This window comes from Schistocerca gregaria, chromosome 1, assembly GCF_023897955.1.
Source record: "Schistocerca gregaria isolate iqSchGreg1 chromosome 1, iqSchGreg1.2, whole genome shotgun sequence".
In the NCBI taxonomy this organism is placed as follows: Eukaryota; Metazoa; Arthropoda; class Insecta; order Orthoptera; family Acrididae; genus Schistocerca; species Schistocerca gregaria.
The window spans coordinates 36,905,841-36,977,929 of NC_064920.1; the positions used below are offsets into that span (position 1 = coordinate 36,905,841).

General features: G+C 48.7%; 2 non-coding genes across 2 annotated transcripts; both read right to left on the minus strand.

Moving 5' to 3' along the window:
* Positions 1-33,017: 33,017 nt before the first annotated feature.
* Trnak-cuu (transfer RNA lysine (anticodon CUU)) lies at positions 33,018-33,090 on the minus strand. Its single transcript has one exon. It is a non-coding gene; the product is annotated as a tRNA-Lys (tRNA).
* A 2,546-nt stretch (positions 33,091-35,636) lies between these two features.
* Trnat-agu (transfer RNA threonine (anticodon AGU)) lies at positions 35,637-35,709 on the minus strand. Its single transcript has one exon. It is a non-coding gene; the product is annotated as a tRNA-Thr (tRNA).
* Positions 35,710-72,089: the final 36,380 nt, after the last annotated feature.

Genomic DNA, 72,089 nt, shown 5'->3' on the forward strand with positions numbered 1-72,089 from the left:
CCTATATTCACAAACAGTTTTAAAAATATTCCGCCCCGAGAGACAGGTTTGGTGGTCACCTATGATCTTCTCCATTAGAGGTCTCAGTCTTTCCTTCAGTACACGTGCAATTATTTTATAATCCGAGTTCATCAAACATATTGGTCTCAATTGATTGAGATCTTTAACTGTCGCGTTCCTTCCCTTTGGTATTAGCACAGTTACGCTTTCTTTGAACTCGCGTGGAACAGTAACACCTTGCAACACTTCATTTATCACTTCTGTGAATTGATTACCGATGAGAGGCCAAAATTTACAATAAAACTCTACAGGCAAGCCATCAGGCCCTGGGGACTTACGGGTAGGCGAATATTTAAGTATATCAAACACCTCCTCACATGTGATCGCAGTGGTAAGGGACACATTGTCCTCGTCATTGATAACGTTGTCGATACCTGTAGTTCGTAGCAAATCGTTCGCACAGTCTAGATTATACCGGGTATCAGTATATAACGTACGATAAAATCCATAAACTGCATTTAAAATGTCAGAGTGTTCCGTCAGCACCCGGTTATCGCCCACTCTAAGACAAGCAATAAACGCTCGTCTTCTATTTCTTTCATGTTCGAGTAAGTGGTACAGCGCTGCGTTTTCGTCCTCCACCGTTGTCGGGACACGAGATTTAATTTTTAAACCCTCCAGCTGTTGTCGCTTGAGACTTATGAGGTGAGCCTTGATCTTCTTTATTTCAATGAAAACCTCATCAGTCATCTGCTGAGCTGATAGTTCCCTTAAGCATGTATAGTAAAATTCAACGGTATTGCGAGACCACATCGCTCGCTCCCTCCCGTAAGCTATTAGGGATGATCTCAATTTCTTTTTAGCACATGAGGTCCACCACGCAAGGCGAGAGCTGTATTTATGGCGCATACGTAGAGCAGCCTGCCATACCTCCGCTACTGTTCTTGATAGGGCACCCTCGAACAACATATGGGTATTCAGCTTCCATAAGGGGCGACCCCAATACGTTCCTTGCTTCTGAAACCGAATGCTGCATTTCACTGCGAGATGGTCCGAAAAGGTAGTGGGAATTACTTCGATACTACTGATTTTATTTTCCAGGTTTGCTGTGACGTATATTCTGTCTATTCTGCTTTGCGAGCGACTACTGATGTACGTAAATTTGACTAACGTGGGGTATTTGCTTTCCCACACGTCTGTCCACTTCATGTTTGTCACCAAAGCCGCCAGTTCCCTGGAGAAGTTAAAATTTGGTCGCTGATCCTTTTTGTGAAGTACACAATTAAAGTCACCACCGATTAAAGCTTCCGCCGGATTCCCCTTAAGTAAATAGACCATATCGTTCTTAAAAAAATTAGCCCTATCATCTCTAGCGTTGTTACCAGAGGGGACATATACATTTAAAACAGTAGTAGTAAAAATTTTACAACTGATGCCCCTCCCATTTTCTAACAGACAGATATCCTTCACATCAATACCATCTTTGACAAGGATCGCAGTCCCACATGTGGCTTCCGGTGCAATATTTAAAATCTCTTGAAAACCTGGGACATAAAAGTTGTGGACATTAAATTCCTGTAGGAGGGCTATATCAGTATCCGACTGGTAAAGGAAATCTTTTAAAGAAGCGACTTTCGTTTCACTGCGAATCCGGTTTATATTGATCGTGGTCATATTATATGTCAGTTCCGTTGGCATAGGTGCAGGTAAAAGAAATTGGCTAATGAAGTATACCCCATGCAGAGTCACGTCTGTACCATTCCATTCTGTCTGTCAGAAAGAAAAATAGACATTAAAAAAAAATTAAATGCCACTAGCATGTGTCAGGTCCATCTCCATTCCGTGGTCGGTGCGATCTTCTTGGGCATCGGCCCAATCAAGTCCTTTTCCTGAGACAGTTCGGTCTAAATCCATAGTAGTGCCGGTCTGCAAACCTGCGACGCCAAGCGGTGCGCGAGGTTGTTGTTGATCATCTGCATCGGCACGACTCATCTCCGCTTCAGTACACTCGTTAACTCGTGCTACTGGGCATTGTTCTCGTAGTCGTTCATTATCCCTTAAATGTTTTAACTTTTCCCGCAATGCAGGAGCTAAACTCTCTGCTGCTTTGTGTGCCAATCTCCTCTTCTTGCCTTTCTTCGAAGATCTCTTCGGCGATCTAGCAGGAGATGAAGTTTGCGACCTGTCAGGAGAAGTACCGGATGATACGTCTGACGTCGCCTGTTCCTTTTTTCGGACAAAAGTCTGCGTATCGCATTCCACAACGGCAGAAGGAGGCGCATCTTTTTCCATGGCTCCCACTGGTAGCAACCCAGTCTCCAATTCTACACTATCGCTCGTTGTGGTTTCCTTGACGCAAGTGTCTTCTGTGGGCGCCAACTTGAAACCAATGTCCAGATTGCTATCTTCGTTCATAGTTCCCGCAGAGTGGATGCCTGGAGCGTCCACTCCTCGGAAGCTAGTGGCAATATCCTCACGTTGGTGGGAATCCTGACGACGCAAGGAAACCTCCGATGCGGGTATTTGGGGATCTTCGGCCGAGTCCGCGGAAGAACGAGCAACCACAGTGGGAGAGTTGGAAAAAGTTGGCGTCGGCATAGATTCGAGGGGCGCGGAGCTGATCGGCAGACCATCCGCAAATCTAGAGCTTGAAGCCGGAGTATCATCGACAACCGCCCGCGAGGCAGCAGGCTCCCCGCGTACAGGCGGCACCGACTCGCCTCGGCTGCGGAAGTCAGCAGCGGCAGCGTATGACAACTTCATACCAACAACAGGGCCGGAACTCGGCATCTCGTCACGCGGTAACTGCGGGACACGCCTCCGTGAACATTCTGCACGAATGTGTTCCGTGGAATTGCATAAAGCGCAAGTCCGCGGTTGCCCATCATAGATAATCAAAGCACGATACCCACAAATATTAAGATAAGAGGGGACATGCTTCTGTAATTCAATCTTAATTTGCCTTACGCCGTTCAAGACAGGAAACATATGAGCTTCAGACCACCTTTCTGCCACATTGGAAATAATTCTGCCATAAGGCCGAAGGGCAACATTAAGTTCTTCGGGCGGAATTTCAAAAGGGAGCTCAAACACTCTGATCGTACGAATCCCGTACCCAGCATGACTAACAGCAACGTCACTCACATTCCCATCAGAATGATTAAACTTCACGCTACCTCCGCAACGATCCACAATGGAACTACATAATTCTGGACTTTTCATCTTCAGATACACAGCATTTGTCACAAACGAGAGATAAACTCCGACAACATCATCACCGTTAATCAATACTTTTTCGATAAACCATGCTTTAATTTCAAATGCTTTAGGTCGAACGAAATTTCGATCGAAAGTAAACTTGATTGTGTCCTTCCTCAAATAGTTCGACCTATTCATTCTAGAACTTCATGAATACAAGTGCAACACGAATAGCGGCTTAGCAGCACCACTAACCTCAAACGCAGCGACTCAGCCTGTGTTTACTACAGCCAGACGTCCAGCTCCGCCACACGTCCGTCCCGCTCGGCGGCTGACTCGCAACTGCGACTGAGCTAAAGAGGCGCGGCCTAGTGGTACTCTTGCGTACTTCGTCCTTACGGTCGTCTGGGTCATCAGACTTGAGCTGACAACACTTCATATTACCGACTACTATTTGCAGCTATGGCGATCCATTACTGCTTGGCTACACATCTGACACGTAACCGATGTGCTCTCCAAACAACACTTGCATTTCAGAACATGTCTTTCACACATGTCTACAAAATCACCTTTACCTTCAAATACAGTTTTCTTGCGACTGACAGAACGTAGGCAAAGTTAAAAGTTGCTATTTCCATTACCTCACGTTAATCAGAAAAACGGTAATTTACATCTGCAGCGGAACAAATTTCAGTTCCACCCAGCGTGGGGCTCGAACCCTCGACCCTGGGATTAAGAATATCATGCTCTACCGACTGAGCTAGCCGGCCGCCTCGGTGAAAAGCTGCGGGTTAGCACGTCACACAGTACTCGTTTGGGTTGGGTGGTCCCATACAGAATCTCTCCATGCTGCCTAATGTTTTCCTAACGTCACACACATTACGTACTTCACTTTTATTTAATAATCATTTCTGAGAGGTAAAGGAATTGCATGACAACCTGCAGAGCTAGTGGCGTCAAAATTAACACACATACTTGATGTGACTCAAAAGCCGAACGAGTTACTTTCCGACGTTGTTTTAGATGTGCAAGTGCCAGTCAAAACTCGCGGTGACGGGACTCTGCCGACCATTTCGCTAGTTAACACCGGTCTTGTTGTGTGTGTTTCAAGCTCAAGAGCATCTCCAAGCAGAAAATGGTCAACAGAAACATTCAGACGGTTTCGTACTGCTCAATTGCTACATTAAAACGGTATGTTTCTTTTTCAGAACTGGAAAAAAACCGAGCGTGACAGCATTCGAACCTGTCATCTTCAGATCCGAAGTCTGACGCCTTATCCATTCGGCCACACGGGCACTAGCGACCAAGTATAACTTGTATACGACTCATCTCGTAACGCTCACACCCCTGAGGAATAGTGTTTTCGTTCCACACAGCCGCTGCCCCTTGCTCTTTCCCACCCAAACGTTACATTCAAACTCTTACGAGACCGACCAAATATAGACTGGGAAACAAGACCACACACTTTGTGCATTCGAAATCGAAGGCAGGGCGTCCCTCGCCGCATTTGCTACCATGGCCATTTGCTACTTCTGCACAAGCGGCGGCGGCGACGACGACGACGACGACGACGACGACGACGACGACGACGACCGCGAGAGGCTCTGAGATATGTGAGAAATTCATCTATAAAATGTAATTCAGACTGCCTCGTCCCACAGATACTGTTTGCTATACGGCCACGACGCGCAACTGATTTCCAAAATTCGTCTTCCTCCTCTGTGGATGGGAACTCACGACCGCTGGTTTACTAGACCAGTGCTCTACCACTGAGCTAAAGAGACGCGGCCTAGTGGTACTCTTGCGTACTTCGTCCTTACGGTCGTCTGGGTCATCAGACTTGAGCTGACAACACTTCATATTACCGACTACTATTTGCAGCTATGGCGATCCATTACTGCTTGGCTACACATTTGACACGTAACCGATGTGCTCTCCAAACAACACTTGCATTTCAGAACATGTCTTTCACACATGTCTACAAAATCACCTTTACCTTCAAATACAGTTTTCTTGCGACTGACAGAACGTAGGCAAAGTTAAAAGTTGCTATTTCCATTACATCACGTTAATCAGAAAAACGGTAATTTACATCTGCAGCGGAACAAAATTCAGTTCCGCCCAGCATGGGGCTCGAACCCTCGACCCTGGGATTAAGAATATCATGCTCTACCGACTGAGCTAGCCGGCTGCTTCAGTGAAAAGCTGCGGGTTAGCACGTCACACAGTACTCGTTTGGGTTGGGTGGTGCCATACAGAATCTCTCCATGCTGCCTAGTGTTTTCCCAACGTCACACACGTCACGTACTTCACTTTTATTTAATAATCATTTCTGAGAGGTAAAGGAATTGCATGACAACCTGCAGAGCTAGTGGCGTCAAACTTAACACACATACTTGATGTGACTCAAAAGCCGAACGAGTTACTTTCCGACGTTGTTTTAGACGTGCAAGTGCCAGTCAAAACTCGCGGTGACGGCACTCTGCCGACCATTTCGCTAGTTAACACCGGTCTTGTTGTGTGTGTTTCAAGCTCAAGAGCATCTCCAAGCAGAAAATGGTCAACAGAAACATTCAGACGGTTTCGTACTGCTCAATTGCTACATTAAAACGGTATGTTTCTTTTTCAGAACTGGAAAAAAACCGAGCGTGACAGCATTCGAACCAGTCATCTTCAGATCCGAAGTCTGACGCCTTATCCATTCGGCCACACGGTCACTAGCGACCAAGTATAACTTGTATACGACTCATCTCGTAACGCTCACACCCCTGAGGAATAGTGTTTTCGTTCCACACAGCCGCTGCCCCTTGCTCTTTCCCACCCAAACGTTACACTCAAACTCTTACGAGACCGACCAAATATAGACTGGGAAACAAGACCACACACTTTGTGCATTCGAAATCGAAGGCAGGGCGTCCCTCGCCACATTTGCTACCTTGGCCATTTGCTACTTCTGCAGAAGCGGCGGCGGCGGCGGCGACGACGACGACGACGACGACGACGACGACGACCGCGAGAGGCTCTGAGATATGTGAGAAATTCATCTATAAAATGTAATTCAGACTGCCTCGTCATACCTTATGCTCTACCGCTTTGGCAAATGCTTTATCTGCGCCATTCGCCTTAATCACATCTGAGCGTAATTCTTAATAAAACGCTTGACGCTAATTGTTCGTAATCACAGATACTGTTTGCTATACGGCCACGACGCGCAACTGATTTCCAAAATTCGTCTTCCTCCTCTGAGGATGGGAACTCACGACCCCTGGTTCACTAGACCAGTGCTCTACCACTGAGCTAAAGAGGCGCGGCCTAGTGGTACTCTTGCGTACTTCGTCCTTACGGTCGTCTGGATCATCAGACTTGAGCTGACAACACTTCATATTACCGACTACTATTTGCAGCTATGGCGATCCATTACTGCTTGGCTACACATCTGACACGTAACCGATGTGCTCACCAAACAACACTTGCATTTCACAACATGTCTTTCACACATGTCTACAAAATCACCTTTACCTTCAAATACAGTTTTCATGCGACTGAGAGAGACGTAGGCAAAGTTAAAATTTGCTATTTCCATTACATCACGTTAATCAGAAAAACGGTAATTTACATCTGCAGCGGAACAAAATTCGGTTCCGCCCAGCGTGGGGCTCGAACCCTCGACCCTGGGATTAAGAATATCATGCTCTACCGACTGAGCTAGCCGGCTGCCTCGATGAAAACCTGCGGGTTAGCACGTCACACAGTACTCGTTTGGGTTGGGTGGTCCCATACAGAATCTCTCTATGCTGCCTAATGTTTTCCCAACGTCACACTCGTCACGTACTTCACTTTTATTTAATAATCATTTCTGAGAGGTAAAGGAATTGCATGACAACCTGCAGAGCTAGTGGCGTCAAAATTAACACACATACTTGATGTGATTCAAAAGCCGAACGAGTTACTTTCCGACGTTGTTTTAGATGTGCAAGTGCCAGTCAAAACTCGCGGTGACGGCACTCTGCCGACCATTTCGCTAGTTAACACCGGTCTTGTTGTGTGTGTTTCAAGCTCAAGAGCATCTCCAAGCAGAAAATGGTCAACAGAAACATTCAGATGGTTTCGTACTGCTCAATTGCTACATTAAAACGGTATGTTTCTTTTTCAGAACTGGAAAAAAACCGAGCTCGACAGCATTCGAACCTGTCATTTTCAGATCCGAAGTCTGACGCCTTATCCATTCGGCCACACGGTCACTAGCGACCAAGTATAACTTGTATACGACTTATCTCGTAACGCTCACACCCCTGAGAAATAGTGTTTTCGTTCCACACAGCCGCTGCCCCTTGCTCCTTCCCACCCAAACGTTACATTCAATCTCTTACGAGACCGACCAAATATAGACTGGGTAACAAAACCACACACTTTGTGCATTCGAAATCGAAGGCAGGGCGTCCCTCGCCGCATTTGCTACCATGGCCATTTGCTACTTCTGCACAAGCGGCGGCGGCGACGACGACGACGACGACGACGACCGCGAGAGGCTCTGAGATATGTGAGAAATTCATCTATAAAACGTAATTCAGACTGCCTCGTCCCACCTTATGCTGTACCGCTTTGGCAAATGCTTTATCTGCGCCATTCGCCTTAATCACATCTGAGCGTAATTCTTAATAAAACGCTTGACGCTAATTGTTCGTCATCACAGATACTGTTTGCTATACGGCCACGACGCGCAACTGATTTCCAAAATTCGTCTTCCTCCTCTGAGGATGGGAACTCACGACCCCTGGTTTACTAGACCAGTGCTCTACCACTGAGCTAAAGAGGCGCGGCCTAGAGGTACTCTTGCGTACTTCGTCCTTACGGTCGTCTGGGTCATCAGACTTGAGCTGACAACACTTCATATTACCGACTACTATTTGCAGCTATGGCGATCCATTACTGCTTGGCTACATATCTGACACGTAACCGATGTGCTCTCCAAACAACACTTGCATTTCAGAACATGTCTTTCACACATGTCTACAAAATCACCTTTACCTTCAAATACAGTTTTCTTGCGACTGACAGAACGTAGGCAAAGTTAAAAGTTGCTATTTCCATTACATCACGTTAATCAGAAAAACGGTAATTTACATCTGCAGCGGAACAAAATTCAGTTCCGCCCAGCGTGGGGCTCGAACCCTCGACCCTGGGATTAAGAATATCATGCTCTACCGACTGAGCTAGCCGGCTGCTTCGGTGAAAACCTGCGGGTTAGCACGTCACACAGTACTCGTTTGGGTTGGGTGGTCCCATACAGAATCTCTACATGCTGCCTAATGTTTTCCCAACGTCACACTCGTCACGTACTTCACTTTTATTTAATAATCATTTCTGAGAGGTAAAGGAATTGCATGACAACCTGCAGAGCTAGTGGCGTCAAAATTAACACACATACTTGATGTGACTCAAAAGCCGAACGAGTTACTTTCCGACGTTGTTTTAGATGTGCAAGTGCCAGTCAAAACTCGCGGTGACGGCACTCTGCCGACCATTTCGCTAGTTAACACCGGTCTTGTTGTGTGTGTATCAAGCTCAAGAGCATCTCCAAGCAGAAAATGGTCAACAGAAACATTCAGACGGTTTCGTACTGCTCAATTGCTACATTAAAAGGGTATGTTTCTTTTTCAGAACTGGAAAAAAACCGAGCTCGACAGCATTCGAACCTGTCACTTTCAGATCCGAAGTCTGACGCCTTATCCATTCGGCCACACGGGCACTAGCGACCAAGTATAACTTGTATACGACTCATCTCGTAACGCTCACACCCCTGAGAAATAGTGTTTTCGTTCCACACAGCCGCTGCCCCTTGGTCGTTCCCACCCAAACGTTAAATTCAACCTCTTACGAGACCGACCAAATATAGACTGGGTAACAAGACGACACACTTTGTGCATTCGAAATCGAAGGCAGGGCGTCCCTCGCCGCATTTGCTACCATGGCCATTTGCTACTTCTGCAGAAGCGGCGGCGGCGACGACGACGACGACGACGACGACGACGACGACGACGACGACCACGACGACGACGACGACGACCGCGAAAGGCTCTGAGATATGTGAGAAATTCATCTATAAAATGTAATTCAGACTGCCTCGTCCCACCTTATGCTGTACCGCTTTGGCAAATGCTTTATCTGCGCCATTCGCCTTAATCACATCTGAGCGTAATTCTTAATAAAACGCTTGACGCTAATTGTTCGTCATCACAGATACTGTTTGCTATACGGCCACGACGCGCAACTGATTTCCAAAATTCGTCTTCCTCCTCTGAGGATGGGAACTCACGACCCCTGGTTTACTAGACCAGTGCTCTACCACTGAGCTAAAGATGCGCGGCCTAGTGGTACTCTTGCGTACTTCGTCCTTACTGTCGTCTGGATCATCAGACTTGAGCTGACAACACTTCATATTACCGACTACTATTTGCAGCTATGGCGATCCATTACTGCTTGGCTACACATCTGACACGTAACCGATGTGCTCTCCAAACAACACTTGCATTTCAGAACATGTCTTTCACACATGTCTACAAAATCACCTTTACCTTCAAATACAGTTTTCTTGCGACTGACAGAACGTAGGCAAAGTTAAAAGTTGCTATTTCCATTACATCACGTTAATTAGAAAAACGGTAATTTACATCTGCAGCGGAACAAAATTCAGTTCCGCCCAGCGTGGGGCTCGAACCCTCGACCCTGGGATTAAGAATATCATGCTCTACCGACTGAGCTAGCCGGCTGCCTCGGTGAAAACCTGCGGGTCAGCACGTCACACAGTACTCGTTTGGGTTGGGTGATCCCATACAGAATCTCTCCATGCTGCCTAATGTTTTCCCAACGTCACACTCGTCACGTACTTCACTTTTATTTAATAATCATTTCTGAGAGGTAAAGGAATTGCATGACAACCTGCAGAGCTAGTGGCGTCAAATTTAACACACATACTTGATGTGACTCAAAAGCCGAACGAGTTACTTTCCGACGTTGTTTTAGATGTGCAAGTGCCAGTCAAAACTCGCGGTGACGGCACTCTGCCGACCATTTCGCTAGTTAACACCGGTCTTGTTGTGTGTGTTTCAAGCTCAAGAGCATCTCCAAGCAGAAAATGGTCAACAGAAACATTCAGACGTTTTCGTACTGCTCAATTCCTACATTAAAACGGTATGTTTCATTTTCAGAACTGGAAAAAAAAAAGATCGTGACAGCATTCGAACCTGTCACTTTCAGATCCGAAGTCTGACTCCTTATCCATTCGGCCACACGGACACTAGCGACCAAGTATAACTTGTATACGACTCATCTCGTAACGCTCACACCCCTGAGGAATAGTGTTTTCGTTCCACACAGCCGCTGCCCCTTGCTCCTCCCCACCCAAACGTTACATTCAACCTCTTACGAGACCGACCAAATATAGACTGGGAAACAAGACCACACACTTTGTGCATTCGAAATCGAAGGCAGGGCGTCCCTCGCCGCATTTGCTACCATGGCCATTTGCTACTTCTGCAGAAGCGGTGGCGGCGGCGACGACGACGACGACGACGACGACGACGACCGCGAGAGGCTCTGAGATATGTGAGAAATTCGTCTATAAAATGTAATTCAGACTGCCTCGTCCCACCTTATGCTCTACCGCTTTGGCAAATGCTTTATCTGCGCCATTCGCCTTAATCACATCTGAGCGTAATTCTTAATAAAACGCTTGACGCTAATTGTTCGTCATCACAGATACTGTTTGCTCTACGGCCACGACGCGTAACTGATTTCCAAAATTCGTCTTCCTCCTCTGAGGATGGGAACTCACGACCCCTGGTTTACTAGACCAGTGCTCTACCACTGAGCTAAAGAGGCGCGGCCTAGTGGTACTCTTGCGTACTTCGTCCTTACGGTCGTCTGGGTCATCAGACTTGAGCTGACAACACTTCATATTACCGACTACTATTTGCAGCTATGGCGATCCATTACTGCTTGGCTACACATCTGACACGTAGCCGATGTGCTCTCCAAACAACACTTGCATTTCAGAACATGTCTTTCACACATGTCTACAAAATCACCTTTACCTTCAAATACAGTTTTCTTGCGACTGACACAGACGTAGGCAAAGTTAAAAGTTGCTATATCCATTACATCACGTTAATCAGAAAAACGGTAATTTACATCTGCAGCGGAACAAAATTCAGTTCCGCCCAGCGTGGGGCTCGAACCCTCGACCCTGCGATTAAAAATATCATGCTCTACCGACTGAGCTAGCCGGCTGCCTCGGTGAAAACCTGCGGGTCAGCACGTCACACAGTACTCGTTTGGGTTGGGTGGTTCCATACAGAATCTCTCCATGCTGCCTAATGTTTTCCCAACGTCACACTCGTCACGTACTTCACTTTTATTTAATAATCATTTCTGAGAGGTAAAGGAATTGCATGACAACCTGCAGAGCTAGTGGCGTCAAAATTAACACACATACTTGATGTGACTCAAAAGCCGAACGAGTTACTTTCCGACGTTGTTTTATATGTGCAAGTGCCAGTCAAAACTCGAAGTGACGGCACTCTACCGACCATTTCGCTAGTTAACACCGGTCTTGTTGTGTGTGTTTCAAGCTCAAGAGCATCTCCAAGCAGAAAATGGTCAACAGAAACATTCAGACGGTTTCGTACTGCTCAATTGCTACATTAAAACGGTATGTTTCTTTTTCAGAACTGGAAAAAAACCGAGCGTGACAGGATTCGAACCTGTCATTTTCAGATCCGAAGTCTGACTCCTTATCCATTTGGCCACACGGTCACTAGCGACCAAGTATAACTTGTATACGACTCATCTCGTAACGCTCACACCCCTGAGGAATAGTGTTTTCGTTCCACACAGCCGCTGCCCCTTGCTCTTCCCCACCCAAACGTTACATTCAACCTCTTACGAGACCGACCAAATATAGACTGGGTAACAGGACCACACACTTTGTGCATTCGAAATCGAAGGCAGGGCGTCCCTCGCCGCATTTGCTACCATGGCCATTTGCTACTTCTGCAGAAGCGGTGGCGGCGGCGACGGCGACGACGACGACGACGACGACGACGACGACGACCGCGAGAGGCTCTGAGATATGTGAGAAATTCATCTATAAAATGTAATTCAGACTGCCTCGTCCCACCTTATGCTGTACCGCTTTGGCAAATGCTTTATCTGTCTGGCGTGGGACCTGTCGTCTCGCGGTGCGTTTTGGCGTTAGCGTTGGCCAGCCCGCGCCAGCGCGCCATAAGGCACAGAGGCGTATCGCTTCCAGTCGGACGTGCCCACAGGGGAAGTGATGCGTCATATATAGCCTCTCCTTCTCAAGTGGCTCTTTCCGCCTTCAAGTGGTGCCAGACGTTAAGCTCGGCATTTCTCGGGCTTGCCCGGGGGTGCCTTGCGACAAAAGGAAGAGCTGCGACCCAACCCGATGCGAAAGCGAAGGGTGCGTGGCACAGGGGGAGCTGTGTCAAGGGACGAACATCTGTCCCTTCCTGTTCGCAGGGCCCAGACCAACAGGAGCTCTGCATGCCGGCGACTACGTTTGTCGGCGTGGGATCGCGGCGCGAGTCGGCAAGGGTGCCTCGCCGCGCCCCTGGGTAACCGGGGCGTGTTCTGCCAAACCCAGGAGGTGGTGACATCGCCTGGGCCAGGTTAACTGGGTCCAGACCGCCGAACGTCTGGGGGACCGGCCCGCCACCTGAGTAGGAGTGGGTCCTTGGCCGTAAGGTGGAAACTCGGGCTAGTAGGCGGCGAAGGGCGAGAGGTGCATCCGCCTCTCCGGAGTGCGGGGTGCAGTTGCCGGGGAGCGTCGCGTGAAATCGCCGATGACGGAGCCAGCGATGGGGACCAGTGCGCTGGCGACGGCGCGCTGAACCCGGCAGCTCGGGAGTGCCCTTGACCTTGGGGCGAGGTCGGTGGGCGAGCTGCAAGAAGTCCCCCCCCCATGCCAGAGGAGCCGGTCCGGGGCAAGAGACGGGCTCCCATCTTTCTTTTATCAATCGTATAATCATGGCGACAACCGATACGAGTGACTCGAGTGCGCCTCAACGGGCTTCTTTTGCGCCGCCTGATCCCTCTCCTCAGGATGAGTCGGGACAGGCCGAAAATGAAACTGTGATGCAGAGACTAGCAAGAATCACGTTGCTCATGGAGCAAAACATTAAAAACGGAAAAATAAGTCAAGCAGGACTTTCAACAATTAAAAATGAATTGGCTGCATGGGCCATTGCCCACGCAAAATTGGAAGGAAGGGTGGAAGAACTGGAAAAAGAGAACAATCGATTGAGGAAACAGCCAATTAAAACCTGGGCTGCCGTGGCAGCGCAAGCTCCCACGAAGCCCAGCACGACCAGAGATACCATAGATAAGGTGACTAAGAGGCCAGATACGGCAGTCTTCTTGAGGACCCTGCCGGGCCAAGACACAAGCGTTAAAAGAATCCAGGAGCTATTCACGACTACTGTGGACCCTGTAAAAGGGAAAATAAAGATCAAAAGAATCAAACCAAGCAAGAATTCAGTAATAGTGGAAGTCGAATCCGAAGAGGATAAAGAAAAAATATTGAACAACCAGAAACTAAATTCAGTAATCAAGTGTGAGCCTCCAAGGAAAAGGAACCCTCTCGTGATTCTGTACGATGTTCCAACAGTAATGACCAATGAAGAGTTATGCGACACAATCAGAAAACAAAACTTTGAGCATCTGAGTGAAGAAGAGTTCAAAGACTGTTTTAAACTCAGATTCAAGACAGGTCCACGGGGTCGAGATGTGGTACATCACGTCGCTGAGGTTACAGCGCGGATGTGGAAAAGCATTACGACAATGGGCAAAATATATGTTGGCTTTCATGCCATCAACACTAGGGACTATGTCGTGGTACCTCGTTGCCACAACTGTGGCGACTTGGACCACATTCTCAGGCTGTGCACCAGGGAGTCGGCCTGCACAAAATGTGGAGAGAACGGTCACAACCGTAAAGACTGCAAGGCAGCGGCAATCTGCATACCATGCAGGAACCGAGGCAAGAAATCATGTGGAGCCACAGGTCGAAACTGCCCAACATACAGGATGCTTGAACAAAGACTGATTTCCAGGATTGATTATGGGTGAGCCCGGCATACTGAACAGGATGCCGAAACATAAGTCCCCGAGCAAAAGGAGGAGGGATGCTATGAGGGCTAACAAGTTTAAGTTGTTCTTAAGGTCGCTTACGAGCACCAAGAAAACTGAAAATAGAGCCACACAGACTGAGATCTATATGATAAATATGGCAATACAGACAGACCCCCCCATAGCTGCAGCTCCCTCCTCCGAAAGCCGGGGAGCAGAGCCGACAGAACACCAGAAACGGCAAGGGCATCCTGTGGCTGTGGCAGTTTCCAGAAAGGAGCAGAAAAAAGTCATTCAACCGATACAGGAAAACTTGATAACCAGTAGCTCTAGTACAAGTTCTCCCACACAGGGTACTCCAGTAGTTAGACTACCACCTGTGGACCCTGTAAGAGTGTACCCCAACTTGGAGTACACCATGCAACTAGCAAGACTTGAGCAGCCGGCTACCCTGACCACTGCCCTGAGACATGTGGTTCGTGTAGGACACGAAGAGGGACGAAAGATAACCTTCTCGGTGATGGAGGCTGTGGACAGAATTCAACTAAAATCAGTGAATCTCCCCACTGACTTTGGAGCCCTGCGAGACTTGTTAAGAAAGGTGTTTGAAAGAAGGGGCGAGAAATTCGACCTAAATGACATCTATGAACAGGCAGTTTTGGCGAACGGACGAATTGCGTTCGACTGGACTAAGACCTGGCCACATGACCGAGTACACACCTACTTTCCATAATGACCAAAATAAACATAGGACAACTAAACACTCATAATAGTCGACTTGTGATGCAGGAACTCCGAAGGGAGGTGGAGGAGAGGAGATTGGATGTGCTCTGTCTGCAGGAGCCGTACTCCCAAGCTGGGAAAGTCGCATTTGCTGCCGCCACATGGCAAGTAATAAGCAGAGGAGAAGACCCAAGGGCGGCAATTATAATTACAAACAAACTCGTGAGAGTAACCACACTCTCTCAGTTTACAACTCCCCATTGCAACGTCGTGGAGCTCCAATCTCCAGCAGGAATCATCACCATCATTAATATGTACTTCCAGTATGGAGATGACATTGAAATACACCTAGACCACCTGATGAGGGTGACCACGGCGTTGCGGGGAAGGAAAATTGTAATAACAGCTGATATTAATGCCAAGTCCCCCCTATGGTTCAGTGGCACAAGAGACGCAAATGGAGAAAAGGTGGAAGAATACATTATGGCGTCGCAACTCGTGGTGGCCAACAGGCCTGGTAATCCTCCTACCTACACGGCAGGAGGAGGGCAGGGTACAAATATTGATGTCACTCTCGCGACACCAAATGTAACAAACATCATTCAAAATTGGAAAGTACTAGGAAACGCCACCACTAGCGACCATAACTTAATAACTTTCATAGTAGGGGAGAGAGAGTGCCGCTGGGCCATGGGGTGGGAAATACAATTTAACTACAGGAAAGCTGACTGGGAACGCCTGGCGAGGGAGTGCGACATTCCTCCATTACCGGAAGATAACATACAACAAGACATAAACGTAGACAACAGAGCAGATGAACTAGTAACTGCAGTAACCAGGGCGGTGAGGGCTGCTGTACCGATCAGGAGGAAGGCCATGGCGGCTTCTCCGTCACCGTGGTCGCCTGAACTGGAAGATCTACGCCAATCTGTCAGGAGGCTAAGGAGGCACTACCAGCGCAGTGTCGTCTGGCAGGAGAGACAAAGGTGGCAATTGCAGTACAGGGAGGCAAAACAGAGGTTCCAGAGTGAACTACGCGAAGTCAGAAGGGGAAGCTGGGAACACTATGTGCTCAGCCAGCTAGCACTGGATCCATGGGGACTCCCCTATAAATTAGTCAGGGAGAAAATCCGCTCTCCTATGGAGCTATCTACAGTCAGGCACGGGGACAGGATGACGGAGTCCTGGCAGGAGACTGCTGGGGTCCTCCTCCGGTCCCTGCTGCCTGATGACAATGCGGATGGGGAGACAGAGGGACAACGGCAATTGCGAGAACAAGACCGTGAAATATATCATAATGACACGGCGGTCTACCCCTTCTCAGAAGAGGAGGTGGCGACCCACATAAAGCAACTTAAAAGAGGCAAAGCACCTGGGCCAGACGGCATTGTGGCGGAGGTGGTGCAATTCCTGACACCCCAGCTGGTTGCCCCGCTTACCCACCTCTATAATGAGTGCCTGAGGCAACAACAGTTCCCAAGAAGGTGGAAAACTGGGAACGTCGTCATCATTAAGAAGGGACCGGACAAGGATCCTGCAGAAGTAAAGTCGTACAGGCCGATCTGCCTGTCAGATTTGTTTGGAAAAATCTTGGAAAAACTGCTGGCTGACAGATTGGCAGCACATAGAGTATTGTGCGGGATGAGCAGCAGGCAATTCGGTTTCAGGCCGAGGCGGTCGGCATCTGATGCAATCGCCCTGGCGGCCGAGGTCTGTGGCTCGACCCCGCACAAATACGTGGTGGGCATCATGGTGGACATCAGTGGCGCCTTCGACAACCTGTGGTGGCCCTCGCTCTTCTCCTGCTTGCGGGAGAAGGAGTGTCCAGGGCCGCTATATGGCTGCCTGAGGAGCTACTGTGAGGATCGGGAGGTCTGGCTATCATCCCCTAGCGAAAGGGTAGGGAAAGCTGTCACGAAAGGATGTCCCCAAGGATCGGTCCTAGGGCCGCTCTTTTGGGACATCCACATGGAGCCATTACTAGACAGCCTGCAACGAAGTCAGGATGTGCTAGAGGTGATAGCCTACGCTGATGACCTCCTCCTGATGGTCGGTGGCCGTAGCCGAGAGGACATAGAACCTAAAATAGAGAGAGCATTAGACAGACTCCTACAGTGGTGCCACACCACGAAAATGACCATATCACCAAGCAAATCGACATACTTACTACTTAAAGGACAACTAATCAGGAACCCTACGGTCAGAATTGACGGCACACCGGTACTGCGAAGACGAGACACACGTTACCTAGGAGTCATCATTGATGAGAAATGGAACTTCGGAAAACATATTGAAACTGTAACCCAAAAAGCTCTGCAAATATTAAACAACCTCATTTCCATAGGACACAAAAGATTTCACTACCTCCATATCTCATTAAACTTTATCAAAATAGTATCCTAACTTCAGTAGTGGGTTACGGCTCCGGGGTCTGGGCGCACAGACTCACGAGGGTTGTGCCCGCCATGGCAGTGAGAAGGGTTCAGAGAAGCATGGTTCTAAGATCTGTGGGCGCTTATAGAACATCTCCAGGAGGGGCCCTATTAGTCATAATGGGGCTCTGCCCACTTGACATCAAGATTAGGGAGCAAGCAGCCTGGTATTGGGCAAAAAAAGGGAACCAGGGGAAAATAGAAGAAATCATGGGTGTGAGGGTAGAGGACAAAAGGGGGATTAGAAGAAGGGGGGAAGAACTTTGGCAGGGGTCCTGGGAGACAGAAGAAACCGGTCGCAGAACCTTTCAGTTCTTGCCGAACGTGAGGGAGCGCTTAGAAATGAAGTATTTTCAGCCAACACGGGGACTGATCCATTTTCTCACTGGTCATGGACCCTACCCGACATACTTATGTCGGTTTGGGAAGAGGGCTACGCCCGCGTGTGACTGTGGCGCGCCGGAAGGCACTCCGGATCATGTGATTTACGAGTGCCCTCTCTTCAATGATGTAGCGACTACACTTCGAGACGGACTACCGAACCATGACACGTATCAACGCCTCAGACGTGAAGACACTTTTCAGATGATTAATACTCTGGCCAACGAGGTATCACGGAAAGTGTTAAATGAATATCTGAGGGAGATTAACTAAGAATGCGAAAATGAACACCGATATTGTCTAGATCCCCTTTCCCATACCGCCAGCGCGCGGACTGGCCGACTTTACATCACAGTTGGGATCCGCCGCGCGCAGGATTAGGGGGAGGAGGGGTTAATCTCACCGACTTAGAGATGCACCGGATTTGACTTAGGATAAGTTAGTTCCGTAGGACTTAGAATAGGATATTATGTTAGGTTATGGAACTGCAGCGAGTTAACATCTTGGCCAGCCCAGTGCCGGGGGCAAGCTCTTTGGGGTTAGCCCGAAGAGCAAGGCTTGCAAAGTAGGTTTATATATTCTACTGGCACATATGTGACGCTGCAGGTGTAGAAATTAGCAATTAGTGACAGTAATAGTTTCTTAAGTAGTAGGGATAGTTAGTATAATGCCCATTGTTGTAGTAACCTGTAGCACATCATATTTTGTAGCATGCTGCATGAAACAATAATAAATGTATTAATATTACGACCCACTAATGCTATTAAGGAAGTGGGTTTATATTGTATAATTATTATTATTAATGATGAATAAAGGTTTTTTTTTTAAAAAAAAAAAAAAAAAAAATGCTTTATCTGCGCCATTCGCCTTAATCACATCTGAGCGTAATTCTTAATAAAACGCTTGACGCTAATTGTTCGTCATCACAGATACTGTTTGCTATACGGCCACGACGCGCAACTGATTTCCAAAATTCGTCTTCCTCCTCTGAGGATGGGAACTCACGACCCCTGGTTTACTAGACCAGTGCTCTACCACTGAGCTAAAGAGGCGCGGCCTAGTGGTACTCTTGCGTACTTCGTCCTTACGGTCGTCTGGGTCATCAGACTTGAGCTGACAACACTTCATATTACCGACTACTATTTGCAGCTATGGTGATCCATTACTGCTTGGCTACACATCTGACACGTAACCGATGTGCTCTCCAAACAACAACACTTGCATTTCAGAACATGTCTTTCACACATGTCTACAAAATCACCTTTACCTTCAAATACAGTTTTCTTGCGACTGACACAGACGTAGGCAAAGTTAAAAGTTGCTATTTCCATTACATCACGTTAATCAGAAAAACGGTAATTTACATCTGCAGCGGAACAAAATTCAGATCCGCCCAGCGTGGAGCTCGAACCCTCGACCCTGAGATTAAGAATATCATGTTCTACCGACTGAGCTAGCAGGCTGCCTCGGTAAATACCTGCGGGTTAGCACGTCACACAGTACTCGTTTGGGTTGGGTGGTCCCATACAGAATCTCTCTATTCTGCCTAATGTTTTCCCAACGTCACACTCGTCACGTACTTCACTTTTATTTAATAATCATTTCTGAGAGGTAAAGGAATTGCATGACAACCTGCAGAGCTAGTGGCGTCAAAATTAACACACATACTTGATGTGACTCAAAAGCCGAACGAGTTACTTTCCGACGTTGTTTTAGATGAGCAAGTGCCAGTCAAAACTCGCGGTGACGGCACTCTGCCGACCATTTCGCTAGTTAACACCGGTCTTGTTGTGTGTGTTTCAGGCTCAAGAGCATCTCCAAGCAGAAAATGGTCAACAGAAACATTCAGACGGTTTCGTACTGCTCAATTGCTACATTAAAACGGTATGTTTCTTTTTCAGAACTGGAAAAAAACCGAGCGTGACAGCACTCGAACCTGTCATTTTCAGATCCGAAGTCTGACGCCTTATCCATTCGGCCACACGGTCACTAGCGACCAAGTGTAACTTGTATACGACTCATCTCGTAACGCTCACACCCCTGAGGAATAGTGTTTTCGTTCCACACAGCCGCTGCCCCTTGCTCTTTCCCACCCAAACGTTACATTCAACCTCTTACGAGACCGACCAAATATAGACTGGGTAACAAGACCACACACTTTGTGCATTCGAAATCGAAGGCAGGGCGTCCCTCGCCGCATTTGCTACCATGGCCATTTGCTACTTCTGCAGAAGCGGCGACGACGACGACGACGACGACGACGACGACGACGACGACGACGACCGCGAGAGGCTCTGAGATATGTGAGAAATTCATCTATAAAATGTAATTCAGACTGCCTCGTCCCACCTTATGCTGTACCGCTTTGGCAAATGCTTTATCTGCGCCATTCGCCTTAATCACATCTGAGCGTAATTCTTAATAAAACGCTTGACGCTAATTGTTCGTCATCACAGATACTGTTTGCTATACGGCCACGACGCGCAACTGATTTCCAAAATTCGTCTTCCTCCTCTGAGGATGGGAACTCACGACCCCTGGTTTACTAGACCAGTGCTCCACCACTGAGCTAAAGAGGCGCGGCCTAGTGGTACTCTTGCGTACTTCGTCCTTACGGTCGTCTGGGTCATCAGACTTGAGCTGACAACACTTCATATTACCGACTACTATTTGCAGGTATGGCGATCCATTACTGCTTGGCTACACATCTGACACGTAACCGATGTGCTCTCCAAACAACAACACTTGCATTTCAGAACATGTCTTTCACACATGTCTACAAAATCACCTTTACCTTCAAATACAGTTTTCTTGCGACTGACACAGACGTAGGCAAAGTTAAAAGTTGCTATTTCCATTACATCACGTTAATCAGAAAAACGGTAATTTACATCTGCAGCGGAACAAAATTCAGTTCCGCCCAGCGTGGAGCTCGAACCCTCGACCCTGAGATTAAGAATATCATGTTCTACCGACTGAGCTAGCAGGCTGCCTCGGTAAATACCTGCGGGTTAGCACGTCACACAGTACTCGTTTGGGTTGGGTGGTCCCATACAGAAACTCTCCATGCTGCCTAATGTTTTCCCAACGTCACACTCGTCACGTACTTCACTTTTATTTAATAATCATTTCTGAGAGGTAAAGGAATTGCATGACAACCTGCAGAGCTAGTGGCGTCAAAATTAACACACATACTTGATGTGATTCAAAAGCCGAACGAGTTACTTTCCGACGTTGTTTTAGATGTGCAAGTGCCAGTCAAAACTCGCGGTAACGGCACTCTGCCGACCATTTCGCTAGTTAACACCGGTCTTGTTGTGTGTGTTTCAAGCTCAAGAGCATCTCCAAGCAGAAAATGGTCAACAGAAACATTCAGACGGCTTCGTACTGCTCAATCGCTACATTAAAAGGGTATGTTTCTTTTTCAGAACTGGAAAAAAACCGAGTGTGACAGCATTCGAACCTGTCATCTTCAGATCCGAAGTGCGACGCTTTATCCATTTGGCCACACGGTCACTAGCGACCAAATATAACTTGTATACGACTCATCTCGTAACGCTCACACCCCTGAGGAATAGTGTTTTCGTTCCACACAGCCGCTGCCCCTTGCTCTTTCCCACCCAAACGTTACATTCAACCTCTTACGAGACCGACCAAATATAGACTGGGTAACAAGACCACACACTTTGTGCATTCGAAATCGAAGGCAGGGCGTCCCTCGCCGCATTTGCTACCATGGCCATTTGCTACTTCTGCAGAAGCGGCGGCGGCGGCGACGACGACGACGACGACGACGACGACGACGACGACGACGACGACCGCGAGAGGCTCTGAGATATGTGAGAAATTCATCTATAAAATGTAATTCAGACTGCCTCGTCCCACCTTATGCTGTACCGCTTTGGCAAATGCTTTATCTTTTCTGTTCGCAGGGCCCAGACCGACCCAACCCGATGCGAAAGCGAAGGGTGCGTGGCACAGGGGGAGCTGTGTTAAGGGACGAACATCTGTCCCTTTCTGTTCGCAGGGCCCAGACCAACAGGAGCTCTGCATGCCGGCGACTTCGTTTGTCTGCGTGGGATCGCGGCGCGAGTCGGCAAGGGTGCCTCGCCGCGCCCCTGGGTAACCGGGGCGTGTTCTGCCAAACCCAGGAGGTGGTGACATCGCCTGGGCCAGGTTAACTGGGTCCAGACCGCCGAACGTCTGGGGGACCGGCCCGCCACCTGAGTAGGAGTGGGTCCTTGGCCGTAAGGTGGAAACTCGGGCTAGTAGGCGGCGAAGGGCGAGAGGTGCATCCGCCTCTCCGGAGTGCGGGGTGCAGTTGCCGGGGAGCGTCGCGTGAAATCGCCGATGACGGAGCCAGCGATGGGGACCAGTGCGCTGGCGACGGCGCGCTGAACCCGGCAGCTCGGGAGTGCCCTTGACCTTGGGGCGAGGTCGGTGGGCGAGCTGCAAGAAGTCCCCCCCCATGCCAGAGGAGCCGGTCCGGGGCAAGAGACGGGCTCCCATCTTTCTTTTATCACTCGTATAATCATGGCGACAACCGATACGAGTGACTCGAGTGCGCCTCAACGGGCTTCTTTTGCGCCGCCTGATCCCTCTCCTCAGGATGAGTCGGGACAGGCCGAAAATGAAACTGTGACGTAGAGATTAGCACGAATCACGTTGCTCATGGAGCAAAACATTAAAAACGGAAAGATAAGTCAAGCAGGACTCTCAACAATTAAAAATGAATTGGCTGCATGGGCCATTGCCCACGCAAAGTTGGAAGGAAGGGTGGAAGAATTAGAAAAAGAAAACAATCGATTGAGGAAACAACCAGTTAAAACCTGGGCTGCCGTGGCAGCGCAAGCTCCCACGAAGCCCAAAACGACCAGAGATACCATAGATAAAGTGACTAAGAGGCCAGATACGGCAGTCTTCTTGAGGACCCTGCCGGGCCAAGACACAAGTGTCAAAAGAATCCAGGAGCTATTCACGACTACTGTGGACCCTGTAAAAGAGAAAATAAAGATCAAAAGAATCAAACCTAGCAAGAATTCAGTAATAGTGGAAGTCGCATCCGAAGAGGATAAAGAAAAAATATTGAACAACCACAAATTAAATTCAGTAATTAAGTGTGAGCCTCCAAGGAAAAGGAACCCTCTCGTGATTCTGTACGACGTTCCAACAGTAATGACCAATGAAGAGTTATGCGACACAATCAGAAAACAAAACTTTGAGCATCTGAGTGAAGAAGAGTTCAAAGACTGTTTTAAACTCAGATTCAAGACAGGTCCACGGGGTCGAGATGTGGTACATCACGTCGCTGAGGTTACAGCGCGAATGTGGAAAAGCATTACGACAATGGGCAAAATATATGTTGGCTTTCATGCCATCAACACTAGGGACTATGTCGTGGTACCTCGTTGCCACAACTGTGGCGACTTGGACCACATTCTCAGGCTGTGCACCAGGGAGTCGGCCTGCACAAAATGTGGAGAGAACGGTCACAACCGTAAAGACTGCAAGGCAGCGGCAATCTGCATACCATGCAGGAACCGAGGCAAGAAATCATGCGGAGCCACAGGTCGAAAGTGCCCAACATACAGGATGCTTGAACAAAGACTGATTTCCAGGATTGATTATGGGTGAGCCCGGCATACTGAACAGGATGCCGAAACATAAGTCCCCGAGCAAAAGGAGGAGGGATGCTATGAGGGCTAACAAGTTTAAGTTGTTCTTAAGGTCGCTTACGAGCACCGAGAAAACTGAAAATAGAGCCACACAGACTGAGATCTATATGATAAATATGGCAATACAGACAGACCCCCCCCATAGCTGCAGCTCCCTCCTCCGAAAGCCGGGGAGCAGAGCCGACAGAACACCAGAAACGGCAAGGGGATCCTGTGGCTGTGGCAGTTTCCAGAAAGGAGCAGAAAAAAGTCATTCAAACGATACAGGAAAACTTGATAACCAGTAGCTCTAGTACAAGTTCTCCCACACAGGGTACTCCAGTAGTTAGACTACCACCTGTGGACCCTGTAAGAGTGTACCCCAACTTGGAGTACACCATGCAACTAGCAAGACTTCTGCAGCCGGCTACCCTGACCACTGCCCTGAGACATGTGGTTCGTGTAGGACACGAAGAGGGACGAAAGATAACCTTCTCGGTGATGGAGGCTGTGGACAGAATTCAACTAAAATCAGTGAATCTCCCCACTGACTTTGGAGCCCTGCGAGACTTGTTAAGAAAGGTGTTTGAAAGAAGGGGCGAGAAATTCGACCTAAACGACATCTATGAACAGGCAGTTTTGGCGAACGGACGAATTGCGTTCGACTGGACTAAGACCTGGCCACATGACCGAGTACACACCTACTATCCATAGTGACCAAAATAAACATAGGACAACTAAACACTCATAATAGTCGACTTGTGATGCAGGAACTCCGAAGGGAGGTGGAGGAGAGGAGATTGGATGTGCTCTGTCTGCAGGAGCCGTACTCCCAAGCTGGGAAAGTCGCATTTGCTGCCGCCACATGGCAAGTAATAAGCAGAGGAGAAGACCCAAGGGCGGCAATTATAATTACAAACAAACTCGTGAGAGTAACCACACTCTCTCAGTTTACAACTCCCCATTGCAACGTCGTGGAGCTTCAATCTCCAGCAGGAATCATCACCATCATTAATATGTACTTCCAGTATGGAGATGACATTGAAATACACCTAGACCACCTGATGAGGGTGACCACGGCGTTGCGGGGAAGGAAAATTGTAATAACAGCTGATATTAATGCCAAGTCCCCCCTATGGTTCAGTGGCACAAGAGACGCAAATGGAGAAAAGGTGGAAGAATACATTGTGGCGTCGCAACTCGTGGTGGCCAACAGGCCTGGTAATCCTCCTACCTACACGGCAGGAGGAGGGCAGGGTACAAATATTGATGTCACTCTCGTGACACCAAATGTAACAAACATCATACAAAATTGGAAAGTACTAGGAAACGCCACCACTAGCGACCATAACTTAATAACTTTCATAGTAGGGGAGAGAGAGTGCCGCTGGGCCATGGGGTGGGAAATACAATTTAACTACAGGAAAGCTGACTGGGAACGCCTGGCGAGGGAGTGCGACATTCCTCCATTACCGGAAGATGACATACAACAAGACATAAACGTAGACAACAGAGCAGGTGAACTAGTAACTGCAGTAACCAGGGCGGTGAGGGCTGCTGTACCGATCAGGAGGAAGGCCATGGCGGCTTCTCCGTCACCGTGGTCGCCTGAACTGGAAGATCTACGCCAATCTGTCAGGAGGCTAAGGAGGCACTACCAGCGCAGTGTCGTCTGGCAGGAGAGACAAAGGTGGCAATTGCAGTACAGGGAGGCAAAACAGAGGTTCCAGAGTGAACTACGCGAAGTCAGAAGGCGAAGCTGGGAACACTATGTGCTCAGCCAGCTAGCACTGGATCCATGGGGACTCCCCTATAAATTAGTCAGGGAGAAAATCCGCTCTCCTATGGAGCTATCTACAGTCAGGCACGGGGACAGGATGACGGAGTCCTGGCAGGAGACTGCTGGGGTCCTCCTCCGGTCCCTGCTGCCTGATGACAATGCGGATGGGGAGACAGAGGGACAACGGCAATTGCGAGAACAAGACCGTGAAATATATAATAATGACACGGCGGTCTACCCCTTCTCAGAAGAGGAGGTGGCGACCCACATAAAGCAACTTAAAAGAGGCAAAGCTCCTGGGCCAGACGGCATTGTGGCGGAGGTGGTGCAATTCCTGGCACCCCAGCTGGTTGCCCCGCTTACCCACCTCTATAATGGGTGCCTGAGGCAACAACAGTTCCCAAGAAGGTGGAAAACTGGGAACGTCGTCATCATTAAGAAGGGACCGGACAAGGATCCTGCAGAAGTAAAGTCGTACAGGCCGATCTGCCTGTTAGATTTGTTTGGAAAAATCTTGGAAAAACTGCTGGCTGACAGATTGGCAGCACATAGAGTATTGTGCGGGATGAGCAGCAGGCAATTCGGTTTCAGGCCGGGGCGGTCGGCATCTGATGCAATCGCCCTGGCGGCCGAGGTCTGTGGCTCGACCCCGCACAAATACGTGGTGGGCATCATGGTGGACATCAGTGGCGCCTTCGACAACCTGTGGTGGCCCTCGCTCTTCTCCTGCTTGCGGGAGAAGGAGTGTCCAGGGCCGCTATATGGCTGCCTGAGGAGCTACTGTGAGGATCGGGAGGTCTGGCTATCATCCCCTAGCGAAAGGGTAGGGAAAGCTGTCACGAAAGGATGTCCCCAAGGATCGGTCCTAGGGCCGCTCTTTTGGGACATCCACATGGAGCCATTACTAGACAGCCTGCAACGAAGTCAGGATGTGCTAGAGGTGATAGCCTACGCTGATGACCTCCTCCTGATGGTCGGTGGCCGTAGCCGAGAGGACATAGAACCTAAAATAGAGAGAGCGTTAGACAGACTCCTACAGTGGTGCCACACCACGAAAATGACCATATCACCAAGCAAATCGACATACTTACTACTTAAAGGACAACTAATCAGGAACCCTACGGTCAGAATTGACGGCACACCGGTACTGCGAAGACGAGACACACGTTACCTAGGAGTCATCATTGATGAGAAATGGAACTTCGGAAAACATATTGAAACTGTAACCCAAAAAGCTCTGCAAATATTAAACAACCTCATTTCCATAGGACACAAAAGATTTCACCTACCTCCACATCTCATTAAACTTTATCAAAATAGTATCCTAACTTCAGTAGTGGGTTACGGCTCCGGGGTCTGGGCGCACAGACTCACGAGGGTTGTGCCCGCCATGGCAGTGAGAAGGGTTCAGAGAAGCATGGTTCTAAGATCTGTGGGCGCTTATAGAACATCTCCAGGAGGGGCCCTATTAGTCATAATGGGGCTCTGCCCACTTGACATCAAGATTAGGGAGCAAGCAGCCTGGTATTGGGCAAAAAAAGGGAACCAGGGGAAAATAGAAGAAATCATGGGTGTGAGGGTAGAGGACAAAAGGGGGATTAGAAGAAGGGGGGAAGAACTTTGGCAGGGGTCCTGGGAGACAGAAGAAACCGGTCGCAGAACCTTTCAGTTCTTGCCGAACGTGAGGGAGCGCTTAGAAATGAAGTATTTTCAGCCAACACGGGGACTGATCCATTTTCTCACTGGTCATGGACCCTACCCGACATACTTATGTCGGTTTGGGAAGAGGGCTACGCCCGCGTGTGACTGTGGCGCGCCGGAAGGCACTCCGGATCATGTGATTTACGAGTGCCCTCTCTTCAATGATGTAGCGACTACACTTCGAGACGGACTACCGAACCATGACACGTATCAACTCCTCAGACGTGAAGACACTTTTCAGATGATTAATACTCTGGCCAACGAGGTATCACGGAAAGTGTTAAATGAATATCTGAGGGAGATAAACTAAGAATGCGAAAATGAACACCGATATTGTCTAGATCCCTTTTCCCATACCGCCAGCGCGCGGACTGGCCGACTTCACATCACAGTTGGGATCCGCCGCGCGCAGGATTAGGGGGAGGAGGGGTTAATCTCACCGACTTAGAGATGCACCGGATTTGACTTAGGATAAGTTAGTTTCGTAGGACTTAGAATAGGATATTATGTTAGGTTATGGAACTGCAGCGAGTTAACATCTTAGCCAGCCCAGTGCCGGGGGCAAGCTCTTTGGGGTTAGCTCGAAGAGCAAGGCTTGCAAAGTAGGTTTATATATTCTACTGGCACATATGTGACGCTGCAGGTGTAGAATTAGCAATTAGTGACAGTAATAGTTTCTTAAGTAGTAGGGATAGTTAGTATAGTGCCCATTGTTGTAGTAACCTGTAGCACATCATATTTTGTAGCATGCTGCATGAAACAATAATAAATGTATTAATATTACGACCCACTAATGCTATTAAGGAAGTGGGTTAATATTGTATAATTATTATTATTGATGATGAATAAAGGTTTAAAAAAAAAAAAAAAAAAATGCTTTATCTGCGCCATTCGCCTTAATCACATCTGAGCGTAATTCTTAATAAAACGCTTGTCGCTAATTGTTCGTCATCACAGATACTGTTTGCTATACGGCCACGACGCGCAACTGATTTCCAAAATTCGCCTTCTTCCTCTGAGGATGGGAACGCACGACCCCTGGTTTACTAGACCAGTGCTCTACCACTGAGCTAAAGAGGCGCGGCCGAGCGGTACTCTTGCGTACTTCGTCCTTCCGGTTGTCTGGATCATCAGACTTGAGCTGACAACACTTCATATTACCGACTACTATTTGCAGCTATGGCGATCCATTACTGCTAGGCTACACATCTGACACGTAACCGATGTGCTCTCCAAACAACAACACTTGCATTTCAGAACATGTCTTCCACACATGTCTACAAAATCACCTTTACCTTCAAATACAGTTTTCTTGCGACTGACAGAGACGTAGGCAAAGTTAAAAGCTGCTATTTCCATTACATCACGTTAATCAGAAAAACGGTAATTTACATCTGCAGCGGAACAAAATTCCGTTCCGCCCAGCGTGGGGCTCGAACCCACAACCCTGTGATTAAGAATATCATGCTCTACCGACTGAGCTAGCCGGCTGCCTTGGTGAATACCTGCGGGTTAGCACGTCACACAGTACTCGTTTGGGTTGGGTGGTTCCATACAGAATCTCTCCATGCTGCCTAATGTTTTCCTAACGTCACACTCGTCACGTACTTCACTTTTATTTCATAATCATTTCGGAGAGGTAAAGGAATTGCATGACAACCTGCAGAGCTAGTGGCGTCAAAATTAACACACATACTTGATGTGACTCAAAAGCCGAACGAGTTACTTTCCGACGCTGCTTTAGATGTGCAAGTGCCAGTCAAAACTCGCGGTGACGGCACTCTGCCGACCATTTCGCTAGTTAACACCGGTCTTGTTGTGTGTGTTTCAAGCTCAAGAGCATCTCCAAGCAGAAAATGGTCAACAGAAACATTCAGACGGTTTCGTAATGCTCAATTGCTACATTAAAACGGTATGTTTCTTTTTCAGAACTGGAAAAAAACTGAGCGTGACAGCATTTGAACCTGTAATCTTCAGATCCGAAGTCCGACGCCTTATCCATTCGGCCGCACGGTCACTAGCGACCAAGTATATCTTGTATACGACTCATCTCGTAACGCTCACACATCCTGAGGAATAGTGATTTCGTTCCACACAGCCACTGCCCCTTGCTCTTTCCCACCCAAACGTTACATTCAACCTCTTACGAGACCGACCAAATGTAGACTGGGAAACAAGACCACACACTTTGTGCATTCGGAATCGAAGGCAGGGCATCCCTCGCCGCATTTGCTACCATGGCCATTTGCTACTTCTGCAGAAGCGGCGGCGGCGACGACGACGACGACGACGACGACGACGACGACGACCGCGAGAGGGTCTGAGATATGTGAGAAATTCATCTATAAAATGTAATTCAGACTGCCTCGTCCCACCTTATGCTGTACCGCTTTGGCAAATGCTTTATCTGCGCCATTCGCCTTAATCACATCTGAGCGTAATTCTTAATAAAACGCTTGTCGCTAATTGTTCGTCATCACAGATACTGTTTGCTATACGGCCACGACGCGCAACTGATCTCCAAAATTCGCCTTCCTCCTCTGAGGATGGGAACTCACGACCCCTGGTTTACTATACCAGTGCTCTACCACGGAGCTAAAGAGGCGCGGCCTAGCGGTACTCTTGCGTACTTCGTCCTTACGGTCGTCTGGATCATCAGACTTGAGCTGACAACACTTCATATTACCGACTACTATTTGCAGCTATGGCGATCCATTACTGCTTGGCTACACATCTGACACGTAACCGATGTGCTCTCCAAACAACAACACTTGCATTTCAGAACATGTCTTCCACACATGTCTACAAAATCACCTTTACCTTCAAATACAGTTTTCTTGCGACTGACAGAGACGTAGGCAAAGTTAAAAGTTGCTATTTCCATTACATCACGTTAATCAGAAAAACGGTAATTTACATCTGCAGCGGAACAAAATTGAGTTCCGCCCAGGGTGGGGCTCGAACACTCGACCCTGCGATTAAGAATATCATGCTCTACCGACTGAGCTAGCCGGCTGCCTCGGTGAATGCATGCCGGTCTAGCACGTCACACAGTACTCGTTTGGGTTGGGTGGTTCCATACAGAATCTCTCCATGCTGCCTAATGTTTTCCTAACGTCACACTCGTCACGTACTTCACTTTTATTTCATAATCATTTCTGAGAGGTAAAGGAATTGCATGACAACCTGCAGAGCTGGTGGCGTCAAAATTAACACACATACTTGATGTGACTCAAAAGCCGAACGAGTTACTTTCCGACGCTGTTTTAGATGTGCAAGTGCCAGTCAAAACTCGCGGTGACGGCACTCTGCCGACCATTTCGCTAGTTAACACCGGTCTTGTTGTGTGTGTTTCAAGCTCAAGAGCATCTCCAAGCAGAAAATGGTCAACAGAAACATTCAGACGGTTTCGTACTGCTCAATTGCTACATTAAAACGGTATGTTTCTTTTTCAGAACTGGAAAATAACTGAGCGTGACAGCATTTGAACCTGTAATCTTCAGATCCGAAGTCCGACGCCTTATCCATTCGGCCACACGGTCACTAGCGACCAAGAAAAACTTGTATACGACTCATCTCGTAACGCTCACACCCCTGAGGAATAGTGATTTCGTTCCACACAGCCGCTGCCCCTTGCTCTTTCCCACCCAAACGTTACATTCAACCTCTTACTAGACCTACCAAATATAGACTGGGAAACAAGACCACACACTTTGTGCATTCGGAATCGAAGGCAGGGCGTCCCTCGCCGCATTTGCTACCATGGCCATTTGCTACTTCTGCAGAAGCGGCGGCGGCGGCGACGACGACGACGACGACGACGACGACGACGACGACCGCGAGAGGCTCTGAGATATGTGAGAAATTCATCTATAAAATGTAATTCAGACTGCCTCGTCCCACCTTATGCTGTACCGCTTTGGCAAATGCTTTATCTGCGACATTCGCCTTAATCACATCTGAGCGTAATTCTTAATAAAACGCTTGTCGCTAATTGTTCGTCATCACAGATACTGTTTGCTATACGGCCACGACGCGCAACTGATTTCCAAAATTCGTCTTCCTCCTCTGACGATGGGAACTCACGACCCCTGGTTTACTAGACCAGTGCTCTACCACTGAGCTAAAGAGGCGCGGCCTAGCGGTACTCTTGCGTACTTCGTCCTTACGGTCGCTGGATCATCAGACTTGAGCTGACAACACTTCATATTACCGACTACTATTTGCAGCTATGGCGATCCATTACTGCTTGGCTACACATCTGACACGTAACCGATGTGCTCTCCAAACAACAACACTTGCATTTCAGAACATGTCTTTCACACATGTCTACAAAATCACCTTTACCTTCAAATACAGTTTTCTTGCGACTGACAGAACGTAGGCAAAGTTAAAAGTTGCTATTTCCATTACATCACGTTAATCAGAAAAACGGTAATTTACATCTGCAGCGGAACAAAATTCCGTTCCGCCCAGCGTGGAGCTCGAACCTACGACCCTGGGATTAAGAATATCACGCTCTACCGACTGAGCTAGCCGGTTGCCTTGGTGAATACCTGCGGTTAGCACGTCACACAGTACTCGTTTGGGTTGGGTGGTCCCATACAGAATCTCTCCATGCTGCCTAATGTTTTCCTAACGTCACACTCGTCACGTACTTCACTTTTATTTCATAATCATTTCTGAGAGGTAAAGGAATTGCATGACAACCTGCAGAGCTGGTGGCGTCAAAATTAACACACATACTTGATGTGACTCAAAAGCCGAACGAGTTACTTTCCGACGCTGTTTTAGATGTGCAAGTGCCAGTCAAAACTCGCGGTGACGGCACTCTGCCGACCATTTCGCTAGTTAACACCGGTCTTGTTGTGTGTGTTTCAAGCTCAAGAGCATCTCCAAGCAGAAAATGGTCAACAGAAACATTCAGACGGTTTCGTACTGCTCAATTGCTACATTAAAACGGTATGTTTCCTTTTCAGAACTGGAAAAAACCGAGCGTGACAGCATTCGAACCTGTAATCTTCAGACCCGAAGTCCGACGCCTTATCCATTCGGCCACACGGTTACTAGCGACCTAGCATAACTTGTATACGACTCATCTCGTAACGCTCACAACCCTGAGGAATAGTGTTTTCGTTCCACACAGCCGCTGCCCCTTGCTCTTTCCCACCCAAACGTTACATTCAACCTCTTACGAGACCGACCAAGTATAGACTGGGAAACAAGACCACACACTTTGTGCATTCGGAATCGAAGGCAGGGCGACCCTCGCCGCATTTGCTACCATGGCAATTTGCTGCTTCTGCAGAAGCGGCGGCGGCGGCGACGACGACGACGACGACGACGACGACGACGACGACGACGACCGCGAGAGGCTCTGAGATATGTGAGAAATTCATCTATAAAATGTAATTCAGACTGCCTCGTCCCACCTTATGCTGTACCGCTTTGGCAAATGCTTTATCTGCGCCATTCGCCTTAATCACATCTGAGCGTAATTCTTAATAAAACGCTTGTCGCTAATTGTTCGTCATCACAGATACTGTTTGCTATACGGCCACGACGCGCAACTGATTTCCAAAATTCGAATTCCTCCTCTGAGGATGGGAACTCTCGACCCCTGGTTTACTAGACCAGTGTTCTACCACTGAGCTAAAGAGGCACAGCCGAGCGGTACTCTTGCGTACTTCGTCCTTACGGTTGTCTGGATCATCAGACTTGAGCTGACAACACTTCATATTACCGACTACTATTTGCAGCTATGGCGATCCATTACTGCTTGGCTACACATCTGACACGTAACCGATGTGCTCTCCAAACAACAACCCTTGCATTTCAAAACATGTCTTTCACACATGTCTACAAAATCACCTTTACCTTCAAATAGAGTTTTCTTGCGACTGACAGAGACGTAGGCAAAGTTAAAAGTTGCTATTTCCATTACATTACGTTAATCAGAAAAACGGTAATTTACATCTGCAGCGGAAAAAAATTCCGTTCCGCCCAGCGTGGGGCTCGAACCCACGACCCTGGGATTAAGAATATCACGCTCTACCGACTGAGCTAGCCGGCTGCCTTGGTGAATACCTGCGGGTTAGCACGTCACACAGTACTCGTTTGAGTTGGGTGGTCCCATACAGAATCTCTCCATGCTGCCTAATGTTTTCCTAACGTCACACTCGTCACGTACTTCACTTTTATTTCATAATCATTTCTGAGAGGTAAAGGAATTGCATGACAACCTGCAGAGCTGGTGGCGTCAAAATTAACACACATACTTGATGTGACTTAAAAGCCGAACGAGTTACTTTCCGACGCTGTTTTAGATGTGCAAGTGCCAGTCAAAACTCGCGGTGACGGCACTCTGCCGACCATTTCGCTAGTTAACACCGGTCTTGTTGTGTGTGTTTCAAGCTCAAGAGCATCTCCAAGCAGAAAATGGTCAACAGAAACATTCAGACGGTTTCGTACTGCTCAATTGCTACATTAAAACGGTGTGTTCCTTTTTCAGAACTGGAAAAAAACTGAGCGTGACAGCATTCGAATCTTTAATCTTCAGATCCGAAGTGCGACGCCTTATCCATTAGGCCACACGGTCACTGACGACCAAGTATAACTTGTATACGACTCATCTCATAACGCTCACACCCCTGAGGAATAGTGGTTTCGTTCCACACAGCCGCTGCCCCTTGCTCTTTCCTACCCAAACGTTACATTCAACCTCTTACGAGACCGACCAAATAGAGACTGGGAAACAAGACCACACACTTTGTGCATTCGGAATCGAAGGCAGGGCGTCCCTCGTCGCATTTGCTACCATGGCCATTTGCTACTTCTGCAGAAGCGGCGACGACGACGACGACGACGACGACGACGACGACCGCGAGAGGCTCTGAGATATGTGAGAAATTCATCTATAAAATGTAATTCAGACTGCCTCGTCCCACCTTATGCTGTACCGCTTTGGCAAATGCTTTATCTGCGCCATTCGCCTTAATCACATCTGAGCGTAATTCTTAATAAAACGCTTGTCGCTAATTGTTCGTCATCACAGATACTGTTTGCTATACGGCCACGACGCGCAACTGATTTCCAAAATTCGAATTCCTCCTCTGAGGATGGGAACTCTCGACCCTTGCTTTACTAGACCAGTGCTCTACCACTGAGCTAAAGAGACACGGCCGAGCGGTAGTCTTGCGTACTTCGTCCTTCCGGTTGTCTGGATCATCAGACTTGAGCTGACAACACTTCATATTACCGACTACTATTTGCAGCTATGGCGATCCATTACTGCTTGGCTACACATCTGACACGTAACCGATGTGCTCTCCAAACAACAACACTTGCATTTCAGAACATGTCTTTCACACATGTCTACAAAATCACCTTTACCTTCAAATACAGTTTTCTTGCGACTGACAGAGACGTAGGCAAAGTTAAAAGCTGCTATTTCCATTACATCACGTTAATCAGAAAAACGGTAATTTACATCTGCAGCGGAACAAAATTCCGTTCCGCCCAGCGTGGGGCTCGAACCCACGACCCTGGGATTAAGAATATCACACTCTACCGACTGAGCTAGCCGGCTGCCTTGGTGAATACTTGCGGGTTAGCACGTCACACAGTACTCGTTTGGGTTGGGTGGTCCCATACAGAATCTCTCCATGCTGCCTAATGTTTTCCTAACGTCACACTCGTCACGTACTTCACTTTTATTTCATAATCATTTCTGAGAGGTAAAGGAATTGCATGACAACCTGCAGAGCTGGTGGCGTCAAAATTAACACACATACTTGATGTGACTCAAAAGCCGAACGAGTTACTTTCCGACGTTGTTTTAGATGTGCAAGTGCCAGTCAAAACTCGCGGTGACGGCACTCTGCCGACCATTTCGCTAGTTAACACCGGTCTTGTTGTGTGTGTTTCAAGCTCAAGAGCATCTCCAAGCAGAAAATGGTCAACAGAAACATTCAGACGGTTTCGTACTGCTCAATTGCTACATTAAAACGGTATGTTTCTTTTTCAGAACTGAAAAAAAACTGAGCGTGACAGCATTCGAACCTGTAATCTTCAGATCCGAAGTCCGACGCCTTATCCATTCGGCCACACGGTCACTAGCGACGAAGTATAACTTGTATACGACTCATCTCGTAACGCTCACACCCCTGAGGAATAGTGTTTTCGTTCCACACAGCCGCTGCCCCTTGCTCTTTCCCACCCAAACGTTACATTCAACCTCTTACGAGACCGACCAAATATAGACTGGGAAACAAGACCACACACTTTGTGCATTCGGAATCGAAGGCAGCGCGTCCCTCGCCGCATTTGCTACCATGGCCATTTGCTACTTCTGCAGAAGCGGCGGCGACGACGACGACGACGACGACGACGACGACCGCGAGAGGCTCTGAGATATGTGAGAAATTCATCTATAAAATGTAATTCAGACTGCCTCGTCCCACCTTATGCTGTACCGCTTTGGCAAATGCTTTATCTGCGCCATTCGCCTTAATCACATCTGAGCGTAATTCTTAATAAAACGCTTGTCGCTAATTGTTCGTCATCACAGATACCTTTTGCTATACGGCCACGACGCGCAACTGATTTCCAAAATTCGTCTTCCTCCTCTGAGGATGGGAACTCAGGACCCCTGGTTTACTAGACCAGTGCTCTACCACTGAGCTAAAGAGGCGCGGCCTAGCGGTACTCTTGCGTACTTCGTCCTTACGGTCGCTGGATCATCAGACTTGAGCTGACAACACTTCATATTACCGACTACTATTTGCAGCTATGGCGATCCATTACTGCTTGGCTACACATCTGACACGTAACCGATGTGCTCTCCAAACAACAACACTTGCATTTCAGAACATGTCTTTCACACATGTCTACAAAATCACCTTTACCTTCAAATACAGTTTTCTTGCGACTGACAGAGACGTAGGCAAAGTTAAAAGTTGCTATTTCCATTACATCACGTTAATCAGAAAAACGGTAATTTACATCTGCAGCGGAACAAAATTCCGTTCCCCCCAGCGTGGGGCTCGAACCCTCGCCCCTGCGATTAAGATCACCATGCACTACCGACTGAGCTAGCCGGCTGCCTCGGCGAATACATCCCGGTCTAGCACGTCACACAGTACTCCTTTGGGTTGGGTGGTTCCATACAGAATCTCTCCATGCTGCCTAATGTTTTCCTAACGTCACACTCGTCACGTACTTCACTTTTATTTCATAATCATTTCGGAGAGGTAAAGGAATTGCATGACAACCTGCAGAGTTAGTAGCGTCAAAATTGACACACATACTTGATGTGACTCAAAAGCCGAACGAGTTACTTTCCGACGTTGTTTTAGATGTGCAAGTGCCAGTCAAAACTCGCGGTGACGGCACTCTGCCGACCATTTCGCTAGTTAACACCGGTCTTGTTGTGTGTGTTTCAAGCTCAAGAGCATCTCCAAGCAGAAAATGGTCAACAGAAACATTCAGACGGTTTCGTACTGCTCAATTGCTACATTAAAACGGTATGTTTCTTTTTCAGAACTGAAAAAAAACTGAGCGTGACAGCATTCGAACCTGTAATCTTCAGATCCGAAGTCCGACGCCTTATCCATTCGGCCACACGGTCACTAGCGACGAAGTATAACTTGTATACGACTCATCTCGTAACGCTCACACCCCTGAGGAATAGTGGTTTCGTTCCACACAGCCGCTGCCCCTTGCTCTTTCCCACCCAAACGTTACATTCAACCTCTTACGAGACCGACCAAATATAGACTGGGAAACAAGACCACACACTTTGTGCATTCGGAATCGAAGGCAGCGCGTCCCTCGCCGCATTTGCTACCATGGCCATTTGCTACTTCTGCAGAAGCGGCGGCGGCGGCGACGACGACGACGACGACGACGACGACCGCGAGAGGCTCTGAGATATGTGAGAAATTCATCTATAAAATGTAATTCAGACTGCCTCGTTCCACCTTATGCTGTACCGCTTTGGCAAATGCTTTATCTGCGCCATTCGCCTTAATCACATCTGAGCGTAATTCTTAATAAAACGCTTGTCGCTAATTGTTCGTCATCACAGATACTGTTTGCTATACGGCCACGACGCGCAACTGATTTCCAAAATTCGAATTCCTCCTCTGATGATGGGAACTCTCGACCCTTGCTTTACTAGACCAGTGCTCTACCACTGAGCTAAAGAGGCACGGCCGAGCGGTACTCTTGCGTACTTCGTCCTTCCGGTTGTCTGGATCATCAGACTTGAGCTGACAACACTTCATATTACCGACTACTATTTGCAGCTATGGCGATCCATTACTGCTTGGCTACACATCTGACACGTAACCGATGTGCTCTCCAAACAACAACACTTGCATTTCAGAACATGTCTTCCACACATGTCTACAAAATCACCTTTACCTTCAAATACAGTTTTCTTGCGACTGACAGAGACGTAGGCAAAGTTAAAAGCTGCTATTTCCATTATATCACGTTAATCAGAAAAACGGTAATTTACATCTGCAGCGGAACAAAATTCCGTTCCGCCCAGCGTGGGGCTCGAACCCACAACCCTGTGATTAAGAATATCATGCTCTACCGACTGAGCTAGCCGGCTGCCTTGGTGAATACCTGCGGGTTAGCACGTCACACAGTACTCGTTTGGGTTGGGTGGTCCCATACAGAATCTCTCCATGCTGCCTAATGTATTCCTAACGTCACACTCGTCACGTACTTCACTTTTATTTCATAATCATTTCTGAGAGGTAAAGGAATTGCATGACAACCTGCAGAGCTAGTGGCGTCAAAATTATCACACGTACTTGATGTGACTCAAAAGCTGAACGAGTTACTTGCCGAAGTTGTTTTAGATGTGCAAGTGCCAGTCAAAACTCGCGGTGACGGCACTCTGCCGACCATTTCGCTAGTTAACACCGGTCTTGTTGTGTGTGTTTCAAGCTCAAGAGCATCTCCAAGCAGAAAATGGTCAACAGAAACATTCAGACGGTTTCGTACTGCTCAATTGCTACATTAAAACGGTATGTTTCTTTTTCAGAACTGGAAAAAAACTGAGCGTGACAGCATTCGAACCTGTAATCTTCAGAACCGAAGTCCGACGCATTATCCATTCGGCCACACGGTCACTAGCGACCAAGTATAACTTGTATACGACTCATCTCGTAACGCTCACACCCCTGAGGAATAGTGTTTTCGTTCCACACAGCCGCTGCCCCTTGCTCTTTCCCACCCAAACGTTACATTCAACCTCTTACGAGACCGACCAAATATAGACTGGGAAACAAGACCACACACTTTGTGCATTCGGAATCGAAGGCAGGGCGTCCCTCGCCGCATTTGCTACCATGGCCATTTGCTACTTCTGCAGAAGCGGCGGCGGCGGCGACGACGACGACGACGACGACGACGACGACGACGACGACGACCGCGAGAGGCTCTGAGATATGTGAGAAATTCATCTATAAAATGTAATTCAGACTGCCTCGTCCCACCTTATGCTGTACCGCTTTGGCAAATGCTTTATCTGCGCCATTCGCCTTAATCACATCTGAGCGTAATTCTTAATAAAACGCTTGTCGCTAATTGTTCGTCATCACAGATACCTTTTGCTATACGGCCACGACGCGCAACTGATTTCCAAAATTCGTCTTCCTCCTCTGAGGATGGGAACTCACGACCCCTGGTTTACTAGACCAGTGCTCTACCACTGAGCTAAAGAGGCGCGGCCTAGCGGTACTCTTGCGTACTTCGTCCTTACGGTCGCTGGATCATCAGACTTGAGCTGACAACACTTCATATTACCGACTACTATTTGCAGCTATGGCGATCCATTACTGCTTGGCTACACATCTGACACGTAACCGATGTGGTCTCCAAACAACAACACTTGCATTTCAGAACATGTCTTTCACACATGTCTACAAAATCACCTTTACCTTCAAATACAGTTTTCTTGCGACTGACAGAGACGTAGGCAAAGTTAAAAGTTGCTATTTCCATTACATCACGTTAATCAGAAAAACGGTAATTTACATCTGCAGCGGAACAAAATTCCGTTAACCCCAGCGTGGGGCTCGAACCCTCGACCCTGCGATTAAGATCACCATGCTCTACCGACTGAGCTAGCCGGCTGCCTCGGCGAATACATCCCGGTCTAGCACGTCACACAGTACTCCTTTGGGTTGGGTGGTTCCATACAGAATCACTCCATGCTGCCTAATGTTTTCCTAACGTGACACTCGTCACGTACTTCACTTTTATTTCATAATCATTTCGGAGAGGTAAAGGAATTGCATGACAACCTGCAGAGTTAATGGCGTCAAAATTGACACACATACTTGATGTGACTCAAAAGCCGAACGAGTTACTTTCCGACGTTGTTTTAGATGTGCAAGTGCCAGTCAAAACTCGCGGTGACGGCACTCTGCCGACCATTTCGCTAGTTAACACCGGTCTTGTTGTGTGTGTTTCAAGCTCAAGAGCATCTCCAAGCAGAAAATGGTCAACAGAAACATTCAGACGGTTTCGTACTGCTCAATTGCTACATTAAAACGGTATGTTTCTTTTTCAGAACTGAAAAAAAACTGAGCGTGACAGCATTCGAACCTGTAATCTTCAGATCCGAAGTCCGACGCCTTATCCATTCGGCCACACGGTCACTAGCGACGAAGTATAACTTGTATACGACTCATCTCGTAACGCTCACACCCCTGAGGAATAGTGGTTTCGTTCCACACAGCCGCTGCCCCTTGCTCTTTCCCACCCAAACGTTACATTCAACCTCTTACGAGACCGACCAAATATAGACTGGGAAACAAGACCACACACTTTGTGCATTCGGAATCGAAGGCAGGGCGTCCCTCGCCGCATTTGCTACCATGGCCATTTGCTACTTCTGCAGAAGCGGCGGCGGCGACGACGACCGCGAGAGGCTCTGAGATATGTGAGAAATTCATCTATAAAATGTAATTCAGACTGCCTCGTCCCACCTTATGCTGTACCGCTTTGGCAAATGCTTTATCTGCGCCATTCGCCTTAATCACATCTGAGCGTAATTCTTAATAAAACGCTTGTCGCTAATTGTTCGTCATCACAGATACTGTTTGCTATACGGCCACGACGCGCAACTGATTTCCAAAATTCGAATTCCTCCTCTGAGGATGGGAACTCTCGACCCTTGCTTTACTAGACCAGTGCTCTACCACTGAGCTAAAGAGGCACGGCCGAGCGGTACTCTTGCGTACTTCGTCCTTCCGGTTGTCTGGATCATCAGACTTGAGCTGACAACACTTCATATTACCGACTACTATTTGCAGCTATGGCGATCCATTACTGCTTGGCTACACATCTGACACGTAACCGATGTGCTCTCCAAACAACAACACTTGCATTTCAGAACATGTCTTCCACACATGTCTACAAAATCACCTTTACCTTCAAATACAGTTTTCTTGCGACTGACAGAGACGTAGGCAAAGTTAAAAGCTGCTATTTCCATTACATCACGTTAATCAGAAAAACGGTAATTTACATCTGCAGCGGAACAAAATTCCGTTCCGCCCAGCGTGGGGCTCGAACCCACAACCCTGTGATTAAGAATATCATGCTCTACCGACTGAGCTAGCCGGCTGCCTTGGTGAATACCTGCGGGTTAGCACGTCACACAGTACTCGTTTGGGTTGGGTGGTCCCATACAGAATCTCTCCATGCTGCCTAATGTATTCCTAACGTCACACTCGTCACGTACTTCACTTTTATTTCATAATCATTTCTGAGAGGTAAAGGAATTGCATGACAACCTGCAGAGCTAGTGGCGTCAAAATTATCACACGTACTTGATGTGACTCAAAAGCTGAACGAGTTACTTGCCGAAGTTGTTTTAGATGTGCAAGTGCCAGTCAAAACTCGCGGTGACGGCACTCTGCCGACCATTTCGCTAGTTAACACCGGTCTTGTTGTGTGTGTTTCAAGCTCAAGAGCATCTCCAAGCAGAAAATGGTCAACAGAAACATTCAGACGGTTTCGTACTGCTCAATTGCTACATTAAAACGGTATGTTTCTTTTTCAGAACTGGAAAAAAAAAAGATCGTGACAGCATTCGAACCTGTCATCTTCAGATCCGAAGTCCGACGCATTATCCATTCGGCCACACGGTCACTAGCGACCAAGTATAACTTGTATACGACTCATCTCGTAACGCTCACACCCCTGAGGAATAGTGTTTTCGTTCCACACAGCCGCTGCCCCTTGCTCTTTCCCACCCAAACGTTACATTCAACCTCTTACGAGACCGACCAAATATAGACTGGGAAACAAGACCACACACTTTGTGCATTCGGAATCGAAGGCAGCGCGTCCCTCGCCGCATTTGCTACCATGGCCATTTGCTACTTCTGCAGAAGCGGCGGCGGCGGCGACGACGACGACGACGACGACGACGACGACGACGACGACCGCGAGAGGCTCTGAGATATGTGAGAAATTCATCTATAAAATGTAATTCAGACTGCCTCGTCCCACCTTATGCTGTACCGCTTTGGCAAATGCTTTATCTGCGCCATTCGCCTTAATCACATCTGAGCGTAATTCTTAATAAAACGCTTGTCGCTAATTGTTCGTCATCACAGATACCTTTTGCTATACGGCCACGACGCGCAACTGATTTCCAAAATTCGTCTTCCTCCTCTGAGGATGGGAACTCACGACCCCTGGTTTACTAGACCAGTGCTCTACCACTGAGCTAAAGAGGCGCGGCCTAGCGGTACTCTTGCGTACTTCGTCCTTACGGTCGCTGGATCATCAGACTTGAGCTGACAACACTTCATATTACCGACTACTATTTGCAGCTATGGCGATCCATTACTGCTTGGCTACACATCTGACACGTAACCGATGTGGTCTCCAAACAACAACACTTGCATTTCAGAACATGTCTTTCACACATGTCTACAAAATCACCTTTACCTTCAAATACAGTTTTCTTGCGACTGACAGAGACGTAGGCAAAGTTAAAAGTTGCTATTTCCATTACATCACGTTAATCAGAAAAACGGTAATTTACATCTGCAGCGGAACAAAATTCCGTTCCGCCCAGTGTGGGGCTCGAACCCTCGACCCTGCTATTAAGATCACCATGCTCTACCGACTGAGCTAGCCGGCTGCCTCGGCGAATACATCCCGGTCTAGCACGTCACACAGTACTCCTTTGGGTTGGGTGGTTCCATACAGAATCTCTCCATGCTGCCTAATGTTTTCCTAACGTGACACTCGTCACGTACTTCACTTTTATTTCATAATCATTTCGGAGAGGTAAAGGAATTGCATGACAACCTGCAGAGTTAGTGGCGTCAAAATTGACACACATACTTGATGTGACGCAAAAGCCGAACGAGTTACTTTCCGACGTTGTTTTAGATGTGCAAGTGCCAGTCAAAACTCGCGGTGACGGCACTCTGCCGACCATTTCGCTAGTTAACACCGGTCTTGTTGTGTGTGTTTCAAGCTCAAGAGCATCTCCAAGCAGAAAATGGTCAACAGAAACATTCAGACGGTTTCGTACTGCTCAATTGCTACATTAAAACGGTATGTTTCTTTTTCAGAACTGGAAAAAAAAAGATCGTGACAGCATTCGAACCTGTCATCTTCAGATCCGAAGTCCGACGCCTTACCCATTCGGCCACACGGTCACTAGCGACGAAGTATAACTTGTATACGACTCATCTCGTAACGCTCACACCCCTGAGGAATAGTGTTCTCGTTCCACACAGCCGCTGCCCCTTGCTCTTTCCCACCCAAACGTTACATTCAACCTCTTACGAGACCGACCAAATATAGACTGGGAAACAAGACCACACACTTTGTGCATTCGGAATCGAAGGCAGGGCGTCCCTCGCCGCATTTGCTACCATGGCCATTTGCTAATTCTGCAGAAGCGGCGGCGGCGACGACGACGACGACGACGACGACGACGACGACGACGACGACGACGACCGCGAGAGGCTCTGAGATATGTGAGAAATTCATCTATAAAATGTAATTCAAACTGCCTCGTCCCACCTTATGCTGTACCGCTTTGGCAAATGCTTTATCTGCGCCATTCGCCTTAATCACATCTGAGCGTAATTCTTAATAAAACGCTTGTCGCTAATTGTTCGTCATCACAGATACTGTTTGCTATACGGCCACGACGCGCAACTGCAGAGCTAGTGGCGTCAAAATTGACACACATACTTGATGTGACTCAAAAGCCGAACGAGTTACTTTCCGACGTTGTTTTAGATGTGCAAGTGCCAGTCAAAACTCGCGGTGACGGCACTCTGCCGACCATTTCGCTAGTTAACACCGGTCTTGTTGTGTGTGTTTCAAGCTCAAGAGCATCTCCAAGCAGAAAATGGTCAACAGAAACATTCAGACGGTTTCGTACTGCTCAATTGCTACATTAAAACGGTATGTTTCTTTTTCAGAACTGGAAAAAAACTGAGCGTGACAGCATTCGAACCTTTAATCTTCAGATCCGAAGTGCGACGCCTTATCCATTAGGCCACACGGCCACTGACGACCAAGTATAACTTGTATACGACTCATCTCGTAACGCTCAAACCTCTGAGGAATTGGGCTTAGGTTCCACACAGCCGCTGCCCCTTGCTCTTTCCCACACAAACGTTACAATCAGCCTCTTACGAGACCGACCAAATATAGACTGGGAAACAAGACGACACACTTTGTGCATTCGGAATCGGAGGCAGGGAGTCCCTCGCCGCATTTGCTACCATGGCCATTTGCTACTTCTGCAGAAGCGGAGGCGGCGGCGGTGACGACGACGACGACGACCGCGAGAGGCTCTGAGATATGTGAGAAATTCATCTATAAAATGTAATTCAGACTGCCTCGTCCCACCTTATGCTGTACCGCTTTGGCAAATGCTTTATCTGCGCCATTCGCCTTAATCACATCTGACCGTAATTCTTAATAAAACGCTTGTCGCTAATTATTCATCATCACAGATTCTGTTTGCTATACGGCCACGACGCGCAACTGATTTCCAAAATTCGTCTAACTCCTCTGAGGATGGGAACTCACGACCCCTGGTTTACTAGACCAGTGCTCTACCACTGAGCTAAAGAGGCGTGGCCTAGCGGTACTCTTGCGTACTTCGTTCTTACGGTCGTCTGTATCATCAGGCTTGAGCTGACAACACTTCATATTACCGACTACTATTTGCAGCTGTGGCGATCCATTACTGCTTGGCTACACATCTGACACGTAACCGATGAGCTCTCCAAACAACAACACTTGCATTTCAGAACATGTCTTTCACACATGTCTACAAAATCACCTTTACCTTCAAATACAGTTTTCTTGCGACTGACAGAGACGTAGGCAAAGTTAAAAGTTGCTATTTCCATTACATTACGTTAATCAGAAAAACGGTAATTTACATCTGCAGCGGAACAAAATTCCGTTCCGCCCAGCGTGGGGCTCGAAACCACGACCCTGGGATTAAGAATATCATGCTCTACCGACTGAGCTAGCCGGCTGCCTCGGTGAATACCTGCGGGTTAGCACGTCAAACAGTAGTCGTTTGGGTTGGGTGGTTCCATACAGAATCTCTCCAAGCTGCCTAATGTATTCCTAACGTCACACTCGTCACGTACTCCACTTTTATTTCATAATCATTTCTGAGAGGTAAAGGAATTGCATGACAACCTGCAGAGCTAGTGGCGTCAAAATTAACACACATACTTGATGGGACTCAAAAGCCGAACGAGTTACTTTCCGACGTGTTTTAGATGTGCAAGTGCCAGTCAAAACTCGCGGTGACGGCACTCTGCCGACCATTTCGCTAGTTAACACCGGTCTTGTTGTGTGTGTTTCAAGCTCAAGAGCATCTCCAAGCATAAAATGGTCAACAGATCATTCAGACGGTTTCGTACTGCTCAATTGCTACATTAAAACGGTATGTTCCTTTTCTCAGAACTGGAAAAAAACTGAGCGTGACAGCATTCGAACCTTTAATCTTCAGATCCGAAGTCCGACGCCTTATCCATTAGGCCACACGGTCACTAGCGACCAAGTATAACGTGTATACGACTCATCTCGTAACGCTCAAACCTCTGATGAATTGGGCTTTCGTTCCACACAGCCGCTGCCTCTTGCTCTTACCCATCCAAACGTTACATTCAACCTCTTACGAGACCGACCAAATAGAGACTGGGAAACAAGACGACACACTTTGTGCATTCGGAATCGAAGGCAGGGCGTCCCACGCCGCATTTGCTACCATGGCCATTTGCTACTTCTGCAGAAGCGGCGGCGGCGGTGGTGACGACGACGACGACGACCGCGAGAGGCTCTGAGATATGTGAGAAATTCATCTATAAAATGTAATTCAGACTGCCTCGTCCCACCTTATGCTGTACCGCTTTGGCTAATGCTTTATCTGCGCCATTCGCCTTAATCACATCTGACCGTAATTCTTAATAAAACGCTTGTCGCTAATTATTCATCATCACAGATACTGTTTGCTATACGGCCACGACGCGCAACTGATTTCTAAAATTCGTCTTCCTCCTCTGGGGATGGGAACTCACGACCCCTGGTTTACTAGACCAGTGCTCTACCACTGAGCTAAAGAGGCGCGGCCTAGCGGTACTCTTCCGTGCTTCGTACTTACGGTCGTCTGGATCATCAGACTTGAGCTGACATCACTTCATATTACCGACTACTATTTGCAGCTATGGCGATCCATTACTGCTTGGCTACACATCTGACACGTAACCGATGTGCTCTCCAAACAACAACACTTGCATTTCAGAACATGTCTTTCACACATGTCTACAAAATCACCTTTACCTTCAAATACAGTTTTCTTGCGACTGACAGAGATTTAGGCAAAGTTAAAAGTTGCTATTTCCATTACATCACGTTACTCAGAAAAACGGTAATTTACATCTGCAGCGGAACAAAATTCCGTTCCGCAGAGCGTATGGCTCGAACCGTCGACCTTGAGTTTAAGAACATCATGCACTACCGACTGAGCTAGCCGTCTACCTCGGTGAATACCTGCGGGTTACCACGTCACACAGTACTCGTTTGGGTTGGGTGGTCCCAAACAGAATCTCTCCATGCTGCCTAATATTTTCCTAACGTCACACTCGTCACGTACTTAACTTTTATTTCATAATCATTTCTGAGAGGTAAAGGAATTGCATGACAACCAGCAGAGCTAGTGGCGTCAAAATTAACACACATACTTGATGTGACTCAATAGCCGAACGAGTTACTTGCCGAAGTTGTTTTAGATGTGCAAGTGCCAGTCAAAACTCGCGGTGACGGCACTCTGCCGACCATTTCGCTACTTAACACCGGTCTTGTTGTGTGTGTTTCAAGCTCAAGAGCATCTCCAAGCAGAAAATGGTCAACAGAAACATTCAGACGGTTTCGTACTGCTCAATTGCTACATTAAAACGGTATGTTTCTTTTTCAGAACTGGAAAAAAACTGAGCGTGACAGCATTCGAACCTGTAATCTTCAGATCCGAAGTCCGACGCCTTATCCATTCGGCCACACGGTCACTACCGACCAAGTATAACTTGTATACGACTTATCTCGTAACGCTCACACCCCTGAGGAATAGTGTTTTCAATCCACACAGCCGCTGCCTCTTGCTCTTTACCACACAAACGTTACATTCAACCTCTTACGAGACCGACCAAATATAGACTGGGAAACAAGACCACACACTTTGTGCATTCGGAATCGAAGGCAGGGCGTCCCTCGCCGCATTTGCTACCATGGCCATTTGCTACTTCTGCAGAAGCGGCGGCGGCGACGACGACTACGACGACCGCGAGAGGCTCTGAGATATGTGAGAAATTCATCTATAAAATGTAATTCAGACTGCCTCGTCCCACCTTATGCTGTACCGCTTTGGCAAATGTTTTATCTGCGCCATTCGCCTTAGTCACATCTGAGCGTAATTCTTAATAAAACGCCTGTCGCTAATTGTTCGTCATCACAGATACTGTTTGCTATACGGCCACGACGCGCAACTGATTTCCAAAATTCGTATTCCTCCTCTGAGGATGGGAACTCACGACCCCTGGTTTACTAGACCAGTGCTCTACCACTGAGCTAAAGAGGCGCGGCCTAGCGGTATTCTTGCGTACTTCGTCCGTACGGTCGTCTGGATCATCAGACTTGAGCTGACAACACATCATATTACCGACTACTATTTGCAGCTATGGCGATCCATTACTGCTTGGCTACACATCTGACACGTAACCGATGTGCTCTCCAAACAACAACACTTGCATTTCAGAACATGTCTTTCACACATGTCTACAAAATCACCTTTACCTTCAAATACAGTTTTCTTGCGACTGACAGAGACGTAGGCAAAGTTAAAAGTTGCTATTTCCATTACATCACGTTAATCAGAAAAACGGTAATTTACATCTGCAGCGGAACAAAATTCCGTTCCGCCCAGCGTGGGGCTCGACCCCTCGACCCTGGGCTTAAGAATATCATGCTCTACCGTCTGAGCTAGCCGGCTGCCTCGATGAATACGAGGGTCGGTCAAAAAGTAATGCCTCCCATTTTTTTTCTACTTAAAAAAATTAAGTTAAGTGAAAAATTTGAATTTGGCCCCATTCCTCAAACCTTCTTCTGCAATCCACTGCAGTAGTAACTTTCTGTGTCAACAGGTGGCAGCACAGCAGAAGTTTCTAAGATGGCCGACATCGATGGTCGTTTGAGACAGCGTTGTGTGATTGAATTCTTGAATGCAGAAGGTGAAACGCCCATACGCATTCATGAAAGACTGAAGAAGGTGTATGGTGTTGTGACAGTGGATGTCAGCACTGTTAGACGATGGGTTCGTCATTGTAAGGAAGCTGAAGGGCAAACACCGTTGACTGACGAAAAGCGGAGAGGCAGGCCGGTGAGTGCAGTGACTCCACACAACATTCAGCAAGTTGATGACATCATTCGTGGTGACCGTCGGGTGACTGCAGATGAAGTGTGTCGCATTATTTCTCTTAGTAAAGGCAGTGTGATCACGATTATTAAACAATTGGGGTACTCAAAAGTTTGTGCACGGTGGGTTCCAAGAATGTTAACCGATCAGAATAAAGAGGCAAGGAAAACAATAGCCTCCCAACACTTGCAGCGCTTCCGTTTGGAGGGAGATGAGTTTCTGAAAAAAATTGTGACCGGGGACGAAACATGGGTGCATTTTTTTGAACCCGAATCAAAGAGGCAGTCAATGGAGTGGCGTTACACAAGCTCGCCGAGGAAGAAAAAATTCAAAACTGTGCGATCGGCAGGGAAAGTTATGGCAACAGTTTTCTGGGATACAGAGGGTGTGATTCTGGTTGATTTTTTGGAGCAGGGATGCACAATAAATTCTGTTCAATACGTCACAACCCTCAAAAAACTTAAAGCACGTCTTCAGCGAGTTCGCCCAACAAAATCAATGGCAGATGTTCTTCTTTTGCATGACAATGCAAGACCACACACCAGTCGTCACACCTCTGACGAGATTGTCAAAATTGGTTGGGAAGTTTTGCCTCATCCCCCATACAGCCCTGACCTGGCACCATCAGACTTCCATCTGTTCGGGCCACTAAAAGAAGCTCATCGTGGGATTCATTTTGAAGATGAGGAGGCCGTCAAAACATCCGTGCGTCAATGGCTTAGGAAGCAGAGCTGTGATTTTTACCGTGCTGGGATACATGCCCTTGTTCAAAGATGGACCAAAACTGTAGAGATGGGCGGAGATTACATTGAAAAATGACAAAATGATCCTCAATGTTGTGGTTTTCAACCTATTTAATTGCATTTAAATTTCCTGACATTTAAACGTAGAAAAAAAAATAGGAGGCATTACTTTTTGACTGACCCTCGTACATGCCGGTCTAGCACGTCACACAGTACTCGTTTGGGTTGGGTGGTCCCATACAGAATCTCTCCATGCTGCCTAATGTTTTCCTAACGTCACACTCGTCACGTACTTCACTTTTATTTCATAATCATTTCTGAGAGGTAAAAGAATTGCATGACAACCTGCAGAGCTAGTGGCGTCAAAATTAACACACATACTTGATGTGACTCAAAAGCCGAACGAGTTACTTGCCGAAGTTGTTTTAGATGTGCAAGTGCCAGTCAAAACTCGCGGTGACGGCACTCTGCCGACAATGTCGCTAGTTAACACCGGTCTTGTTGTGTGTGTTCAAGCTCAAGAGCATCTCCAAGCAGAAAATGGTCAACAGCAACCTTCAGACGGTTTCGTACTCCTCAATTGCTACATTAAAACGGTATGTTCCTTCTTCAGAACTGGAAAAAAACTGAGCGTGACAGCATTCGAAACTTTAATCCTCAGATCCGAAGTACGACGCTTTATTTATTAGGCCACACGGTCACTGACGTCCAAGTATAACTTGTATACGACTCATCTCGTAACGCTCACACCCTGCGGAATTGTGTTTTCGTTCCACACAGCCGCTGCCTCTTGCTCTTTCCCACCCATACGTTACATTCAACCTCTTACGAGACCGACCAAATATAGACTGGGAAACAAGACCACACACTTTGTGCATTCGGAATCGAAGGGAGGGCGTCCCTCGCCGCATTTACTTCCATGGCCATTTGCTACTTCTGCAGAAGCGGCGGCGGTGACGACGACGACGACGACGACGACGACCGCGAGAGGCTCTGAGGTATGTGAGAAATTCATCTATAAAATGTAATTCAGACTGCCTCGTCCCACCTTATGCTGTACCTTTTTTTTTTTTTTTTTCCTTTATTGTGATTTTAATACCTGTGACAAACAGGTAGGCCGGCAGCGGACCAAGTATGCCGCTCTTCGGCCTCAGAGTATACACAGAACAGAGATGAGTGAGATATAAAAACAATCAAGACGGCGGGGTACAAACAGTAGACAAAACAGAGTTAAAACGGAGTCGGTCACGTGCGTAGCACAATGGATAAAAGCGGAGAAACACGGTGCACAAACGCAGATGGCAGATGGCCACACGTGAACCAGCGGAGCACAAACGACGAAACACAAACACACTGCAGGAGAGTCGAGGCACAAACACATGCGATGGTCTTCGGCGTAGGACGATGAAAGTAACTGATGGAAGACAGCAGAGTCGTGGCCTGCCAAGGGGAAAAGGTGTGGGGAAGAGGAGAGAGAGGGGGAGGGGAAGATGCCAGTGGAGGAGAGGGATGGAGGAGAAGGGGGAGGGTAGGGGGAGTGGAAGCCCAAGGAGAAAGGGGAGGGGAGGGAGGGAGAGAAGGGAGAGAGGGTGCCCACAGGAAAAGGAGAGGAGAGGGAAGGTGAGGCTCAAAGTTGGTAGGAGGGGTAGATGGAGGGGAGGAGGGCATCATCAGGGAGGGGGAGTTGACGGAAGCCACCGAGGGAGAGGGTGTGGAGGGTGTAAAGATGGAGAGCAGGTGGGATATAGGAATGCAGGCGCGGCAGCGGGTTGGGGTGGGAGAGGATGGGAGAGACAAGAGGGTGTGGAGGATCAAGCTTGCGGGAGGTGTAGAGGATCCGTAACCGTTCGAGGAAAAGGAGGAGGTGCGGGAAGGGAATCAGGTCATAGAGGATCCGCGTGGGGGAAGGGAGACGGATGCGATAGGCGAGGCGGAGCGCATGGCGTTCTAGGATCTGAATGGACTTGTAGAAGGTAGGAGGGGCAGAGATCCAGGCGGGATGAGCATAGCAAAGGATAGGACGGATGAGGGACTTGTAGGTGTAGAGGATGGTGGAAGGGTCCAGACCCCATGTACGGCCAGAAAGGAGCTTAAGGAGGCGGAGGCGGGAGCGTGCCTTGGCTTGGATCGTCCGGAGATGTGGGTTCCAGGAGAGGCGACGGTCGAGGGTGACACCAAGGTACTTGAGAGTAGGTGTGAGGGTGATGGGACGGCCATAAATAGTAAGATAGAAATCAAGGAGACGGAAGGAACGAGTGGTTTTGCCTACAATGATCGCCTGGGTCTTGGAAGGATTGACCTTGAGCAACCACTGGTTACACCAAGTGGTGAACCGGTCAAGATAGGATTGGAGAAGGTGCTGGGAGCGTTGCAGGGTGGGAGCGAGGGCAAGGAAGGCAGTGTCATCGGCGTACTGGAGAAGGTGTAGGGGAGGTGCAGGTGGAGGCATGTCTGCCGTGTAAAGGAGGTAGAGAAGAGGGGAAAGGACGGAACCTTGGGGCACACCGGCGGAGGGGTAGAAGGTGTAGGAATCAGTGTTGTGGATGGTGACATAGGAAGGACGGTGGGAAAGGAAGGAAGCGACCAGACGGACATAGTTGAGAGGAAGAGCAAAGGTTTGGAGCTTGAAAAGGAGACCGGAATGCCACACACGGTCATATGCGCGTTCGAGGTCGAGGGAAAGGAAGATGGCGGAACGACGGGAATTGAGTTGTTCGGAGAGGAGGTGAGTGAGGTGAAGGAGGAGGTCATCGGCTGAGAAGGACGGCCGAAAGCCACATTGGGTAGGGGGGAGGAGGCGGTGTTGGTGAAGGTGCTTGTGTAGGCGGCGGGTAAGAATGGATTCCAGGACCTTGCTGAAGACCGAGGTAAGGCTGATGGGACGGTAGGAGGAGACAGCGGAAGGCGGTTTGTCGGGCTTGAGGAACATCAGGATCCGGGAGGTTTTCCACAGGTCGGGGTAGTAGCCGGTGGACAGGACCACATTGTAGAGCCTGGCCAATGTGGAGAGGAAGGAGGCAGGAGCTTCACGGAGGTGACGGTAAGTAACACGATCGTGACCGGGAGCAGTGTTGCGTTTAGGGCGAAGTGTAGCAATGATATCTTGAGTGGTGATTGGGGTATTTAGTTCTGTGTGTGTGATGTTGTCCAAGTACTGGAAGCCAGGAGCAAGCGGGGGGACAGAGGTATCAGTTCGATCACGGACATCAGGAAAGAGGGAATAATCGAACTGGGGATCGTCAGGGATGGTAAGGATATCGGAGAGGTAGGAGGCGAAATGGTTGGCCTTACTAAGGGCATCAGGGAAGGGGTGGTCATCATGAAGGAGAGGGTAGTAGGGAGAGGGTTTAGATCCGGTAAGGCGGCGGAAGGCTGACCAGTACTTGGACGAGTTGATAGGTAAGGTGGCATTAAGACGGGTGCATGTCTGTCGCCAGTCCCGGCGTTTCTTTGCCGTGAGTAAGTTCCTGATGTGTCGCTGTAGTTGCCGGTGGCGTCGTAGTGTGTCCTGGTCACGTGTGTGAAGGAAGGCACGGTAGAGCCGGCGGGATTCACGCAGGAGAAGGACGGCCTGTGGGGGTAAGGTGGGGCGGTGCGGATGGATGGCAATGGTAGGGACGTGGGCCTCCACGGCCTCAGACAAGGTCTGCTGGAGAAAGGAGGCAGCACGGGTAACGTCATCAGGTTGGTGGTAGGTGAGGGGGTGGCTATCGACCTGGAGAGCAAGGGAGTCCCGGTAGGCATTCCAGTTGGCACGGGAGTAGTCATGGACATATTTCGGGGGAGGGTCATGGCGCGGGTCGGGACGGGGGCGACGACCGTCTGATACAGTGAGGAGGACAGGGAGATGGTCACTGCCAATGGGATCAAGGACGTCCACCGCTATGCGGCCAAGCAGGGTGGGGGAGGCTAGGACGACATCGGGAGTGGTATTGGATTCAGGGCGGGTGTGTTGGGGAATTGGAAGGACGTCGCCTTGGAGGGTGGCAAGGAACCGATGCCACCGCCGTAACTGGGCGGCAGAACGACTATGGATGTTAAGGTCGGCGGCGATCACGTAGGAGGAGAAGGTACGGTCGATGTAGGAAAGGAAGTCGAAAGGAATAGGTGCAGCGGGGCGGACATAGATGGTGGCACAGGTAAGGGTAAGGCCGGGGAAGAAGAGACTAAGGATCAAGTGTTCTGTGGGGTCAGGAAGGAGGGGTTGGAGCCGGACAGGGATCTGGCGGTGGTGGCCAATGGCAACTCCGCCACGCGCTATCTGGAGTGGATTGTCAGACCGGTGAAGGAGGTAGGGCGAGGTGTGGACGGTGTGGTGGGGCTGAAGAAAGGTTTCGTTCAGAAGGAAGGCATCCACACGGTGGGTCGTAAGGGTATGCATAAGGAGGTGCTTGTTGGTGGGAAGGGAGCGGATGTTATTGAACAGGATACGGTGCTGTCGTGCCATAATGGGAATTTAAACGAGGGTGTTGAGACGGGAGAAGGTGAAATGGGCCTGGTTGTGGGAATAGGTGGCGTAGGTGTTGAGGTGGAACACGGAACGGGCAGCGAGGGAAATCTGGTGGAGGGTGTGGGGACGCTGAAAGGGATGGACGTTCTGGAGCACTATTGTGACGAACCTGATGATGTCCTCCGCGGTGGGGGGAGGACGGAGGGAATTGCCAGGAGGGGTGGGGTCATCCAAAGGGCGGAGAGGAACAGTGAGTTCAGGAGCGGATGGAGGAGGTCGAGCCTTGCATTTCTGGGAGTAGGTAGGGTGTTGGAGGTTGCAGGTATTGCAGGAGGGAGGAGACTGAAGGTTGGGGCACTGCCGGAGGAAGTGCGCTTGCTTACAATGCGGGCAGACTGGGGCCTCGCGGCACTCTGATGTTGGGTGTGCGTTATAACGCAGACACCTCTGGCAGCGAATGGATTGTGGTGGGGAGCGGGAGGGGTCAACCTTATACCGGCGGTGGAAGAGGAGGGCACCCTCCTTAAGGAGATGGTCGATGGAGGGAGCGTGTTCGGAGAAAACTCGCATAAGGCGAGTGGGGCCCGCAGAGTTGAAAATGCGGCGAACAGCTCGCACCTCCAGGTACGGGTGGGCCTTCAACTCCGCCAGCACCTCTTCCTCCGTGATCGTCGGGCTAAGCCGAGTGATCACGGCGGTGAGGGTCGGCGGGCGACGTGGGGGTTGGGGTTGACGGGGGGAGGAAGGGGAAGGAGCAGGGGCAAGGGAGGCATTAGGTCCAAATCGGGTGAGAGGAATTCGGGAGAGGATGTCGGAGTGTAGGGTAGGGCTTGGGGAGGTGATCAAGACAGAGTCCCTACGGGGGGTAAGAAGGGAGATGGGGGCTGCAGGGAAGTATTGGCGGAGGAGCAAGGTCAGGTTGCGGGCCTCCAGGAGAGAGGGATCAGGACGGGAGAGGAGATACTTGTAGGAGGGGGAGTTAGAAGAGGAAGTAGAGGGGGCTGGAGGGGAGACATCCATGGCATCTAGGGGTGGGGGAGGGGGAAGATGCTGGGACTTCTTGGGTGCAGAGGAGGCGGGGGTGCCACTGGGACGCTTAACAGCGGGGACAGGATGGGAGGAGGCGTGGGGCACAGGAGTGACGGGGAGATGACGGGAAGCGGCAGGTCCCGGTGTCGGTGCTGGTGCTGGTGCTGCTGTTGGTGCTGCTGTTGGTGCTGCTGCTGGTTGTGGCGCTGCTGCAGGTGGTGGTGCTGGCGCCGGCGATGGTGCGGCATGGGTCGTAGCCCGACGAGACACAACCCTGGCAGGGGCCGCATGAGTGGTGTGGGGGAGTGGGGGAAAGGGGTCGTGTGTGGAGGCTTGGGGAGAAGGAGCAGGGGATGGGGCGACAAAGGGAGCTGGGGTGGGAAGGGTGAGGAGGGGCGGGATATAGTAGGACGGGGGCGACTGAGCACACCAAGTAAGAGTAGTGGCAGCGAGGGAGGGCGTCGTATAGACGATGGCGGTGGTAGTGGCGGTGGTGGTGGGGGTGGTCATGATGGCAGTAAGGAAAACTGGAAACACAGAAAAGAAGAATGGGGACAGACAAGGGACAAAGTCAGGAACAGATTACAGATGACAGATGAGAGACGTCGAGGAGCGAAAGGATGAAGGCAATGACGAAGACGAGAATAGCGACGACAACGAAAGCAGGAGAGGAAGACGAAGCACTGGGTCCTGGCGGCGGCGGCGGCGGCGGCGGCGGCGGGGGCCGGAAGCTGCGGCGGCGGCGGCGGCGGCGGCGGCGGCGGGGGCCGGAAGCTGCGGCGGCGGCGGCGGCGGCGGCGGCTGGGTCCGGAAGCTGCGGCTGGGTCCGGCGACGACTGCTACTGCAAAACTGGCGGCACTGGAAACTGCTGCTGCTGCTGCTGCTGCTGCTGGCGGTTCCGGAACTGCGACTGCGACTGCGACTGCGACTTCTGCGAAGCCCTAGCACTTCGATACGTAGCAGTACTCTGCAAGGTATCGAAGGGCGGAACTCTTCCGAGGTCCGCCGAAGAATGGGGCTTATGCTGTACCGCTTTGGCAAATGCTTTATCTGCGCCATTCGCCTTAGTCACATCTGAGCGTAATTCTTAATAAAACGCTTGTCGCTAATTGTTCGTCATCACAGATACTGTTTGCTATACGGCCACGACGCGCAACTGATTTCCAAAATTCGTCTTCCTCCTCTGAGGATGGGAACTCACGACCCCTGGTTTACTTGACCAGTGCTCTACCACTGAGCTAAAGAGGCGCGGCCTAGCGGTACTCTTGCGTACTTCGTCCTTACGGTCGTCTGGATCATCAGACTTGAGCTGACAACACTTCATATTACCGACTACTATTTGCAGCTATGGCGACCCATTACTGCTTGGCTACACATCTGACACGTAACCGATGTGCTCTCCAAACAACAACACTTGCATTTCAGAACATGTCTTTCACACATGTCTACAAAATCACCTTTACCTTCAAATACAGTTTTCTTGCGACTGACAGACACGTAGGCAAAGTTAAAAGTTGCTATTTCCATTACATCACGTTAATCAGAAAAACGGTAATTTACATCCGCAGCGGAACAAAATTCAGTTCCGCCCAGATAGGGGCTCGAACCCACGACCCTGGGATTAAGAGTATCATGCGCTACCGACTGAGCTAGCCGGCTGCCTCGGTGAATACATGCCGGTCTAGCACGTCACACAGTACTCGTTTGGGTTGGGTGGTCCCATACAGAATCTCTCCATGCTGCCTAATGTTTTCCTAACGTCACACTCGTCACGTACTTCACTTTTATTTCATAATCATTTCTGAGAGGTAAAAGAATTGCATGACAACCTGCAGAGCTAGTGGCGTCAAAATTAACACACATACTTGATGTGACTCAAAAGCCGAACGAGTTACTTGCCGAAGTTGTTTTAGATGTGCAAGTGCCAGTAAAAACTCGCGGTGAAAGCACTCTGCCGACAATGTCGCTAGTTAACACCGGTCTTGTTGTGTGTGTTCAAGCTCAAGAGCATCTCCAAGCAGAAAATGGTCAACAGCAACCTTCAGACGGTTTCGTACTGCTCAATTGCTACATTAAAACGGTATGTTCCTTCTTCAGAACTGGAAAAAAACTGAGCGTGACAGCATTCGAAACTTTAATCCTCAGATCCGAAGTACGACGCCTTATTTATTAGGCCACACGGTCACTGACGTCCAAGTATAACTTGTATACGACTCATCTCGTAACGCTCACACCCTGCGGAATTGTGTTTTCGTTCCACACAGCCGCTGCATCTTGCTCTTTCCCACCCATACGTTACATTCAACCTCTTACGAGACCGACCAAATATAGACTGGGAAACAAGACCACACACTTTGTGCATTCGGAATCGAAGGCAGGGCGTCCCTCGCCGCATTTACTTCCATGGCCATTTGCTACTTCTGCAGAAGCGGCGGCGGCGACGACGCCGACGACGACGACGACGACGACGACGACGACGAGGACGACCGCGAGAGGCTCTGAGGTATGTGAGAAATTCATCTATAAAATGTAATTCAGACTGCCTCGTCCCACCTTATGCTGTACCGCTTTGGCAAATGCTTTATCTGCGCCATTCGCCTTAATCACATCTGAGCGTAATTCTTAATAAAACGCTTATCGCTAATTGTTCGTCTTCACCGATACTGTTTGCTATACGGCCACGACGCGCAACTGATTTCCAAAATTCGTCTTCCTCCTCCGAGGATGGGAACTCACAACCCCTGGTTTACTAGACCAGTGCTCTACCACTGAGCTAAAGAGGCGCAGCCTAGCGGCACTCTTGCGTACTTCCTCCTTACGGTCGTCTGGATCATCAGACTTGAGCTGACAACACTTCATATTACCGACTACTATTTGCAGCTATGGCGATCCATTACTGCTTGGCTACACATCTGACACGTAACCGATGTGCTCTCCAAACAACAACACTTGCATTCAGAACATGTCTTTCACACATGTCTACAAAATCACCTTTACCTTCAAATACAGTTTTCTTGCGACTGATAGAGACGTAGGCAAAGTTAAAAGTTGCTATTTCCATTACATCACGTTAATCAGAAAAACGGTAATTTACATCTGCAGCGGAACAAAATTCCGTTCCGCCCAGCGTGGGGCTCGACCCTTCGACCCTGGGATTAAGAATATCATGCTCTACCGTCTGAGCTAGCCGGCTGCCTCGGTGAATACATGCCGGTCTAGCACGTCACACAGTACTCGTTTGGGTTGGGTGGTCCCATACAGAATCTCCCCATGCTGCCTAATGTTTTCCTAACGTCACACTCGTCACGTACTTCACTTTTATTTCATAATCATTTCTGAGAGGTAAAGGAATTGCATGACAACCTGCAGAGATAGTGGCGTCAAAATTAACACACATACTTGATGTGACTCAAAAGCCGAACGAGTTACTTGCCGAAGTTGTTTTAGATGTGCAAGTGCCAGTCAAAACTCGCGGTGACGGCACTCTGCCGACAATGTCGCTAGTTAACACCGGTCTTGTTGTGTGTGTTCAAGCTCAAGAGCATCTCCAAGCAGAAAATGGTCAACAGCAACCTTCAGACGGTTTCGTACTGCTCAATTGCTACATTAAAACGATATGTTCCTTCTTCAGAACTGGAAAAAAACTGAGCGTGACAGCATTCGAAACTTTAATCCTCAGATCCGAAGTGCGACCCCTTATTTATAAGGCCACACGGTCACTGACGTCCAAGTATAACTTGTATACGACTCATCTCGTAACGCTCACACCCTGAGGAATTGTGTTTTCGTTCCACACAGCCGCTGCCTCTTGCTCTTTCCCACCCAAACGTTACATTCAACCTCTTACGAGACCGACCAAATATAGACTGGGAAACAAGACCACACACTTTGTGCATTCGGAATCGAAGGCAGGGCGTCCCTCGCCGCATTTGCTACCATGGCCATTTGCTACTTCTGCAGAAGCGGCGGCGGCGACGACGACTACGACGACCGCGAGAGGCTCTGAGATATGTGAGAAATTCATCTATAAAATGTAATTCAGACTGCCTCGTCCCACCTTATGCTGTACCGCTTTGGCAAATGCTTTATCTGCGCCATTCGCCTTAGTCACATCTGAGCGTAATTCTTAATAAAACGCTTGTCGCTAATTGTTCGTCATCACAGATACTGTTTGCTATACGGCCACGACGCGCAACTGATTTCCAAAATTCTTCTTCCTCCTCTGAGGATGGGAACTCACGACCCCTGGTTTACTAGACCAGTGCTCTACCACTGAGGTAAAGAGGCGCGGCCTAGCGGTACTCTTGCGTACTTCGTCCGTACGGTCGTCTGGATCATCAGACTTGAGCTGACAACACTTCATATTACCGACTACTATTTGCAGCTATGGCGATCCATTACTGCTTGGCTACACATCTGACACGTAACCGATGTGCTCTCCAAACAACAACACTTGCATTCAGAACATGTCTTTCACACATGTCTACAAAATCACCTTTACCTTCAAACACAGTTTTCTTGCGACTGATAGAGACGTAGGCAAAGTTAAAAGTTGCTATTTCCATTACATCACGTTAATCAGAAAAACGGTAATTTACATCTGCAGCGGAACAAAATTCCGTTTCGCCCAGCGTTGGGCTCAACCCCTCGACCCTGGGATTAAGAATATCATGCTCTACCGACTGCGCTAGCCGGCTGCCTCGGTGAATACCTGCAGGTTAGCACGTCACACAGTACTCGTTTGGGTTGGGTGGTCCCATACAGAATCTCTCCATGCTGCCTAATGTTTTCCTAACGTCACACTCGTCACGTACTTCACTTTTATTTCATAATCATTTCTGAGAGGTAAAAGAATTGCATGACAACCTGCAGAGCTAGTGGCGTCAAAATTAACACACATACTTGATGTGACTCAAAAGCCGAACGAGTTACTTGCCGAAGTTGTTTTAGATGTGCAAGTGCCAGTCAAAACTCGCGGTGAAAGCACTCTGCCGACAATGTCGCTAGTTAACACCGGTCTTGTTGTGTGTGTTCAAGCTCAAGAGCATCTCCAAGCAGAAAATGGTCAACAGCAACCTTCAGACGGTTTCGTACTGCTCAATTGCTACATTAAAACGGTATGTTCCTTCTTCAGAACTGGAAAAAAACTGAGCGTGACAGCATTCGAAACTTTAATCCTCAGATCCGAAGCACGACGCCTTATTTATTAGGCCACACGGTCACTGACGTTCAAGTATAACTTGTATACGACTCATCTCGTAACGCTCACACCCTGCGGAATTGTGTTTTCGTTCCACACAGCCGCTGCCTCTTGCTCTTTCCCACCCATACGTTACATTCAACCTCTTACGAGACCGACCAAATATAGACTGGGAAACAAGACCACACACTTTGTGCATTCGGGAACGAAGGCAGGGCGTCCCTCGCCGCATTTACTTCCATAGCCATTTGCTACTTCTGCAGAAGCGGCGGCGGCGACGACGACGACGACGACGACGACGACGACGACGACGACGACGACGACGACGACGACGACGACGACGACGACGACCGCGAGAGGCTCTGAGGTATGTGAGAAATTCATCTATAAAATGTAATTCAGACTGCCTCGTCCCACTTTATGCTGTACCGCTTTGGCAAATGCTTTATCCGCGCCATTCGCCTTAATCACATCTGAGCGTAATTCTTAATAAAACGCTTGTCGCTAATTGTTCGTCATCACAGATACTGTTTGCTATACGGCCACGACGCGCAACTGATTTCCAAAATTCGTCTTCCTCCTCTGAGGATGGGAACTCACGACCCCTGGTTTACTAGACCAGTGCTCTACCACTGAGCTAAAGAGGCGCGGCCTAGCGGTACTCTTGCGTACTTCGTCCTTACGGTCGTCTGGATCATCAGACTTGAGCTGACAACACTTCATATTACCGACTACTATTTGCAGCTATGGCGATCCATTACTGCTTGGCTACACATCTGACACGTAACCGATGTGCTCTCCAAACAACAACACTTGCATTCAGAACATGTCTTTCACACATGTCTACAAAATCACCTTTACCTTCAAATACAGTTTTCTTGCGACTGATAGAGACGTAGGCAAAATTAAAAGTTGCTATTTCCATTACATCACGTTAATCAGAAAAACGGTAATTTACATCTGCAGCGGAACAAAATTCCGTTTCGCCCAGCGTGGGGCTCAACCCCTCGACCCTGGGATTAAGAATATCATGCTCTACCGACTGCGCTAGCCGGCTGCCTCGGTGAATACCTGCGGGTTAGCACGTCACACAGTACTCGTTTGGGTTGGGTGGTCCCATACAGAATCTCTCCATGCTGCCTAATGTTTTCCTAACGTCACACTCGTCACGTACTTCACATTTATTTCATAATCATTTCTGAGAGGTAAAAGAATTGCATGACAACCTGCAGAGCTAGTGGCGTCAAAATTAACACACATACCTGATGTGACTCAAAAGCCGAACGAGTTACTTGCCGAAGTTGTTTTAGATGTGCAAGTGCCAGTCAAAACTCGCGGTGAAAGCACTCTGCCGACAATGTCGCTAGTTAACACCGGTCTTGTTGTGTGTGTTCAAGCTCAAGAGCATCTCCAAGCAGAAAATGGTCAACAGCAACCTTCAGACGGTTTCGTACTGCTCAATTGCTACATTAAAACGGTATGTTCCTTCTTCAGAACTGGAAAAAAACTGAGCGTGACAGCATTCGAAACTTTAATCCTCAGATCCGAAGTACGACGCCTTATTTATTAGGCCACACGGTCACTGACGTCCAAGTATAACTTGTATACGACTCATCTCGTAACGCTCACACCCTGCGGAATTGTGTTTTCGTTCCACACAGCCGCTGCCTCTTGCTCTTTCCCACCCATACGTTACATTCAACCTCTTACGAGACCGACCAAATATAGACTGGGAAACAAGACCACACACTTTGTGCATTCGGAATCGAAGGCAGGGCGTCCCTCGCCGCATTTACTTCCATGGCCATTTGCTACTTCTGCAGAAGCGGCGGCGGCGGCGACGACGACGACGACGACGACTACGTCGACCGCGAGAGGCTCTGAGATATGTGAGAAATTCATCTATAAAATGTAATTCAGACTGCCTCGTCCCACCTTATGCTGTACCGCTTTGGCAAATGCTTTATCTGCGTCATTCGCCTTAGTCACATCTGAGCGTAATTCTTAATAAAACGCTTGTCGCTAATTGTTCGTCATCACAGATACTGTTTGCTATACGGCCACGACGCGCAACTGATTTCCAAAATTCGTCTTCTTCCTCTGAGGATGGGAACTCACGACCCCTGGTTTACTAGACCAGTGCTCTACGACTGAGCTAAAGAGGCGCGGCCTAGCGGTATTCTTGCGTACTTCGTCCTTACGGTCGTCTGGATCATCAGACTTGAGCTGACAACACTTCATATTACCGACTACTATTTGCAGCTATGGCGATCCATTACTGCTTGGCTACACATCTGACACGTAACCGATGTGCTCTCCAAACAACAACACTTGCATTTCAGAACATGTCTTTCACACATGTCTACAAAATCACCTTTACCTTCAAATACAGTTTTCATGCGACTGACAGAGACGTAGGCAAAGTTAAAAGTTGCTATTTCCATTACATCACGTTAATCAGAAAAACGGTAATTTACATCTGCAGCGGAACAAAATTCCGTTCCGCCCAGCGTGGGGCTCGACCCCTCGACCCTGGGATTAAGAATATCATGCTCTACCGACTGAGCTAGCCGGCTGCCTCGGTGAATACATGCCGGTCTAGCACGTCACACAGTACTCGTTTGGCTTGGGTGGTCCCATACAGAATCTCTCCATGCTACCTAATGTTTTCCTAACGTCACACTCGTCACGTACTTCACTTTTATTTCATAATCATTTCTGAGAGGTAAAGGAATTGCATGACAACCTGCAGAGCTAGTGGCGTCAAAATTAACACACATACTTGATGTGACTCAAAAGCCGAACGAGTTACTAGCCGAAGTTGTTTTAGATGTGCAAGTGCCAGTCAAAACTCGCGGTGACGGCACTCTGCCGACAATGTCGCTAGTTAACACCGGTCTTGTTGTGTGTGTGTTCAAGCTCAAGAGCATCTCCAAGCAGAAAATGGTCAACAGCAACCTTCAGACGGTTTCGTACTGCTCAATTGCTACATTAAAACGGTATGTTCCTTTTTCAGAACTGGAAAGAAACTGAGCGTGACAGCATTCGAACCTTTAATCCTCAGATCCGAAGTCCGACGCGTTATCCATTCGGCCACACGGTCACCGACGACCAAGTATAACTTGTATACGACTCATCTCGTAACGCTCACACCCTGAGGAATTGTGTTTTCGTTCCACACAGCCGCTGCCTCTTGCTCTTTCCCACCCAAACGTTACATTCAACCTTTTACGTGACCGACCAAATATAGACTGGGAAACAAGACCACACACTTTGTGCATTCGGAATCGAAGGCAGGGCGTCCCTCGCCGCATTTGCTACCATGGCCATTTGCTACTTGTGCAGAAGCGACGACGACGACGACGACGACGACCACGACGACGACCGCGAGAGTCTCTGAGATATGTGAGAAATTCATCTATAAAATGTAATTCAGACTGCCTCGTCCCACCTTATGCTGTACCGCTTTGGCAAATGCTTTATCTGCGCCATTCGCCTTAATCACATCTGAGCGTAATTCTTAATAAAACGCTTGTCGCTAATTGTTCGTCATCACAGATACTGTTTGCTATACGGCCACGACGCGCAACTGATTTTACTTTTTTTTTTTTTAAAAAAAAAACCTTTATTCAACATCAATAATAATAATTATACAATATTAACCCACTTCCTTAATAGCATTAGTGGGTCGTAATATTAATACAATTATTATTGTTTCATGCAGCATACTACAAAATATGATGTGCTACAGGTTACTACAACAATGGGCACCATACTAACTATCCCTACTACTTAAGAAACTATTACTGTCACTAATTGCTAATTTCTACACCTGCAGCGTCACATATGTGCCAATAGAATATATAAACCTACTTTGCAAGCATTGCTCTTCGAGCTAACCCCAAAGAGCTTGCCCCTGGCACTGGGCTGGCCAAGATGTTAACTCGCTGCAGTTCCATAACCTAACATAATATCCTATTCTAAGTCCTACGAAACTAACTTATCCTAAGTCAAATCCGGTGCATCTCTAAGTCGGTGAGATAAACCCCTCCTCCCCCTAATCCTGCGCGCGGCGGATCCCAACTGTGATGTGAAGTCGGCCAGTCCGCGTGCTGGCGGTATGGGAAAAGGGATCTAGACAATATCGGTGTTCATTTTCGCATTCTTAGTTTATCTCCCTCAGATATTCATTTAACACTTTCCGTGATACCTCGTTGGCCAGAGTATTAATCATCTGAAAAGTGTCTTCACGTCTGAGGAGTTGATACGTGTCATGGTTCGGAAGTCCGTCTCGAAGTGTAGTCGCTACATCATTGAAGAGAGGGCACTCGTAAATCACATGATCCGGAGTGCCTTCCGGCGCGCCACAGTCACACGCGGGCGTAGCCCTCTTCCCAAACCGACATAAGTATGTCGGGTAGGGTCCATGTCCAGTGATAAAATGGATCAGTCCCCGTGTTGGCTGAAAGTGCTTCATTTCTAAACGCTCCCTCACGTTCGGCAAGAACTGAAAGGTTCTGCGACCGGTTTCTTCTGTCTCCCAGGACCCCTGCCAAAGTTCTTCCCCCCTTCTTCTAATCCCCCTTTTGTCCTCTACCCTCACACCCATGATTTCTTCTATTTTCCCCTGGTTCCCTTTTTTCGCCCAATACCAGGCTGCTTGCTCCCTAATCTTGATGTCAAGTGGGCAGAGCCCCATTATGACTAATAGGGCCCCTCCTGGAGATGTTCTATAAGCGCCCACAGATCTTAGAACCATGCTTCTCTGAACCCTTCTCACTGCCATGGCGGGCACAACCCTCGTGAGTCTGTGCGTCCAGACCCCGGAGCCGTAACCCACTACTGAAGTTAAGATACTATTGTGATAAAGTTTAATGAGATGTGGAGGTAGGTGAAATCTTTTGTGTCCTATGGAAATGAGGTTGTTTAATATTTGCAGAGCTTTTTGGGTTACAGTTTCAATGTGTTTTCCGAAGTTCCATTTCTCATCAATGATGACTCCTAGGTAACGTGTGTCTCGTCTTCGCAGTACCGGTGTGCCGTCAATTCTGACCGTAGGGTTCCTGATTAGTTGTCCTTTAAGTAGTAAGTATGTCGATTTGCTTGGTGATATGGTCATTTTCGTGGTGTGGCACCACTGTAGGAGTCTGTCTAATGCTCTCTCTATTTTAGGTTCTATGTCCTCTTGGCTACGGCCACCGACCATCAGGAGGAGGTCATCAGCGTAGGCTATCACCTCTAGCACATCCTCACTTCGTTGCAGGCTGTCTAGTAATGGCTCCATGTGGATGTCCCAAAAGAGCGGCCCTAGGACCGATCCGTGGGGACATCCTTTCGTGACAGCTTTCCCTACCCTTTCGCTAGGGGATGATAGCCAGACCTCCCGGTCCTCACAGTAGCTCCTCAGGCAGCCATATAGCGGCCCTGGACACTCCTTCTCCCGCAAGCAGGAGAAGAGCGAGGGCCACCACAGGTTGTCGAAGGCGCCACTGATGTCCACCATGATGCCCACCACGTATTTGTGCGAGGTCAAGCCACAGACCTCGGCCGCCAGGGCGATTGCATCAGATGCCGACCGCCCCGGCCTGAAACCGAATTGCCTGCTGCTCATCCCGCACAATACTCTATGTGCTGCCAATCTGTCAGCCAACAGTTTTTCCAAGATTTTTCCAAACAAATCTAACAGGCAGATCGGCCTGTACGACTTTACTTCTGCAGGGTCCTTGTCCGGTCCCTTCTTAATGATGACGACGTTCCCAGTTTTCCACCTTCTTGGGAACTGTTGTTGCCTCAGGCACCCATTATAGAGGTGGGTAAGCGGGGCAACCAGCTGGGGTGCCAGGAATTGCACCACCTCCGCCACAATGCCGTCTGGCCCAGGAGCTTTGCCTCTTTTAAGTTGCTTTATGTGGGTCGCCACCTCCTCTTCTGAGAAGGGGTAGACCGCCGTGTCATTATTATATATTTCACGGTCTTGTTCTCGCAATTGCCGTTGTCCCTCTGTCTCCCCATCCGCATTGTCATCAGGCAGCAGGGACCGGAGGAGGACCCCAGCAGTCTCCTGCCAGGACTCCGTCATCCTGTCCCCGTGCCTGACTGTAGATAGCTCCATAGGAGAGCGGATTTTCTCCCTGACTAATTTATAGGGGAGTCCCCATGGATCCAGTGCTAGCTGGCTGAGCACATAGTGTTCCCAGCTTCGCCTTCTGACTTCGCGTAGTTCACTCTGGAACCTCTGTTTTGCCTCCCTGTACTGCAATTGCCACCTTTGTCTCTCCTGCCAGACGACACTGCGCTGGTAGTGCCTCCTTAGCCTCCTGACAGATTGGCGTAGATCTTCCAGTTCAGGCGACCACGGTGACGGAGAAGCCGCCATGGCCTTCCTCCTGATCGGTGCAGCAGCCCTCACCGCCCTGGTTACTGCAGTTACTAGTTCATCTGCTCTGTTGTCTACGTTTATGTCTTGTTGTATGTCATCTTCCAGTAATGGAGGAATGTCGCACTCCCTCGCCAGGCGTTCCCAGTCAGCTTTCCTGTAGTTAAATTGTATTTCTCACCCCATGGCCCAGCGGCACTCTCTCTCCCCTACTATGAAAGTTATTAAGTTATGGTCGCTAGTGGTGGCGTTTCCTAGTACTTTCCAATTTTGTATGATGTTTGTTACATTTGGTGTCACGAGAGTGACATCAATATTTGTACCCTGCCCTCCTCCTGCCGTGTAGGTAGGAGGATTACCAGGCCTGTTGGCCACCACGAGGTGCGACGCCATAATGTATTCTTCCACCTTTTCTCCATTTGCGTCTCTTGTGCCACTGAACCATAGGGGGGACTTGGCATTAATATCAGCTGTTATTACAATTTTCCTTCCCCGCAACGCCGTGGTCACTCTCATCAGGTGGTCTAGGTGTATTTCGATGTCATCTCCATACTGGAAGTACATATTAATGATGGTGATGATTCCTGCTGGAGATTGGAGCTCCACGACGTTGCAATGGGGGGTTGTAAACTGAGAGAGTGTGGTAACTCTCATGAGTTTGTTTGTAATTATAATTGCCGCCCTTGGGTCTTCTCCTCTGCTGATTACTTGCCATGTGGCGGCAGCAAATGCGACTTTCCCAGCTTGGGAGTACGGCTCCTGCAGACAGAGCACATCCAATCTCCTCTCCCCCACCTCCCTTCGGAGTTCCTGCATCACAAGTCGACTATTATGAGTGTTCAGTTGTCCTATGTTTATTTTGGTCATTATGGAAAGTAGGTGTGTACTCGGTCATGTGGCCAGGTCTTAGTCCAGTCGAACGCAATTCGTCCGTTTGCCAAAACTGCCTGTTCATAGATGTCGTTTAGGTCGAATTTCTCGCCCCTTCTTTCAAACACCTTTCTTAACAAGTCTCGCAGGGCTCCAAAGTCAGTGGGGAGATTCACTGATTTCAGTTGAATTCTGTCCACAGCCTCCATCACCGAGAAGGTTATCTTTCGTCCCTCTTCGTGTCCTACACGAACCACATGTCTCAGGGCAGTGGTCAGGGTAGCCGGCTGCTCAAGTCTTGCTAGTTGCATGGTGTACTCCAAGTTGGGGTACACTCTTACATGGTCCACAGGTGGTAATCTAACTACTGGAGTACCCTGTGTGGGAGAACTTGTACTAGAGCTACTGGTTACCAAGTTTTCCTGTATTGGTTGAATGACTTTTTTTTCTGCTCCTTTCTGGAAACTGCCACAGCCACAGGATGCCCTTGCCGTTTCTGGTGTTCTGTCGGCTCTGCTCCCCGGCTTTCGGAGGAGGGAGCTGCAGCTATGGGGGGGTCTGTGTGTATTGCCATATTTATCATATAGATCTCAGTCTGTGTGGCTCTGATTTCCAAAATTCGTCTTCCTCCTCTGAGGATGGGAACTCACGACCCCTGTTTTACTAGACCAGTGCTCTACCACTGAGCTAAAAAGGCGCGGCCTAGCGGTACTCTTGCGTACTTCGTCCTTACGGTCGTCTGGATCATCAGACTTGAGGTGACAACACTTCATATTACCGACTACTATTTGCAGCTATGGCGATCCATTACTGCTTGGCTACACATCTGACACGTAACCGATGTGCTCTCCAAACAACAACACTTGCATTTCAGAACATGTCTTTCACACATGTCTACAATATCACCGTTACCTTCAAATACAGTTTTCTTGCGACTGACAGAGACGTAGGCAAAGTTAAAAGCTGCTATTTCCATTACATCATGTTAATCAGAAAAACGGTAATTTACATCTGCAGCGGAACAAAATTCCGTTACGCCCAGCGTGGGGCTCGAACCCACGACCCCGTGATTAAGAATATCATGCTCTACCGACTGAGCTAGCCGGCTGCCTCGGTGAATACCTGCGGGTTAGCACGTCACACAGTACTCGTTTGGGTTGAGTGGTCCCATACAGAATCTCTCCATGCAGCCTAATGTTTTCCTAACGTCACACTCGTCACGTACTTCACTTTTATTTCATAATCATTTCTGAGAGGTAAAGGAATTGCATGACAACCTGCAGAGCTAGTGGCGTCAAAATTAACACACATACTTGATGTGACTCAAAAGCCGAACGAGTTACTTGCCGAAGTTGTTTTAGATGTGCAAGTGCCAATCAAAACTCGCGATGACGGCACTCTGCCGACCATTTCGCTAGTTAACACCGGTCTTGTTGTGTGTGTTTCAAGTTCAAGAGCATCTCCAAGCAGAAAATGGTCTACAGAAACATTCAGACGGTTTCGTACTGCTCAATTGCTACATTAAAACGGTATGTTCCTTTTTCAGAACTGGAAAAAAACTGAGCGTGATAGCATTCGAAACTTTAAACCTCAGATCCGAAGTGCGACGCCTTATTTATTACTCCACACGGTCACTGAAGACCAAGTATAACTTGTATACGACTCATCTCGTAACGCTCACTCCCTGAGGAATTGTGTTTTCGTTCCACACAGCCGCTGCCCCTTGCTCTTTCCCACCCAAACGTTACATTCAACCTCTTACGAGACCGACCAAATATAGACTGGGAAACAAGACCACACACTTTGTGCATTCGGAATCGAAGGCAGGGCGTCCCTCGCCGCATTTGCTACCATGGCCATTTGCTACTTCTGCAGAAGCGGCGGCGGCGGCGGCGGCGGCGGCGGCGGCGACGACCGCGAGAGGCTCTGAGATATGTGAGAAATTCATCTATAAAATGTAATTCAGACTGCCTCGTCCCACCTTATGCTGTACCGCTTTGGCAAATGCTTTATCTGCGCCATTCGCCTTAATCACAGCTGAGCGTAATTCTTAATAAAACGCTTATCGCTAATTGTTCGTCATCACCGATACTATTTGCTATACGGCCACGACGCGCAACTGATTTCCAAAATTCTTCTTCCTCCTCTGAGGATGGGAACTCACGACCCCTGGTTTACTAGACCAGTGCTCTACCACTGAGCTAAAGAGGCGCAGCCTAGCGGTACTCTTGCGTACTTCCTCCTTACGGTCGTCTGGATCATCAGACTTGAGCTGACAACACTTCATATTACCGACTACTATTTGCAGCTATGGCGATCCATTACTGCTTGGCTACACATATGACACGTAACCGATGTGCTCTCCAAACAACAACACTTGCATTGCAGAACATGTCTTTCACACATGTCTACAAAATCACCTTTACCTTCAAATACAGTTTTCTTGCGACTGACAGAGACGTAGGCAAAGTTAAAAGTTGCTATTTCCATTACATCACGTTAATCAGAAAAACGGTAATTTACATCTGCAGCGGAACAAAATTCCGTTCCGCCCAGCGTGGGGCTCTAACCGTCGACCATGGGATTAAGAATAACATGCTCTACCAACTGAGCTAGCCGGCTGCCTCAGCGAATACATTTCGGTCTAGCCCGTCACACAGTACTCGTTTGGGTTGGGTGGTCCCATACAGAATCTCTCCATGCTGCCTAATGTTTTCCTAACGTCACACTCGTCACGTACTTCACTTTCATTTCATAATCATTTCTGAGAGGTAAAGGAATTGCATGACAACCTGCAGAGCTAGTGGCGTCAAAATTAACACACATACTTGATGTGACTCAAAAGCCGAACGAGTTACTTTCCAACGTTGTTTTAGATGTGCAAGTGCTAGTTAAAACTCGCGGTGACGGCACTCTGCCGACCTTTTCGCTAGTTAACACCGGTCTTGTTGTGTGTGTTTCAAGCTCAAGAGCATCTCCAAGCAGAGAATGGTCAACAGAAACATGCAGACGGTTTCGTACTGCTCAGTTGCTACATTAAAACTGTATGTTTCTTTTTCAGAACTGGAAAAAAAACCGAGCGTGACAGCATTCGAACCTGTAATCTACAGATCCGATGTCCGACGCCTTATCCATTCGGCCACACTGTCACTGGCGACCAAGTATAACTTGTATACGACTTATCTCGTAACGCCCACACCCCTGAGGAATAGTGTTTTCGTTCCACACAGCCGCTGCCCCTTGCTCTTTCCCACCCAAACGTAACATTCAACCTCTTACGAGACCGACCAAATATAGACTGGGAAACAAGACCACACACTTTGTGCATTCGGAATCGAAGGCAGGGCATCCCTCGCCGCATTTGCTACTTCTGCAGAAGCGGCGGCGACGACGACGACGACGACGACGACGAAGACGACCGCGAGAGGCTCTGAGATATGTGAGAAATTCATCTATAAAATGTAATTCAGACTGCCTCGTCCCACCTTATGCTGTACCTTTTTTTTTTTTTTTTTTTTTTTTTTTTTTTTTTTTTCCTTTATTGTGATTTTAATACCTGTGACAAACAGGTAGGCCGGCAGCGGACCAAGTATGCCGCTCTTCGGCCTCAGAGTATACACAGAACAGAGATGAGTGAGATATAAAAACAATCAAGACGGCGGGGTACAAACAGTAGACAAAACAGAGTTAAAACGGAGTCGGTCACGTGCGTAGCACAATGGATAAAAGCGGAGAAACACGGTGCACAAACGCAGATGGCAGATGGCCACACGTGAACCAGCGGAGCACAAACGACGAAACACAAACACACTGCAGGAGAGTCGAGGCACAAACACATGCGATGGTCTTCGGCGTAGGACGATGAAAGTAACTGATGGAAGACAGCAGAGTCGTGGCCTGCCAAGGGGAAAAGGTGTGGGGAAGAGGAGAGAGAGGGGGAGGGGAAGATGCCAGTGGAGGAGAGGGATGGAGGAGAAGGGGGAGGGTAGGGGGAGTGGAAGCCCAAGGAGAAAGGGGAGGGGAGGGAGGGAGAGAAGGGAGAGAGGGTGCCCACAGGAAAAGGAGAGGAGAGGGAAGGTAAGGCTCAAAGTTGGTAGGAGGGGTAGATGGAGGGGAGGAGGGCATCATCAGGGAGGGGGAGTTGACGGAAGCCACCGAGGGAGAGGGTGTGGAGGGTGTAAAGATGGAGAGCAGGTGGGATATAGGAATGCAGGCGCGGCAGCGGGTTGGGGTGGGAGAGGATGGGAGAGACAAGAGGGTGTGGAGGATCAAGCTTGCGGGAGGTGTAGAGGATCCGTAACCGTTCGAGGAAAAGGAGGAGGTGCGGGAAGGGAATCAGGTCATAGAGGATCCGCGTGGGGGAAGGGAGACGGATGCGATAGGCGAGGCGGAGCGCATGGCGTTCTAGGATCTGAATGGACTTGTAGAAGGTAGGAGGGGCAGAGATCCAGGCGGGATGAGCATAGCAAAGGATAGGACGGATGAGGGACTTGTAGGTGTAGAGGATGGTGGAAGGGTCCAGACCCCATGTACGGCCAGAAAGGAGCTTAAGGAGGCGGAGGCGGGAGCGTGCCTTGGCTTGGATCGTCCGGAGATGTGGGTTCCAGGAGAGGCGACGGTCGAGGGTGACACCAAGGTACTTGAGAGTAGGTGTGAGGGTGATGGGACGGCCATAAATAGTAAGATAGAAATCAAGGAGACGGAAGGAACGAGTGGTTTTGCCTACAATGATCGCCTGGGTCTTGGAAGGATTGACCTTGAGCAACCACTGGTTACACCAAGTGGTGAACCGGTCAAGATAGGATTGGAGAAGGTGCTGGGAGCGTTGCAGGGTGGGAGCGAGGGCAAGGAAGGCAGTGTCATCGGCGTACTGGAGAAGGTGTAGGGGAGGTGCAGGTGGAGGCATGTCTGCCGTGTAAAGGAGGTAGAGAAGAGGGGAAAGGACGGAACCTTGGGGCACACCGGCGGAGGGGTAGAAGGTGTAGGAATCAGTGTTGTGGATGGTGACATAGGAAGGACGGTGGGAAAGGAAGGAAGCGACCAGACGGACATAGTTGAGAGGAAGAGCAAAGGTTTGGAGCTTGAAAAGGAGACCGGAATGCCACACACGGTCATATGCGCGTTCGAGGTCGAGGGAAAGGAAGATGGCGGAACGACGGGAATTGAGTTGTTCGGAGAGGAGGTGAGTGAGGTGAAGGAGGAGGTCATCGGCTGAGAAGGACGGCCGAAAGCCACATTGGGTAGGGGGGAGGAGGCGGTGTTGGTGAAGGTGCTTGTGTAGGCGGCGGGTAAGAATGGATTCCAGGACCTTGCTGAAGACCGAGGTAAGGCTGATGGGACGGTAGGAGGAGACAGCGGAGGGCGGTTTGTCGGGCTTGAGGAACATCAGGATCCGGGAGGTTTTC